Source organism: Leptosomus discolor, chromosome 7, assembly GCF_034619465.1.
Source record: "Leptosomus discolor isolate bLepDis1 chromosome 7, bLepDis1.hap2, whole genome shotgun sequence".
Lineage (NCBI taxonomy): Eukaryota > Metazoa > Chordata > Aves > Leptosomiformes > Leptosomidae > Leptosomus > Leptosomus discolor.
This window is the reverse complement of record NC_141397.1, coordinates 61,530,953-61,602,504: the sequence shown is the minus strand read 5'-3', so window position 1 is coordinate 61,602,504 and position 71,552 is coordinate 61,530,953. Positions and strand designations below refer to the sequence as shown.

Below are 71,552 nucleotides of genomic sequence, written 5' to 3'. Positions count from 1 at the left end.
AGGAAGAGTTACCAGCTCTGTTTCCTTGGTAGGAATCTCTTCACTTTCCCTCATAATTGAAATATTAGGGTTTGTTACTCTGCAGCGATCCATACCAATTTACAGTTATTTTACCTGTGTTGAAAACAACAAAGAGGCAGCGAGGTCGGTGTTTGAATGGGAGCCAACAGCTTGGTGGTGTTTCAGTAGCAGTTCAGAGGCGGAATATCAATAACCTGTAACAAAGGCATCAGGTTGCTGAGGTAGAACCACCAAGTGGCGATGGATTTTGTTTATTACAGATCAAGGGAGTTTCAGCATTTCTTTCTCTTATTGCCTGTCTCCTATGTTTGAGAATGAAATGTCCGTGGCCTCCCTAAATCCCTTCTGTGTCAGCAACCAAAGATGTTTGTCTTCAGTTTGAGTCTTTCAGCTTTGTACGTTGTATTACAGTTGCAGAAAGGTTATGTCCTCCTCAAATAGACTTTAAACCTTTCATTACAAAAATAGAATTTTATGAACTTGTGAAAGGTTTTTAATGCCTGCACGCAGGTTTCATGTGTGCAAAGTATGATAGAATTAAAGTCTTTCAGTTGACTTTAGTGGCTCTTGGACTAGAAGTACTTAGTACTGTGGTGTTTTCTATTCCATAGAGGAAACTTCTTAAATGCTTCTCATGTGTTCAGTAACTGAAACGCAGAGTGGACCATTTCTACATATAGTCTTTAAGATACAACAGTTCTGAAAACAAGCAGGCATAAGGTTTTTTTGTGGTGTGTTTTTTTGTGTGTGTGTGTTTGGTGGTGGTGTTTTGGTTTGGTTTTGTTTTGTTTTTTTTACCCTGCAATATTTACCTCCCATTTAGGCACCAAAATAGAGGTTTGTTATCTCATGTGGTTGGTTCCCCCTGTTTGTTCTCAGCTGAGCCCTATGTGCTGCAGTTTCAGAAATCCAGCCCTGAATTTTGGCTTTATATATAGCAACAAAAAGAGAAGCTAAATTCAAGTAGGCTTTGCCGTTTTGGCTACGTTTCGTAAGATACGAGAAGTATCATATTGCTGACGGCTTCAGTTATTGAAAAATGGTAATCACAACTTTCATAAAGTGAGATAAACCATGTTTGTTAGTGCTTCCTGTGGACATACAGTGACTTGGCCCTGGGATATTAAACGTCTAATTGGGTTGTGTAATTAACTTTTTTCCTCTTACTGAGTGGCTGAACACGTGAAATTTTCTGAGTAGCTCAAAATATTTTTGTAATATTAGTTCAAGCCCAGGGGAAAAAAATTGCAGGGCTTTTAAATAAAAGCAAAGATGCATACTGATCAGAATGTGGTTCCTAATGAGGTTTATGTGCCAGCCATAAAACTCGTAAAACAGCGACTGCTGGTGCGTTTCCATACCTGACACAACAGAGATTTGAACCTCAGTTGCCTGCTTTGCCAAAGAATTCTGGAATCATTGAACGAAAAGAGATTTTGAGCTGGACTTTTCTTGACTTTTCCCTTAACAGTTGTTTCATTTTGCACAGAGCATACATCAGCAGCAGGTTTATGTAGTCTTTTGCTCTTTTTTTTTTCCCCGCCCCCCTCGCACGTCTTCCATGTGGGATCACTACTTATTAGGTAAAGCCCTTTGCAGCACTGTGTTTCAGTATTTCAGAGGTATGTAGTTTTACAGTTCTTAAAATGGGGCCATAGAATGTATATGGGTGGGGATGGATGTATGTATACGTTATCTTTTCCAGAACATGAGGATGGAGAAAATGTATGCTGTATACAAGGAAGTCAAACTCACTCCTCTAGTTCATCTACTTTACCAAGTCACAGTCCAACCGTCTCTTGACTCCTGACGTGCTTGTCTAACCCTCTTAAAGGGAGCTAATGGATGTGCTGAGATCTACAGACCTCCCCTGGCAACCTATTCCAGAGTTTCGCTGTCTTTGCCTGCAAAATGCTATAGTTAAAGTCAAGCCTGACTTTTTGGTACTACAATTTGAGACTCTTCTTGTGCCATCCAGTGTGTGCGCACAGAATAGTATTTTAATTCCCTTTTTTCCTTCTCTCTCTATGATTGATATCAAAGATAGAGACTGAAATAAAACATCCTCAAACTGGCAAAATTTGAGCTTTTTAAAACCACATTACTGTCATACTTGGCCACCTCAACTGGCATAATTTTCAGTCCAATTAAAAAATAAGCACCTGCCTTAAAGAATTCATAGCTGGACTACTGTCACAGTAAAGCTTAGGAGAAAGTTACTTAGACATAGAAAATACTTCTGGTTTTTGAAGGGCAGTGCTTGAGAATATAAGCTTTTATTTCACGGTAAGCAGCTTGACCTCTTTGACAGTTCGTTAGCAGTATTGTAACCCAAATACATGAGACATCCACAGTGTGATCAGGACATTACAGGGAAAAATTTCTGGTGTGCATTCCTGGATAAAGGGATCTCAGCAATTGTTGGAGCGGTGAGTTGCTGATGTCAAATAGCTGAATATGCTTGCAGTTCCCTTCCTGAAACGAGTTGGCAAAAAGACAGTGGTGAGACCTGTGAAAATCTGAACAACCTGAGGACTTTGAGGTAGTTAGTGCTCTAATTTTGTAATGTCATGGTCTGACTCTTTCCACATAAACAGGTTAAACTAGTAGAACGTTTAAAACAAGTACAAGGAAATGTTTGTTTTATAAGGCCATGGTAAAGATTTTTTTTCCTAATGCGGACTCACTGGATGGGAGCATAAGCAGTGTTTGAGGTTAGGGATCAGCTGTGGCCATTCAGGCTTGTAATTACAGCTGTGATAAGTGTGTTTTCAAGCCTTGCTGTACTGAGAGTTTTCTTAATCCATTCTTTTACTAGGCCTTTCATTGCCCCTCCTAGTACATCGTAACAATTCCTGAAACCCCGTGAATCATGGGGAAACAAATGTTAGGCTATTAATTTCTGGCTGTATAGAGGCATAAGTCTTGCCTAGGCAAGTGCGTGGTCGTGTCTGACATCATAATATTGTATTTAGTAGCTGCAGTAAGCATGCAAATATTACAGCTGTATAGGCAGTGAAGACTGGATTGTTTGAAGTCTCGCTTTTTAATTTAGCCTTGGGGAAAAAATGCGTAGTGAACTTTTAGTCCATTATTATTAATAGGTTTGGTTACTGCAGACTTCGGGAGCTAGAAAAGACATGTCCCCTGTTTAAGGGTTGATGTTTGCTGCAATTGGCTTCCCTAGATCTTTACGAAAACAAGCACGAAGCTGATGTCTCAGCTGATTACTGTTTGCTCTTTAAGCCATGCAGAAATCCATGCCATTGAGTCTAAACCAGAATTGGACACTTGATACAGTTGAGCGGCTTTCACCTGTACGCGGTTTACTGCTTAAACCAACAAATCTTTGAGCCTTTATCTTCTGCCTTGGATGACTTTGAACAAAAAAGAAATGAACTTAAGAACTTTCGGTGGATAAAAAGTTTCCCCTTTAAATTCTAGCACCATGCCTGCTGTCTCCAAGAGGTGGGCTAGCCATAATTTTAAACAGTGTCTCATGTATCACAGTGATAAACCTTTATCTGATGATGAGACAGAGGCGGCTGAGGTGTACAATCTAGTTTCCACAAGGTGTACAGTTGATCTCTGTGTGCTTCTTCAAGGATTAACAGATCCTTTGTGCGATTAGAGGTGCCCGTACACACATTGGGGTGTATTTGGATCCAATAGAATAACTGTGCTGTGGTGCATAACTAAAAAAAACGTGCATGCTTTGGGCAACACTTTGCATACAGCTGCACCAACTCCAGGAGGGCTGTATGAGGCAACACTTTGATTGAAGATTAAAATATCTTTTCTGCTGTAGCTGTGTTAATGCAACTGTTTTGGCACAAGCTGGGTCTAAATTCCTTGCTTTGAGGTACAGCTGTCCGCCTTGCCTGTTTAGCAACTTAATTTAGACATAATGATCAGATAACCTGTGGAAAGCTTGAAAACTGGGATCTTATATACAGGCACAACAATTGAGGTTAGCCTATTTAGTTTTCAAAGCCACGCTAATTAAAAAGATTAACCTAATTTTTAATAAGACTATGTGTATTACCCACCGATGTAAAATATTAGACGCGCATGAATCATAGCATATAATACAAAAAATGGGAGTAGTATTATAATCTCTCTAACAAAAAGTAAAATTTATATCAACTTGCCATAGGAAATCCTAGAGTAAACACTTAAGACTTGCTGGCAAACAGGTAGTGTGTTTTTGGGAGGGGGAGACAATGAGGTTTCAACCCTCACTTTTTGTTTTGGGTGTTTGAAATGACTTGATTACTTTCTGTAAGTATTGAGGTTTTCAAATTATAAAAAACCATTGAAACATCTTATTTAAAAAAAAAAAAAAACAAAACCCACCACCACCAAAAAAAACCCCTAACCCATCACCAAAACAAACCCACACCAAAACCCAAACCAACGAACCAACAAAAGCCCAAATACCCTCTGTGTGTTTCCCACAACAAAGTGCCACAAATGTTTTCACGTAGCCACAGGGAGGCTGTACAGATGTGAGCCAGTGAACAACAGAAGTGAACTGTTTCTTCAGTGTTTCATGGTTGCTCTTGTTCATGTGAATTGTTTTAGCACTTAGAATCAGATCTGACATGATACAAACTTCTCTGTGTGGGAGAATAAGCAAGATTAAGACACATTCAGCTCCCTACATGTGGTGCTTAAATGGCTCATCATCGAGAGGATACTTGGAATGGCATCAGTTCTCATAAACACAAACCAATGAGGCTTGAACAGCGATCCGCCGAAGCGCGCTTCAGGGCCAGATTCCCCCTTCCAGGCACAGCTTGAATACCGGCCTCTAAACTGAGCTGTTTTGTCCGTGGTGAGCTGTGCGGGGTGTATTGACAGCTATAGGTCTTCAAGGCCAGGATAAACACAACTATTAGAACAAAATTGTGAGTAGGTTTGGGGGGGGGGATTTTCTGTGTGTTTTTTTTTTTCTCCCAAATAACGGCAGCCTTGTTTTTTGCCTCTAACTGCAGAAGCTCTGTTTCCTTGATTGTTGCATATCTTCTGTTGTGGATACCATACCTGCACAGCAGGGATTATGGTTTTTTTGCGCCTCTGCTTTTCTCTTTCTGTTTCCAACTTTCCCATTTACCCCTTGAAACTGCTGCTGTTCCAAATATTCTCTCTGAACAATTTCAGTAACACATGCAGGGCGTTGAATTTGCTTCTTGTCTTCATACCCTGCCAGCTCGCCCAGTTTGAACAGTATGAGGCTGGTACTGTTTCCTTTCTCCTTTTGTCTTTTTTTTTTTAAGCCGGTAAGTTCATGGATGCTTCTGAAGAAGCAAGAGGGAGGAAGGAAGGACTTGAATGATGATGTGGAGAAAGAAGTGAGGGTTTTAGTGGCGATTCTGGCACTATGCCACCGTAGCTTGTTTTTCCTCCAGTCTAGATAGGATGTGAGTTGATCAGTTGCCTATATTGGTGTCTGTAATCAGGCAGATGCTCTGTTTGCTTTCCCTCCCCTTTTTTTTATTTAAGAGTGGAGCTGCTCTCAAGTGGAAGCAATATAAAATTGGAGTTCTGGAGTTGAAGAAATCATGGAGATAAGAGAAAAATGAAAAAAATTGAAAATATATGAAAACTACTAGCAGAGCGGATAGCAATGATGCTGAAGCCTAAGAGGCAAGAATTGGAATTGGCCTTAGGGCAGGAGGAAGGAGGAGTTTAATTGTCTTTCTGTGTTTCTCACTCCTTTGGGAAGATCAGCAACTGGCATCCTTCATGTCAAAAAAACCCTCTTATATGCTATATTTGGAGTTTTCCAGTGTGTAAAAGACAGAGTGAAAAATCCTGCTACCAGCTGAATTTTGCATCCAAATTATTCTGTGGTTTTTAGGAAAAAAGTCTGTATTTTGTAACAGATGTTATGATGTTATCTTAGAGAAATATTTGAAGTGGTGAAGCTTACATAGTGCTGGATTTTTATCTCGGAGTTAGTGATTTTGACGAAATGTACTTTGTCGTTGACTCAGTTTTGCTCGTTGAGAAATAAACACCCTCAGAGTGACTCTTCTGTCTCGTCCTTTTTGTCTCTGACGTTTTTGTGCAAGACCAGCTTTGCAGGCCGTTTTCATTTTGCTTTTTGTGTCGACTGTGTCTCTGTTGGTCAGGCTCAGCACCCTTGCCAAAACAGCTCTTTCAACTGGTTTTAAAAACAGCCTTTCATGGGTCCTGTCCAGCTTGAGCTGCTGTGCCAGGACAGCTCTATTAACGGGATGGTAATGGCTTGGCCACCTCTGCCAGCGCGGTCCCCTGGCTGGCTCCAGCGCAGCTGCCAGCACGGAGGGTGCCAGGGCTGGCTGGGGGAGCTCTGCTGGCATGCGGCTCTGCTCGAGAGCCAGCGTGGGCCAGCACTTGGTTCCGTTCTGTTGCCGGCTGTCAGGACTGTGGCTGTCACGACAGCCGGTCTGATACGTGCAGTGGCTTCGGAGAGTAGCTGTAGCTGGCTGGGAGCTCACCAGCGGCTGCGGCTGCTGCAGTCTTGCTGCTGCTCCTGTGTACAAGTGGGCTGTGGAGCTGAGAAGTGTTAGAAAACCAGTGCTTGTGCATTATAAACAACAAACCGTGTCATGATGAATTGCCATTTGTAGCTAATCAGGGTATAACATCTACTTTTAACGCTAGGGTTAATTGTTGGGTTTTTTCCTAAAGCAATCTCTCTATCTTATTACTGTGCTGTAAGAAAATAATTCTGATCTAAGTCGTGTTACCATAAGTGAATAATAACTCCCCTGGCAACAGTGCCATTACCTAAATGTAAATGGAGCCCAATTTTGATGGCAAGTTTGAAGCCAACATTGTTTTGAGGGAAAGCAAGCTGGTTTGGATGTCACACTTGCATTCAGTTTATGAAGTCATAGACTTGTTTTCTGAAACCCTGATACATTTTTAATTAACATTCTTCATCTTCTTGCCATAGTTATATCCATAGCCTGATCTTTTTTCTTCTGAAGGAAGCTCAACAAGGTATTGAAGAATTAACTTCTGCTTTGAACATCTGAAACACTCTTTCACAGCTAATATAGACCTTGTCTATTTATTTATTTTGTGATGGTTTAAAACTTCATTGCATTTTGTTAAAAGACATTTAAAAATTTTCTGCAGTTGGTTGGTAGGCTTTTGAAATGCATTCAGCAAGTCTCCTTCAAAGAGAAACAAATTTAAGGTACTTTTGATGCACTATTCCCTATTCCTGTGAATCACTGAATAGTAAAGGACTCCCATTCTATTGGTGTTTATCCCTAATTAGTTGTGTCCTTCAGCCCTCCAAGTTTTAAAAGTTTAAAATTGTCTGAGAGCTTATATAACACCAGGCAAAGTATATAGTCTAACGTAACATATCTCGAGTGACTGTGCACAAATACGGGGTTGCAAGAAAAAGTGTGTGCTGCTTAAAACATTGTATTCCAAACTCACTTTCTGTAAATGCTTTCACAAAATGTATTATTAATAGGGTTTTGGTTCTGCTGAAGCTGTAATATCATAGTGCATTACAGCAATGTCTGTGACATAAGTGACAGCTTTCATCACTTATAAAAGTACGCTCCAATACATGCGGTAACGTCGCCTTTAGACTTAAACTGCAGTGATTGCATCTGGCAGTTGCATATGGTGAAACTTAGCTACTGCCCTTTTAATTAAATTATAGTTGGGAGCTTGCTTCTGGGAGCTTGCTGATCAACTGAATTTCACGGTAAAATAACAGAAATGTGACTTACTGTAAGTAACGGAATTTGCAGTACATGCAAGAGCAGGCAATAAGTTGTTCTTGTATCTAAAATAACTGATTGCAGTGTGCCATCTCTGCTGCTTCTGATAGAAAGCGACTTCTACAGAGTCAGATCACAGCTTTCCTCTCGCTTCCTTTCCCAAACAGCCCTAAGGAGACCTGAGGGAGGAAAAGTAATGCTACTATCTCATTTGGGGTGTCTTCCCTAGGTGGCTGCACTGTGAGTGCAGTACTATGCTGGCCTTTTCGTTCAAAAGAAAAAAAAAAAATTAATTCCCGAGGTAGAACTTGTCAGGATTGGTTCCTGAGAGCTTCTAAGACCCAACTTCACCCCCTGTGCCTAGGCATTGTCCCTCCTTCCTTAGTAAAATCATGTCAACATCTTCACCACGAGACCAACAAGCATGAGAGTGACCCCATTCAGAGTGGTGTCCAGGACTGATAACCCTCACTGAAACATAAATATAATATGTGTAACAAAAAAAAAAATCAATGTATGTCTGATTAAGCTGCTTCTGTGGAACTTGACGGGTAGACCCCCCCTTTTGATATGTTAAAAGCAGATCCTATAGAGCATTTCAGTCTCTAGCCTTGAAGCTCTCCCTGGTCAGGCTTTGTTGACTTTCTCAGAAGGGCCACCTGCACAACCCAGTTCTGAGCCTTTAGAGTCCCCAAATTCCCTAATATTTCAAATTTTCTCCTTCATAGAGCTTGTTTGTTTTGTGTTTTCTTATTTATAGCTTTTACTTTGTGGGGCATGTCGTAGCTGTCACAAATAAAAGCACTTGGCCAGTTTCTAAAAGTGAAGGAACAAATAGATCGTGTATGGGTCCTCACAATTGCAGGCCTTTTAGCAGTGGTTGTTGAAATAAGGCTACCTTTTCTTAATTGTCTAGACATGAATTTAGATGTTTGCTCTAGGCTATTCAAATTTAAGTATTTTGGACATGGCTTCTCAGCGTCTCTTTTTATTTTTTAATTGGAGCTGAGGGATTATGCTTGAGAAAGCTCAATTAAGACAACTTTGGCTTGCATAATTGCCTCAGCAGGTTAGTGACTCGGTGCCAAGCTCCATGAAAGTTTAAAAACATTCGGGATTTAGCGGTGGAAATCGTCAATATGAAAGTTTTCAGTCTACCGTTTTCCTTTCGGATTTTCTTCGAGCTGCAGGTTTTGGGGAGTCATTTAAAAAAAGAGAAATAAAGACTCCTGAGGGGCATGCCTTGCTGTGTGTTGGAGAGCAAGGGTTTAGTATGGTCCCAACACTTCTTACAGAGTGACTCTTTGTCTTTGTCGCTACATAACAGAGGTTTAAATATCACCGTATTTTATACGCTGTTATTCTGCTGCATTCTAATGACATTAACCTCAAGGTGTCCTGTTCCAGAAGACAGTGACTCCACAATTGACAGATGGTGATGAAATCCCATAACTTTGTTACTAATGTTTGTGCAGATTGAAATATGGATGTGGATGCACATCTCTGAAACAGATTCAATCTAGATGTGTCTGTAGAATCTCTGTTTGACAAGGTCATATGCTGACATAAGCTAAGGATAAACATTTTTTTAGGGGTAAAGACTTTTTTTGCAACATAGAAAATGTAAACGCGTACCCTAATACAAAGGAGTTGACTTGTTGGCTAAATGTAACACATGTCATAGCTAGTGGTTATGTGCCTGCCTGGTATCCAGAGGCGTGTATGATTTCACATTATCGTCACCACTTTCAATAACCAAAGTACTTTGTAGATACCTTCATGTACTGCTTGCACTGTCCACGATAGCCGTAACATAAAACGTTTTATGGACGTCAAGTTATTCACCCGTTTCCTTGGGTATATTCTGCTGGCTATAAGCAATAATGTACCTCATGAATTGTGTATCTGTTGCTCTGCGAACTGGTACTTTCCTTTACCTCCTGTCACCTTCAGGCGGGCTGTCCTGTGTCTCAGCTCCACGTGTAAGCATGCCCTGGTGGATTGTGTAAGTAGACCCTTACAGCACCTGGTAGGATGTAGAGTTCCCGTTCAGATGCTGGGTTACAGCGGTTAGCCTTTGCGCTGCTGTCCCCTGTGTGTCTGCCTGTGTCACTTGTTATGTAAAAGAAATTACTTTTCAGGTTAAGTCAGCTCAGGTTATAGCTTTGTTTCACAGTACGTGGTCTGTCATTCCCTGGGCTGAGGGTGGCGGAATGACTGGGAGGAAAAGGACGACGAACAAAGCGAGCAGCTGATGAGAGGAAGTGCCACGTTGCTACTTCTGCCTCTTTCTAGAGGTAAAACCACAACATTCCAGGTGTGAGAATACTTTTGCTCCAGTAATGCTACATTGTGGTTTAACCCCAGCTGACAACTAAGCACGACGCAGGTGCTTGCTCACTTGTTCCCCTGCCCCGTTGGGATGGGGAGGAAAATCTGGGGGGAAAGAAGTAAAACTAATGAGGAGTTTTGAGTTGAGAGAAGAACAGTTTAATAATTGAAATAAAATAAAATATAACAATAATAATAGTAATGAAAAGGAAGATAAGAAAAAGAGAGAAATAAAACCCAAGAAAGACAAGTGCTGCACAATGCAATTGCTCACCACCTGCTGACCAGTGCCAAACCGGTCCCTGAGCAGCAATCTGCCCTCCCTGGCCGGCTCCCCCCCCCGGTTTATGCACTGACCGTGATGCCCTGTGGTATGGAATAGCTTTGGCTGGTCGGGGTCAGCTGTCCTGGCCGTGCTCCCTTCCAGCTTCTTAGGTACCTCCTCGCTGGCACAGCAGGGAAAACTGAAAAATCCTGGGGTTAGGATAAGTACTAGCAACAACTGAAACACCCGTCTGTCGTCAGTGTTATTCTCATACCGAATCCAAAACCCAGCACGGTACCAGCTACTAGGAAGAAAATTGACTCCCGGCTGAAATCAGGACATGCTAGCTGGAGAGGCGGGTTTTGCCCAATCTTTAATAAAAATCTGAAAGGTTGGATTCCGGGACAAGGCGGAGAGGATTGCAAAAACGGTTCTCGCGTTGTTCTGCAGTACAAGCTGATCGAGTGGATTTGTAAGAAGCCACGTCCCCCTGTTTGGGGCAGCGCGCCTGAGGCAAGCCTAAACCAGGCCAGGAGCTGTGCCGTAGGCCGTGTGCCTCCCGTGCGCAGCCTGGGGGTAGCCATGACAACCGCCTGCGCCTGGGGATCTCGCTCGCTGCTCAGGGCAGCTCCTCTGCCCAACTGGTGCTCGCTGGTTTCTTTCTGGAGGCAGAGTCGCGTTGATTTTTCTAAGTTGTTGTTACCAGTTGTGCAGTCCCTCCCTCTTCCCTGTTGTATGTTTGACGTGATTGCCAAAAGGAAACCATCTAGAGTAGAGGTGGCTGCAACAATTGTCGTGTTTACTAACTGGTAGTAGTGGCTGAATTTCACCAAACTGGCATCCTTTCGTAGTTAATCTTTCACAAATACGATACCATTTTGGTTGGGTTTGAGGGGAAGGAGGAAGCACCCAGCTCCTACCTAGATAGATAGCGGTTTGTGGTTTGTTTTCCCTCTGACCAGCAGGGCTTGCTCCCTAAGTAAATGCATCTCTCACTTTATAAAATCATTCTGCCAGACTTCTCTCTGTTCCTGCAGATGCTGCTCTTTACAGGAGAGACTATAACGAGCCCTCTTACCACACTTGCTTTTCTTTTATACGCTGATCAGAAGGAATCAGCAGTTTTTCTCGTTTGTGCTTCCCACACTTTACGGTTAGCTTGCATGGAGCCAAGAGTATTCTTTAAGGCAACTAATCTTAGTTTAGTCTCTGTGTGCTAAGGAACTAAGGCAGTATATCACGGCTTTATTTTGTAGGGTTTTAAAGCCATAAATGAGTTTCTTTATAAAATCCACGGTCTGTAAAGGTGTCAAAGACAAGGAAATTATAAGCCATTTTTTTCCAACCTGTCTGGCATGCACAAGGTACTGGAATTCAACCCTTAACTGAATTTTTGGCACCTTCCTACATTGAGCCCGGTTCTTGCTGTTTCAAAATTCATGGTACTTCATGTCTGTGAACTCGCTTTGAGTTTGTTGATGTGATATCTCTCAAAATATCTTGCCTCACAGAAGATGCTTGCCCCTTACGCGTTTTTCTGAAAGCATATGTAATGAACTGAATAGTTCAGAGCTTGTGGGTGTGAGGGGGCGATGTTGTTCTACTTCCTCTTAGTCATTCCAGCCTTATGCTTGGGGAGAGGCAAGAGCTATAGTTAATCAGTCCTGTATTCTAGCCTATGAATGTCCTTCTTCAAACACTGTTAAAACTGGTGTTCCTTCTGCCTGCATACAGCAGCACATCTGTGCTGGCCACAGGGCAAACAAACAGGAATGCTGCCTTCACACCGAGCTGGCTGTCAGCTGCTGTGGAGATGCGGTAGGCTGAATTTCGGGACTGAAGAAACCTTCACAGAAGGTGTCTGAAGTGTTGAACGAAAAAGTTTCCCAGGAATTGAACTAGCTGTGACCTCAAGGCAACTACTGAGCAATATATATCTGGAGTCTCTTTTATTATTTTAAGTAATATGTAAGGGAATAAGAAAAATTGGAACGAGAGGAATGCCTTCTTTTAAGATGGCTTCAAGAAACTTAAACCATGTACAGAACAGCGTCCAAAAGCAAAAGTCCCCAGACAAAACAGGCATGTCTCTGTACCCAGACCAGAAGATTTGTGTAGGAACGTCAAACTGAGTTGGTGTTCAAGTGAAGAAGTGTGTGTATGTTAGGGAAGCTGATTTACATTGAGCTTGTGGTGAAAGTCATCACATGATACCTGCACAGGTACAACTGTGCAATAACGTCTCGTCTGGAGGTACGGGTGTTTCTCAGGTTTTTTGAAGCGATGCTGCATCGTTTAGTGTGCTGTTGCTGCAGCTTTGTTTTCACAGAGGTCAGTTGCCATCAAGAACAAAGCTAATACTCTGACAAACCTGTGTAGCAAGCGATGATTTGTGATACAGTTGTTCTTCAAGAAGAGGCTATTGCAAGGAGAGTGTTGGGTCTATTTGCAGTGATTCTTTGCCTGTTAGGAGTGAGTGGTGTTCATGCATCAATTAAGATAAAATAAAACTTAGGTTCTGTCCGAGACTGGCCCTCAAACAAGAAATTCCTATCTTTGGTCTTAAGATTGTGTGATTGAGGAATGAAAGTAATTTTAACAGCTTTTTTTGTTCATATGGGTACCCAATAAATGCAAAACACATGCAGTAACATTTGAAACGGATGGCTTTTGATTTTTAAGTGTTGTTCAATTTGGACTTAGACTCTCAGCTGATGCAGTATTATTTAACTAGATTTCATTGATGCAGAACAGCAATGACAGACTGTACTGCTGATGGCTGAAGAAGAGTCTAAAAAGACTGACTGAAAAGTTTGGTGATGCTCATGGGAATTGTTTAACTTCCTGGACACACATTACATCATGTTCAGCTTCGCTTCCTTCGCTTAAAGTATGTTTGTGAATAGCGTACAGTCAATTTAAAAGACGCTCTCTGTACTGCTGTGGAAACAAAGCAGAGTGCCCTCGACTCTTGCTGAAGAGAGATGCTGAGAACAGGCTGCACCACAATAAGCGCTCAGCTGTTCGTTGGCTCAAGACCTGCTGCATGAAGAGGCATGAGGAAGCATAAACCCAAAAGTAATACAGCCTGAAGTAAGGCAGAATCAGAGAAGCAGGAACCGTTATGACTAGAATGATAATTAGGAGCTGGATTCCCAGTTGTCAGTAGAACGGTGGACGCTTGTACCAGAAGTGCAAGGAGAATTGAACTGAAGAATTAACCGCAGACATCTCGGATTAGATGGATAACTTTCACATTGGCTAGCAGGGATTGATCAGGTGCCTGTTCTGTTTTACAGCCATCTCCCCACTGACCATCACCCACAGATCTTCAGTTTGCTTTAAAACATCTTCCCCTTCATTGTCCTCTTACTCATACGTTGTGGGAGTGCCGTAGGTTCACAAAGACCATAGGAGAGCGCTGCCAGCAAAAGGCTTGGCCGCTTTCTCTGCTTATACCCGGGTGCTCATTCCCACTTCCCTGGCTCTCTTCCTTTTCCCTGGCTGTAGGTATGGGGAACTTCACTGTGAACTCTATTAGAAAACCTTGCTAGACTAAAAGTGATGTGAAAGGGGCAGGGGGGAAATCTAAATTATTTAGCTTCATTCCCCCTGGGAACTTGAATTCTGCTTAACCTCTTGCATTGCCATCAATGGGAATTAAGCATGTATTTAAAAACGAAGTTTGAGTTTGGTACTTTGTCTTGTAAGAGCATTTTGGTATAAATTGTGTTTGTCCCTATCCATGTACTTAGTCTATTTTCTGTCTAAATAAATAATTTAAAATATTGTAGCTTGATTATTTCACATGAGGAGCTTTTCTGGAATGGTCAGGAAGAAAGATGGCTCTGATTTGGATATAATTTGGGGGGTTTTAGCGTTGTCTGATGCAAAATATTTTATTAGCATTTAAATAGTCTCATCTACACGTTAAGCACTTAAGATGTATAAATTCGCCCTCTCGTTCCCCTCTGCAATTACTTAAGCCTGTCTGGCAATAGCACGTGTAACCAAGATCAGTGATGGAGCGCTGGATAGCTGCCTTTGCAACTAAAAGGCTGGGGAAACTTCCTTTTTTAAAGCCTAAGGTTATCTTAAGTCTGTTGTAACCTCGTCGGGTCTCGGTGAGCTCCAACAGCTCTTGATGCAGAGGGGGAAAAGCTTAGCTACATGTGTAACTGCATCTGCACCGAGCAACACAACCTGCTTGCTTAGATTAGGATGTGAGATTCCCCAAATTTGAGGCCACTTTAAAAGCCACAATGATGCTTTGGGTTCATCCTCAACAAAACCAAGATGAGCTGCTGCTTTTCTATTTCTTGAGTACTTTTTTTTTGGTTTTGACACCACTATAGACCTCCTGTGTGACATAGGTTTATAAGCTTTGTTTTGCCTTGTACAGCTTTTAGGATGAGAGACTAATACCTGGGCTCAGTCTATCATAGTGATGTGCTGAATGAAGTCTTATATTGTGTAACACTGGGAGAAAGGCATGCTCTTTTTTTAAATAAATCTAGAATCCCCATGATCACAAAGAAAAATCCAGTTATTTTCCAGAACAGAAATCTTAATATCCTTAAGTCAATAATTAATAAATGGCCACATTAAAAAAAAAAAAAACACTATTGTTAAGAAAAGCAGTTACTGGGGAAGTTTGTGGTATGTTGATAATGTTTTTGGGGCAATAAAAAGCCTGTCTTTATCAAGTAAATAGCGACGGTCGTGGCTCAGACTGCAGTGCTTTCCAGTGAAGTGCTGGAGAGTTTTATAAGTGTACTGAAATAGGCAGTCAGCAGGTAATAAGCACCATCTGAAGCTGGTGCTTTAGGCTTATATGACTTATTCTGTGCCATTCTTAAATAGAATAAGAGCCTGTGGTGGAGGTTTTTGATATCTTGCTAAGAATCGGAGAAAGATTGATCAGGTAGTCCAGGGAGATGAAGTGATGGCTGCATAGAGGAGGGCTTATGAGAAATTGAGAAAAGGGGCATTTTTCTTATGTATATGGAAGCAACTGTCAGAAAGGAGACGTGGGGCAGGGGAGAAGCAAGGCTTTAGCTACCGTGTCTCACTAAGACCCTGTCCTTTTCCCCTGAAGCATGTGTGGTTGCTGGACCAGTTCATCTATTTAATTTTCTCAGTGCAAAAAATAAACAAAAGGCTGATCTGTGGCTGGGGGACAGGAAGAATCTTAACTAGTGACTGCATCAGTTGCTGCCAAGGCACGTATGTGTACCCCGTTGCTTTTTGTATTTTCTGAGCTATAAAATGCGAGTAATAATGCTTCAATTGTGTATCGTTCGGCATTGTGTGATTAATTAGATAATGCTAGATAGTCCTTTGAAGATTAAATGTGTAATATAAATGTTGTATAAAGCTTACTAAGGGTCTCTGTGTCAGGTATATAGAAACCCATGGTAAGTGCAGACACAAGAGAGCTGGGAAGCCTAAGGCAGAGGCACTTGGGCTGGCTGCATGCAAGTCGCCTTCAGTCGAGCAACAGAATAGCGCCTTCACACGAATTTGTCCCATGCTGACGAGCCCTGCAGACTGGCACAACAACACGGAAACACGGCTGGACTAAATCTTTTAGTCTGGTGCTGTCTAACCTACTGCTTCGGGAAGCTTTGCGTTGTTGCGTGTTGATGTCACACGTGGCAAAGAGAAGGAATTGAAACGCGAGCTCTGGCTTGGTATTTCTGACCCAAGACATTTGGCAGCAGTGGGCGAGATGCCAAGGTAGCATGAAGTTTAAAGAAAAAAAAAAGGAAGGATGAAGACATATGTGCACTGCTTCTGGAGCTGGAATGTTAATATTGGTAGTTGTGCGATGAGGTAAACTGGGGTAGAGTGAGAAGTGTTGCTTACTGAAGTATTTTAGCAAAGCCTGGAGGATGGATTAGCATGAGTGCTAACCCTTTTTTTTTCCTATTTGGTTTACTTTCTTGTTTCCCCTGTTGGATCTTTCTCACTAATGTGTCCAGTAACTTTGTACTCTAAAGATCTCTGAGCAGGTGCTGTCTCTTAGCCAGCATAACTACCTAACTTTTCACCATTACTGACTATCAAAAGGGATTTCATTTGGTAACTAAGGCATGATTTGTTTTTCTTCCGAAGAATTTTTGGCTGCTTGCCATGTGTTTGGCAACTGAGCAACATCATGGTACGTTTCGTTTGTCACTGGTGTCAGCAAGCTCTCTTACAGTGCTGGGAATAACTGTACCAGTTTGGGGCTTAGAGTGACTTAGATGAATAAGTTGCATCTTACTAGAAGGTCAAGCGAAAGAAATGTGGATTTGTAGGTCTCCTTGGTGAAAAAGTACAGAAACACGTAACAATCCCAGATCAGCGTGGCTTAACGACGACAACAGCAAAATTTAAAAGGAGTAAAGGTCTTGCTATGACTTGGAGGACATGTTTGTCCATCTGTGGCTGAAAGATTTCAAAAACGTATAGCTACATAATGAAGCGGGTTATTTTTTTTTAAATAGATCATTACTTCAGTTTGAACAGTGCATATGTTAGTGTCTCCTCCAAATAACTGAATTGTGCATTGAACTGTGACTAGTTGTGTTTTTCCACGCAGATTTAAGACTAAAAAGTTTACTCTTCTTTTTTCTCTCAAGTTGAATCTTTTATTACTTAAACAAGTTAAACTTATTTTCTCTAAAATTTATCTTGCAGATCCTAAAATCTCAAGACATGTATTTCCTGGGACTCTTGTCTTTGCTTGTTTTGCAAAGCAAAGCCTTCAAGACAAATTTTCCTGATGAAACCATTGCTGAGCTTTCGGTGAATGTTTACAATCAGCTGCGAGCTGCAAGAGAAGATGAGAACATTCTTTTCTCTCCTTTGAGCATCGCAATAGCCATGGGAATGGTAGAGCTTGGAGCCCATGGAACCACTTTGAAAGAAATCCGACATTCCTTGGGTTTTGACAGCTTAAAAAACGGTGAGGCCTTTTGATCATGTTTTACTGTGGGGCTTTTTGTCTTGAAGAAACAGATGGCAATGCCTGAACAACGCTGGAAGTGGCGCGGTCGTCTCCATGGGTTATTAATCAGTAGGCTTGCTGGCATCCTGCGTGATGGCCTGAGCGTGCTGAGACATGCTTCCGTGGGTTGTGCCTGAGCTGAGGGGTGCTAACGTACAACCCTGGCTTGGCCGCCTGCATCTTGAGCACTTGCAGTTAGCTGGTGATCTTGGCTTCAGTCTGCGAAATAAGCTTGCCTTTGCCTTGAGTTGTATGAAGGTTTTTAGGAACATCCTTTTTAGGGATTATAATGAAAGCTGAAAAGGAAAACAGTAGTTTTAGCAATATCACTAGTCAAAAAGTAAGAAAATGTTAGTAATTTAACTGGAAATGTCTCTTGCTTGTTTGGTTCTTGTAGGTAGAACTTGTAGGTTCTTTACCCCAATTCTATGGCGCTAATGTTCTGTCCCCATTGCGTAACGTCACATACAGATATACCAGCTAATTTAGGGACCGTAAGCATCTTGGCACGATCACCCACGGGTTCCCATCAGCCTTTCGGAGGAACAGGATTCATTTCTTTTGCAGAGAACGATGCTGCGGCGCTGTCCCGTCTGTAGTGCGGGCTGAGCGAAGTCCTGCCTCTGGGTGGAGCGCCGTGCTGTGGAGCGCCAGCACACTCTGTTAGTGCGAGCGCTGTGACATGGCTGCAAAGGGAGGGGATGAGGGAACAGCAAAAACATGGCTTTGAAGAGGCAATTTCTGTGAATTTTGATATCAAAGAAATTGGTTTGTGGCCGGAATGAAATTTCTTATTCATACAACGTACTGGACTTTTAAGTCTGTGGTGAAAGGATCTTGGGGAGGAGTTTCTGAATACAGTGTTTGAGATGTACCACTGCATAGGTGGTGCCTCTCTGTGGAGACTACAGCACATATGTAGTTCTACTGTTTGTCTCCAAAACACTGATAAATTATCCCTTAGCTGTAACTGAAGAAGCTACGCAGTTGGTTTGAGCTGGGCCGTTCACTGTTCGTGCATATGAGTGGTATTCGGTGAAGTACTCCAATGATTTCTGCTTGGAATAAAATATCATTCAGTTTTTAAGGTGAAAGGTTTTTCTTTTGGTTTAGTTTTTTTAATTAGAAATTTCCATTTCAGGTAGACAATGCAACAGTACAAGCTTCCTATCTTAAAGCAGACTGCTTTAATCCTACTCAGGATTCCTCATTACCCAAGCAAATGATTCTGTACTACCCCATGCAGGATCTTGCAAAATTCTAGACCTGTTTTTTGCAGAGAGAAGTCTGTGGGGAAGTCCTTAGCTTCAAAACTTGAAGTACATTTTTCCTTAAACAACTGGCTTTTAGGATGTAATGAACATTCTGTTAAGGACTTGTGGTGGCAAGACACAGGAGTGTGACTTGTAGGAATACTTTTCTTAATTACTCTTTTTGGTGTTGAAAGGATTACCATTGATAGCTTTGTCTGTGATGGATCCAAATGTCGTGTTAATTATGCTAATTATAGGTGGTAGAAGTAATAAGCTCTAAATAATATGTTCTGTCTTGTAGCTTGTTCTTTCAGATCTGAAGGCGTGTGTAGGTTTAGAAACAAGTTTATGAAAAAAAGACACTTTTTTTTTTTGTTATTATTCATAAAATGTCATTGTGAATTTCCAGCAGAAAAAAACATTTAGTAACTTTCTTTTCTGGAGCACTGAAGCTGTTTTTCTTTCCTCAGGTGAAGAGTTTACCTTCTTGAAAGACCTTTCTGATATGGCAACTACTGAAGAAAGTCATTATGTTCTGAATATTGCTAACTCGCTCTATGTGCAGAATGGATTTCATATCAGTGACAAATTTCTGCAGTTGGTGAAAAAATACTTTAAAGCTGAAGTAGAGAATATAGATTTCAGCCAAAGTGCAGCTGTAGCTACCCACATCAATAAGTGGGTGGAAAATCATACAAATAGTAAGTCCACGTGATTCTTTATATGCTTCCTGCAGTAAGTGTTTGTGTTTCCAGAGTTATACAGTGTTGTTGAATTGTTGCCTTGGCTTTTATCTATTCCGTTTGAGACTGAAGTACCTCCTCCCATGAAAAGAATTCCAGAATGAGCTCTTGGTGAAATTACATTGTTTCCAGTGCAGGAATGATCAGTCTTATCTGTCTGAATGTTTTTTTCCCCTGTCCTACTATCTTAAAGTTCTTGTAGCGTTTATTGAAGCAGAATGTTTTAATGGTAGGCATTTTAATAGAATTTTAATACTGATTTTGGTATTAAATTACAAAAAAAAAATAAGTACTGTTGCTAACTGCAGAAGAGTTGTCTACAAAGGGGTTATTGGCCTGTGCTTTGGATGTGTGGAGTATTGCTAGTTCTCCGAGGAGCTCATAGTTATGAGATACTGACAAATGGGCTACTGAGGAATACAAAAGATAACTTTTGAACCACAAAAGCAGACCCTGTAATGTCTTTTCCACTGTGAGGAAGCTAGATAGCATGTTGAGAGAGCAGTTGATTTTAGGAAGACTGTCAACAGAGTTTCACAACAAAAATTTGTAGCAGGGGAATGAGCACAGAATTATCGTTGTAAATATGCATATTCAGATCTGCATGATGGAGAGCTTGCTTTGCTTGTGGAATCCCGAAGACGTGACGTTTTCTGAATACATGAGAGGGTCTCAAGGTGTGGGGGTGAAGTTAGTCCCCTGCTGTAGGGATCAAAGCATGACCTCATTCCGGTTCATCTGGCACACTCTGGAGATGGATATTTTAAGAGGAATTCAACAAGGGTCTGGCTCTAACCCCAGTTGTACCATTGTAAAATTGAGGGTATCGGAATCCCCTGTAAGGAATTAACACATCACCATGTAGTCTGAGCATTTAAGAATCCATAATGCTTTATGGAAATGTATGCCATCAAAGTGGAAAAACATCTCATAGAATGCATTTATTTCATTTTGGAAATGATCTGTTTTTTCCAAGGGAAAATGGCAGCTATTATATTCGTAATACATTCTGCCCTTTATCTCCAGCTACAGAAATAGAGAGAATGCAAGTGATGCAGCAGATTGCAGAGTGTTTTCAGAGAAGCATGGTGGCTGGCTGAAGGAAAAGTAAAACTCTTTCTTTTAGAAAGAACAGCAAGTTCTCCTGCTTAACACCTGCTACATGTGCTGACCGAGCCCATCACCATTGCCCTGGCAGGAGCTGTGCCGAGCTAACAAAGGCCGCTGTGGGTCTCTTAGCATTAGGTTGCGATAGTAACAGTCCCTCAGCCTGGTCTCTGACCACTGGGTCTCATTCAGCCCTGCCTGCCAGCTCTGACGGAGGAGGCTCATTTTCTCATTAGGAAAGGGGCACAAGACAGGCAGGTTTCCAATTCCAGCATGTTAAGCGTGATGGGAGGCTCGGAGCAGAAAACATGACTGTCAAAGGTTTCTCTGGCCAGAAAAATTTTTAATAGTGTGTTAGCAAGATGTGGCAGAAAAATATAAGGTGATGTGATGTACCAAATAGAAAAACTGGATTTTTTTTCCTTTTTTTTCCAACCACAGAATGTGGGTATGGCAGTATGGGTCACATCTCATTTCTAAGAAGGTTCTAGATAAAATGAAGTACAAACAGCAGCCCAGAAGGAATACTGCCCTGTGATACACAAATCTCACACCAGTTAGTCAGCGTCATGTGCTCCAGAAAGCAGGATTAATTTGTGGTTTAAACCATGGAATGAGAAATAATAATCAGACTGAGGAATGTGTTTATTTTAACACCTTGCATTGCAATGTCAGTTAAAAATAGAAGTGAGCAAGACAGCTATCTGAAGTAGGCTGTGATTCCTCAAGAATAGTGACAAATCTGGTCAGTGCACCAAATTTAACAGTCACATTATTTTGCTGAAAAGCAAGCCATTTAAGATGAGCTAAAGCAGGTAACAGACTGTATTCTGATGTCAATGACTTATTTAGGAGTAGGAGCAAAGCAGCTGCCATGCTCAGCTGACATACCTCCCATGAACAGAGCAGATGCTAGATGTTTTTCCTCTTTTGCTTTTCAAGAGCTAATGTCAGTGGAACAAATGCTGTGAATTTATGGGGGGTTTTTGTGATTAGTCCTCACTTTCAAGTCAGTAGGACATTACTGAAAAGGAATGCTTCCTTCCAAATTGGCCCAGGTGAGGCTCCAGTGGGAATACTTACACACTTAAATTAAGCACCCATCGAAGTGCTTCTCTGGGTTGGAGCCAAAGCTTGTAGAAGTTCTGACCTTAAGGTGGTAGTGCTGAACTGTATTATAGCACCAGTGTAAACATCCCTTACGTGACCGCTGTTCCACTTGGTTTCATTGTGGGTTATTTTAAGTAGTGATCAAGAAACAGTTGACTAACAGGGACTTGATGGAAGGGTTTATGCATCTACACTGTGATTTAGGTTTACAAAACACTGGCAGTTTAATCTGAGATTTAATGAAACAGCTGAATTGGAAATTACATGTAGCACAGCTTTTTATTTTCTTGCATTTTTTAAGCTGTCTTAAGTTTTGATTTAATGCTCAATTTGACATGCAGACTGACAGGAGTCTTCTTCCTAGATATGATCAAAGATTTTGTGTCTTCAAGAGATTTTGGTGCTCTGACTCATTTGGCTCTCATCAACGCAATCTACTTTAAAGGCAATTGGAAATCACAGTTCAGACCTGAAAATACAAGAACTTTTTCTTTCACTAAAGATGATGAAAGTGAGGTGCAGATTCCAATGATGTACCAGCAGGGAGAGTTTTATTATGGTAAGTTGGACCTTTAATAATTTAAAGCTGATAAGTCTTCCCTTAATAGGTTTGTTGCCGCAATACTCATTTGTATTGTCTGTTCTTTCACCTAGAATTTTAAATGTGGTTTTTGTCCAGTGAGAGGACTCTGATTTTGATGTCTCTTTGCAGTGTGTGTGCTTGTGTGTGATAACTAGATAGCAACATTTGTAATAACCTTTCTTGATTATTTTTTAGGTATGTGTTTGGTGCCAGATGGTGTGTTTCAGAATGTTTATCCATTATATCTAACCTCTTTACAATTATTGAGCTGCTACTTCTCACTGAAATATTTTTCTTGTGCTGTGCTAAATATTAAAATTCAGAGTGTTTGCTCATTATGGTTGTAATATCCTTAGAAAGGTAGAATGGGGGTGGTTTGAACAGCAGAACTAACGATTGTTTTTATCTTGAGCTTGAACTCCAGTGTCTAGCATTGCTCCTACAATGTCTAGCATGGGCAATATTTCACTTGGTCTCATCACTGAAAAATTCTTTCTCCTGCATAAAAAAACCTCTGCCCATTTCTATGAAAACCTTGGCAGCCTTGACTTTTGGACTTCTCTCTATCTAACCAGTGGAAGTTAGGCAATAAGTTCGGAAGTGTGATTATTTACAAACTGTGTGATTGCATAAGCTTGTTTTCTTTAAGAAAGCAGATGTGAGTCTCAAATCCTGTGATGAAGAAACCAATATAAATCTTAGACAGAACAGAATAAAGAGGGTCATTTTCGGTTTTGGTATCTGGTAAATACTGCCTAGTATTAGCCTTCTGTTTCTCCCAGTGAAGACAAAAGAAAATACTTCTAACAGCTTCTTTTTTTTTGTGGCTGTTTTTCTCTTGTAGGAGAGTTCAGTGATGGCTCCAATGAAGCAGGCGGTATCTATCAAGTTCTGGAAATACCATATGAGGGAGATGAGATTAGTATGATGATCGTTCTTTCCAGACAGGAAGTTCCCCTGGTCACATTGGAACCACTGGTCAAAGCCTCCTTGATTAACGAATGGGCTAATTCTGTAAAGAAGCAAAAAGTGGAGGTGTATTTACCAAGGTGAGAAAATGCTCCCGTGTCAATAGAGGGGGAGAAACTACGTTCAAATTGATTGGAGTAACAGAGTAGGTAAAACTTGAACATCTTGACCAAGCCTGTAGCACCCATGTGAAGGTTCCTTTAACAGGAAAGCCCAGGGGGCAGGCTGGTGGTTGGGTGAGCAGCGGAGGAGCACTGCATTTGCATCCCTTTCAATATGTGAGCTCCAGAAAGGAGAATTTCATCATCAGGAATATATCCAGTCTGAATGATGTTCAGAGTATTGCAGAACTCATTATGGATAAGTTCCATTTAGACAGGAGCCATAGAAATATTGCCAGTCTGAATTAACAACAGCTAAAATGTTTCATTTGGGTCCTAATTAGATTTCTGTGTGCTGCTAATTTAACAAGATCTAATGGTGTGTGTCTGTGTAGATACAAATGGTTCAGTGTTGCGAGGTAATTCCTGTCAATTTGTGTCTTTTGTCTTTTTTTCTTAGTGGTAATAAGTGTGGGTTTCTTTCTCTGTAGAGGAGCAATGAAATAACAAGATGTTACCACCAGAAGGGATGAAACTTCTGTCAGTTCATTTGTAAACATAAGTTGTCTGTACTCAGTGGCATATTTGTTCACATACACCACGTAGGATTCTGTTTCATCTACGTTCACATATTCTTCATGCTTGCCCTACACTTGACTTAGTAACAGAGTTGTTTACTACTAAATGTCACCAATAATGTATAGTTGGATGATGATGTCCTTCAAGTGATTCATAATTATTTCATTGAAGTGTTTATATAACAATATGGCACACATTTGATGCGGATCACTTCTGCTGTTACTGTTGTGGCACTCTGCAGCAGGTACATGGCAGCAGGAAAAAAAAACTATAGTGAATCCTTTTAATCATTAAAATAGTTCTTTGTTTTCAACTGACTTGGAGATTTAAGTTTGTGTTTCACATGTAAAGAGAAGAGCAAGAATCCCTGCACTTCATAAGCTTCCTTTCCACAGCAAAGACCACTTTCAAGAAGCTAACTGCAGCTGAGCACGATGAAACAAGGCCAGCCAGGATAAATTAAGTTTGAGATGGACTGGTGCTGTCAGCATGCCCTGATTCTAACTCGAGATGGAATTCCACTTCTCCTTGAAGCAGTTACGCTTGGAGTCAGAGCAGCAAGGGAACAGCGGCGTTTTGGGGCTCTTTGTCTCTGCCCCACAGTAAAGGTTCCCTTCTTTAAGTAGCGTTTCCTTTGAAGAAGCAGGGAGAGCAGCCAAGAGCTGCATTGCAGGTTTTAGACAAACTGAACCTAATGTACACTATTCCTGTGATTTTGTTTGTTTGTTTGTTTTTTCTCTTGGAGCTTCAGGTCCCAGGAGCTTTAGTATTAACAGTCCAGTAAGATGCAGGGAGGGGATGTTTCTCCTAGACTATTTCTCCTGCAGGCTTGGGCAAACCTTACCTAGATGTTCATGAGAAGTAAACTATGAAGATTTTTCCATCCTTTGAGCTTTCCATTTATAACTGGAGCATCTCCCAGCCTGTGCATCAGGTGCTGAAGTTGGGCATCTCTCTCCATTGATTATACAGGGAACCTGTGAAAACTAGCTTCCAAATTTAAGAAGCTTAGGTATCCGAAATTAAATACGTGACTGTCATTGAAAACGTATTAATTATGTTTATGACTCAAATTAAGTTTATAGAGGTAGTTTTGGGGTTTGTTTGCTTTTAAACAAAATCAGAGGCTCCAGGATTCTCTGTAGCCAGTTTCTCAGACTTGAGTTTGAGGCCTAAGGTTTCATGTTGTCAAAAATGTGCTTATTTATTCCATCCTCAGGCTAATTAAGCCTGTCTTATGTCATGCTGTTATCGAAGAACCTCAAAGAACTTGGTGAACACTTGTGAATTAAGGCTATACAAAGGCAAAACAGGAACCACCAGGTGCTGATTACCTCCAGTATTTTCAGATTATAAAAGATAACTATCATGAGCTTGAAGTTCCATATAGTAATATTGCAATTTCCTTACAAAAATTAATTGCATGCTTCTAAGGTGTTGGATTTCCATTAGGGATTCAGAGGTGATCTACAGGATTTTATCAATGCTCTAAATAAACACTTCATAAATATTTTATGCTCTGACTCAGAAAGGCATGTTATGAAATGTGGCCTGCAGGCTCTGTCCTCTGAGAAATTGAAAGCAGCAGTGGAATAAAATTAAATTTTTATATCCTGAAAGATGCTATCCAATTATAAAGTGAACATTTTTTAAAACTTATACATTTGTAATAGGACCTGAATGACTAGCCAAAGCAGAGTTAACCACAATTTTCCAATTTCTGTCTGCATTATCTCTGTGCAAATGAAATTCTGTATTATTCCTCTTAACAGCAAAGGAGAGGTTTGTACAGAATTGTTAAATTATGCTTTCTCATTTTCATTTTCGAATCATTGTTTCCAGCTTAACCCAGACTAAAGTGATCAACATTTTAATCCACTTTTTGCATAGGAGTGAAACAGTCCATGAATCTAATTTACAACGCTGTCTCTCTAACATAAATTATTTGAAGAGCATAGGAGGAACAGCTCTACAGCCTGCAGATCTCTTAAGGATTGTTCCCGTATGCCCAGCTCTCTCTGACCTTCTTCCTTTTTTGTACGTTTAAATATCTTTAAAATGCCTTAGGTGGTGTTAAAATGGTGGGGTTTTTAGCTGAAGGTTGTTTTCTGTCAAAAAACACCCACAAACAGCCACCAACCCCAAAACAAAAAACCCCAGACACACTCTTTTTTTTAACATGTTCTCTTGAGTCCCCTTTTCATGAGGAATAGGCCAGTGCTGATTGTTCTTGAGATAGTCATGGAAAAGAATAAAACTGTCCCACTGAAATACATACTTACCCAACTTCTATCCAGAGCTAAATATGGGCTGCAGAAGGACCTTGCCAGAGAAGGAACCATAAACCTGCCTTGCTTCACCTAGTCAGAGCAGCTGTGTGGGGATTTTGTTTGGTTTTCCTCTTAGTGGTTTCTTGTTTGGTTGGGTTTTTTTTGTTTTCAGGCTATTAAATCACCCAGGCTAGTCCTAGCACCTCAGGACAACCTAGCTGAAATTCCAGCTGAAATGTTGGAATAGATATCAGCTGGTAGCTTTGTCTTGTAGGCTGCTTGCTCAGTTAAAAAGAGTGATTCAGATCCTAAGGGCCTGTCCTCCAAGCAAGAATATTGTTGATTTCAAGCAAGGAAACCATTCCTTTTTTGCTTTTTGTTCTCCAGGACTTGTTGTATTAGAACCAATTTGAAAACCTGGAATTTCTTGGTTTTGCTCATTCCGAACTCACACTAGACTCTGAATCACACTAGACTCTAGTTCCCTTCTGTTGTATAACTAGAAAGGGTACCCTAATGCTGCTTGAGTCTGTGGATCCTGAGCATCTAAGGACTTCCTGAAAAATTCAGCATTTCAGAAGGGTTGCGTAGCATCATAAGAAGTTTTTTTTTTCAGTCTGTAAAATAGAAGAAGAAAAAAAGGGAGAAATACTGATACAGCATGTTAAAGTTAATCCTCTATACAAAACCTAGAGGTTCAGGTATGTAACTAAGGAGACCGTCGATGACATAAGTGCATCATTTTAATCTAATGCTTGTGGAAGCTTTAAATTTCGTGAAAAGATCATCTGTCTCTGCTAAACTTCTCAGAGAACTGTTTGTTAGTTTCTCAATCTAATTCTACTTCCTGAGCATCTTACTCTGTTTTTCATTTCATGTGGGAGAGTTCCAAAGACGGTGGAAATCGAGGGAAGTATTTTTGTTCAGCTGTTGGCATTGCATTTTATATGTAGGAAGTAGAGAGACTTTACAAATTAACATTGTAAAAATAAAGGTAGAGCTAACTCACATTGTCACTTCTCCTTGACTTTTGCTGACAGCTGGCAGGCAGTCACTATCCCTTGTTAATGTCTTTCTGCTCAGTGCTCTCTGGGGGGGTCTGTAGAAGCATATATCCACGAACATGTGCATGTGTGAACCTTCTAGCTCTTCTCTTGACCCCACAGACCAGTCTTTCTGTTCTGATCCTATGGTGAAAACACCTCATGTTTTCTTCAGTGTCTGTTTCTCAGACTTCCTTTTGTGGTGTTTAATGCTCCCGTTGCAACTAGTCCATGACTTCTGATACTGAAATATTGAAATTGATTTTTCATAGTATTTGTAGCATCAGAAGCACCTGAAAGATCGTGGAAAAAAATATGGCCATCTGGTTCGTAATGGGTGACAAACACTGCAGATAACCACGTGTCAGGGCTAGTATCGTGTAGCTTGGTATTTCCAAAGTCTGGAGGTAGAGCAAATGTCTGGCTTGGGAAATGAGATTGAATGTCTCTTCTGTGTTCTAGGTTGTCAGCTTTGATTTTGAATACCTCTATCACTGTCTATACAGAATGCAAAGAAATCCCAGTATGACTGGCAGATAACTCATACAAGTGTTTACATTGGATTGCATAGCCTGAAATTAAATTTCAATGTGTAAAGCAGCCCAGTTATTTTTCAAAAGAGGCTAGTTCTGATGTCAGCTAAAATATTTGAAATATCATTAATAGCTTATCTGTAACTCTCACTGCTCTCCAGACAACACATGCTCTAAAGAGCTCACTGCTCTTCACAGCGTGCGAGAACAGGGAGTTAGTATTTTGAATTGTGGTTTAGAGTGGGGCTTTACCACGTGACATAACTAAAGGGGAGAAGGGAAGTAATTTTATCTTCATAAAGGGGTAGTTTGGTATTTATACAGCTGATGAGGTACTTCGGGTCTACTGTATTTGTCACAGAAAGCAGGAATTCACTTCTGTGGATACTGTAGAGACCTTCACTCAGCCACCTGTTCAGTATTTGCTTTTCCAGACACTTCAGTCAGGGGTGTAGCCTCTATCCAGTGGTTAGGTGACTGCTGCTGTCCTTTGTGTAGGTATTCTGTAGCAATATAACCAATCAACTTTTTACATTTTCTTCTTTCAGATGCATATTCAGCTGAGGCTTTACGGGTTTATTTTTTTTTTTGTCAAAAACATCTCCCAAACCTCTTCCTTGATTAGGATGCAAAAACATCTTTTGTCGTGCTTTCTTTCTGGGTCACAATTCATCGCTTAGCAGATAAGTGTGTTTTCTGTCTAGTGGTCCGAAGACTTAAACCCACCTGACTTCCATTTATATGTTATAGTGATTCTCTGCAGTGGGGAAGAAAATGCTTCTTTGGAGTTATTTTTCTAGTGAACCTCAAGTTTTGCTTTTCATGCGGACTTTTCTTGCTACTGTCCTATCTTGATACTCCTTACCAGTTTGACACTGCTAGTTAATAGCAAATGGTCTTGAAACATTGATGCATTTAATAGTAACTGTGGTGAAATAAAAACTGAAAAGGGGAAAAATATAGCACTCTGAAGTTTTTATAAATGCACGTTAACATTCATTTGCCTTCTCTGCATGTTTGTAAGGTAGCTGCAGTTGGATGTGTTTTTCAAAATATTATGATAGAGTTTTAATATAGAAGGAAGTATCTCTGGATTTATTCATTCTAGACTTATTCAATGTGCACAGACAGGACCTCTCCTCTGTACTGTTTAGCTGTAGTTAACTGTAGCATTAGGAATCATGTCTCAATTCGTCTTTCTTAGGGTTTTTACTGAAGTCTCTAACATAGATTTGGGCATACTTTACAATGACTGGTGAGAGTAAAACTGGTCTGTAGAGCCTAGAAGCCAGAGAAATTTGAATGTATGAACAACTTACAGATTTGTCTCTTGGCTTCAGGCTAAAATTGTGTGTAAGGTCTTGTGAGCTCCCTGGCTCTGTATTTTTTGACCGATGTGAGCATCCACAGCTTTCTAAGAGGAGAAGAAAGCTAACAGGACACTTCTATTTCCTAAACTACTATTGGCTGTTTTCAGGTCATCTCATACCTGTACCTACATCTCATTCATTAAGATAATGCCGTCTTTTTTTTTTTTTTTTTAAACAAATGCTGCCAAACTGGCTGATGCAGAATATGCCAGAACACCCGGAGAAGCTTCCTCCAGTACATAAATCTTTGCTGCTCTCTTCTAATTCTTTTGAGATCTGCCAAACCAATAAAATCACAAGAATCAGTTCTTGTGTTTTTATTCCAGGCATATCCTGGAATTCCTCTGGGCAGGGCACATGAACACTTGCGATGCCACCAGTGATTTATCAATCCTGAACTATCTCCAGATCTTATTTTAACTTGCATAAAATTCCTCTCTGGGTAATGACCAATATATATTCCATCATAGATTTTTCGCTTCTAATGGCGTTTCTAAGTTCATTATAAATGTAGATTGTGTATTGGGGTTTTCTCCTTCTGTGTAAATGTTGTGAGGAAGATCCACTTGACTCTTATCCAGTTGTCTTTTGATGTCCAGATTATTCTTTTTCAAGCTGCCAAGGCTTCCACATGCCAAAGTATCATACATCTCAGCTCTTCATCAGCTGTTCTCTGATCAGAGTTCTGGCCTGTCCTTTCTCCTGAAAAGAACATGTTCTTCCATGTAGTTGAGGAAGTTTAATCCTGAAAAAGGAAATTGCACAGAAGCACACATTTTGTTTGGTTCTAGCACCGATAAGACCCATCACGAAGGGCTGCAGTGTAATTGCAGAGTTATTTCTGACTGAATTACTTGCTGGAGAAACTGTGACAACACCTTGTGGACTATGTATTTTGTGTTGTATAGTTTATACCCAGTCACTGTCAGGGTTGTGTAAATCACTCATAATTTGTTCTGTCATTCTACAGAGAACCCATAGCAAACATTTCTAATTAGTGTCTTATGTTTGTCTGTAGACTTCTGGTATTTTCTGGTTGGGGCTGCCGTCCTTACTATTATTCTGATATATTTCTTCGTTTCTCCAGCTGTCCACTCTGTTTCTGGCCATACATAAAGGACTAGAATCCTTTTTGTCTTACTGACACCAGGCATGACTTTCATAGTGTCTGAAAAGCACTCTTTGTGAATGGAACAAGCTTTTGCCTAAAATCTTGCCCTTGGGATGAATCTCAATTTGTCCTTCCAGCATATAACACAGCCTAGAACATGGCTTTACAAGCTAGACCTGAAATTCTGCCAGCTTATACTCACGTGCATTTGCACTGACAACTATTTGTTTTCCGTGTACTTTACTCACAATCAAAACCTAATTAAAATTTTGCCACCAGAGTAATTAGAAGGTGAGTCAGAAATGCTTTATATTCATAACTGCTAGTCTTTGCTTATTCTGACTAAATAAAAATGGAGTATCTCCCTTGCTTTCCTACTCTTCCTTTGCCAACAGCTATGAAGTTTGTGCTGTCCTTTGCCTTATTTGATATTCTATTCTAGTATGTGTACAATTAAATTCAGTTTTTATAGTGAGCCTTTTGTATAAAAAGTAAGCATTTACATTAGCTAATGCATAATTTTGCACTGAGGTTTTATGGTCAAGGACTGTAGATACCATTAGCATAGTTTTGATTGCTTCTGTGTTAGAAAAAAAAAGAATCCAGCTGCGTGTAAACTAGTTGGTGTAAGTGTTTTTGTGGGAGGTGTCACTATACTACACTACTAATGCCGAATCTCCTGCTTTACGTTGTTTACCTCAGTGTTTCAATTGTCATTACCCAGAAATTTTAACCTTCTGATAACAATAAGTACTGCTTACATCTGAGGTCTTTGTAATTTTCTATTGTATTCTCCAGGTTCACGGTAGAACACGAAATTGATCTGAAAGATGTCTGGAGAGGTCTTGGAATTACAGAGCTGTTCAGCAGTAGTGCTGACCTCACTGCGATGTCTGGTAAGAGGTTCTTGTGTTGTTTCCCGAGGTTTATGTACAAGATCTGAAGTCACCTAATGATAACCAGCAAGCTCTTCAAAATGGTTTTATGGGAAAAAAAAAAAAAGCCCCAAACACCTGCTAGTGATTTTTTGGATCCTTCGTGATTGTTGCACAATGTCAGTGTGTGCTCGCTGTAGGAGCAGTTGGGGCAGGGGAGAGATCCATCAGGGAGTGTGTGTGGGATGGGGGATTTTTGACCTGGGAAAGTTCACTCAGAGTATTTACAGAAAGTGTAATACTATGCACGAGGCAGAGATATGGCTTCAGTGCCTTCATGGCAAATGGGGTTTGCACAACAAGGGGCTTGTCATCTCTTCTCTCCCGAGGCTATTTGTTCACAGCATTGAGAGCATTAAGCTGGTGTGCAATTAGTCATCTCCCCAGATACCTGCTGTATAGAAGCGGCACAGGAAAGAAAGACTTCTGAGATGAAAGCCATTTAGTCACATATGCTGCTTGCCTATTTCAGTATGTTGCCAGCGCTTTATTTTCAGAAGTTGAAATATCCAATACATCTAGAAATTCAGGTGGAAATGAGCTATTTATGCTTTTAATACCTCCTAACCAGTACTGAAGTGGCACCAAAGGGGGTTGAGTCATCTTTGCTCGAGTTGTTTCATTTTTGCATAACAGAGGTAGCCACGCAAACCGTGTACTGAGCGTGGTCTGTCCAGACCTGAATTTTGGCAAACCTGGTTGTTCTCTATCTGGGAGCTTGTGCCAGTGTGAGGTTGTGGTCATTGTTCTTGTAATTTATGCTTTTATACTGCTCCCTGGGTGTTGGGTTTTTTGCTCTATGGGTTGCTGCCTAATCAGCCACATAGATCTTTAGCTGATGGGAAATACCTGTTCTTAATTGTCTGTATCTGGAAGCAATCACATCTGTGTGGCTTGTTCAAAACAGCAGTAATGAAGGCAAACCTTCCTCTAAAATTTACAGCAGAAATTCTATTTTTCATATCCTTTTCACTTTTGCTAAGTTTGAAATATTGTTTGTAGTATCATGTAGCTTATTCCACTGTTTTGCTGCTTTTGCTTTTCCAGTGAAATTGTGGGAAAAGCTAGTGTTAGCTAATGTGAAAAGAATTTGAATAAATGAAAAATCCTTCTTTAAAGAAAAAATAAAAAAATAAAACCCAAAATATTTTCGATTTCTCTGCCACCCCAAAGAAAAGTAAGCTTCCCAATAAATTCTGGTCTATATATAGAAAAGTATCTACTGGAGGAAAAGTACTAAGGAATGGGGAAAACACCCAGGGGAGATTGAACCACAAAGGCAGTGCTTGGCTCTTATTTAGTTTCATGGAAAAGTCCCCTATATGTCGGGGACTAATGAAACATGGCCAGCAGGTTGAGGGAGGGGATTCTCCCCCTGTACTCTGCTCTGGTGAGACCCCACCTGCAGGGCTGCATCCAGCTCTGCGGCCCCCAGCATAGGAAGGACATGGACCTGTTGGAGCAGGTCCGGAGGAGGCCACGAAAATGATAGAGGGGGCTGGAGCAGCTCCCCTGTGAGGACAGGCTGAGAGTTGGGGGTGTTCAGCCTGGAGAGGAGAAGGCTCCGGGAAGACCTTAGAGGGCCTTCCAGTGCTGAAAGGGGCTGCAGGGAAGGTGGGGAGGGACTCCTGGTCAGGGAGGGTGGTGATGGAATGAGGGGTAACGGCTTCACACTGACAGAGGGGGGATTGAGATTAGATGTAAGGAAGAAATTCTTCCCTGTGAGGGTGGTGAGGCCCTGGCACAGGCTGCCCAGAGCAGCTGTGGCTGCCCCCTCCCTGGCAGGGCTCAAAGCCGGGCTGGTTGGGGCTGGGAGCAGCCTGGTCTGGTGGGAGGTGTCCCTGCCCATGGCAGTGGGGTGGAACTAGGTGGTCTTTAAGGTCCCTTCCAACCCAAACCATTCTATGCTTCTGTAGTCAAGAAGTTAGCAGAAAGATTGGAACATGCTTGTGTTTTAATCCATGTGACTAATGATTTGTTTAAAGTTTTATATTTTTGATAATTGCACTGTACAAAATCAAAATACCATCTCTTGCGTGACTGAATTAACTCCTTTGCCATTTAAAGATTATTAAGTAACGTAGAGCTCTGTATAGAGAGGATTTGTGAGTTTTAATGTAACATTCTTGCTTTTCACTCAAAAGGACATGTGCCATTAGGTAACAAAAAGGTCATTCATAAATTAGGAAGAAGAAAATGGTTTTCAAGTAGTGTCTTTAATGAAAACCCTGCTGTTGATGCTATGGAGATGAAGTTTTAAGTAATTGAAATACAGAATCTGTTTCCTATTTCTAATTTCCACAATGTAAAATAGAGGGGGCGGAGGAAGGGGGAAAAAAATTGTGAAGAAAAATGTTGATAGCTTAAAAATACCTGAATAGTATGTCAGATAACAGGGAAGTTTAAGCCAGAAGTTTACATGCATCTTAGCATCAGTGCTCTGGAAAATTTGGCACTTCATGAAACCTTAAATGTAGATAGTTGAACAAAATGTTTGTCTGGACACTTTTAATTTAGGAAGATAAAAATCATAAAAGAAATCTGAGGAGATTTTTGAGAAATTCTGGTGCATTTAAAAATACTCTCCTCTCCCTCTCCTGTTGCTCTTGGATTATTGTCAAGGGAAGCCTTCTGCAATTTCAACAACAGCTCTAATCCTATAATCAGATCCAGGCACAGATTGTGGAGTTCAGTGGAATCATCTATGTGGGTTTAGCGGTTATAAATCAAATTGCAGGATTACAGATTTATTTTTCAATATTTAGAATTTTTTGCTTTTTGCACTCAATCTGAAAAATGGAAATAGAAAAGTTAGCTTTACCACCCAGAATGTCTGGATTGTGAGCAACCAAAGAAAATATATTAATCCAGATGCACATTTTAAATATTACTGTCTTGCAGAAATTAAGTTCGTTGGCAATTAACACAGGTGAGTAGGAGGACATTCCTATTTGTCTGTCTGGTTGTGCGTATTCTGACTCTCACTTTCAGCAAGACTGTGACAGGTTTTACTTGCATCTCTGATCCATCAGGTGTTCAAAAAAAGCCTTGAAACAACTTCTGGTATTTGGGATTTTATAAATTACACTGCGTGTAAACTTGCTACTTGAGTATTTTGACACCGCTCAGGACTTACCCTTGAACTAATTTCAATACTAAAATTCCCCTTTCTCTTTCAAATGACTATAGTATTTCTTACTGTTGTGTAATACCTTAAATGGCAGCTGCTTTTGATCACAAGGTGACCTGCATTTGAGTGAGCAGTGAGGTGATCTTAGTGACTTACTTTCACAACAGAAGGTAGTTAGAAGAGCATCAATCCAGTAAATAGCTCTTTGAAGTCTTAACTGAGGTAGGTATCGTTTTTCTGGGACAACTTAAGCTAGAAAAGCCAGTAAACCTGCACGCTTTTTTAAAATGAGACTGGCAGAGCAACCAGTTGGCAGCTATGAGTAGGAGTTTGCAAGCATATGGAGTGTAATGACAAATGAAGCGTGATGCTAACGGAGTCATGTACATTAGAAGTAAGCTTCAGATTGCTCCCACACGTTAATGGGTATCTAGGCCAGGGTCCTGCAGAAAGCTTAAACTTTGATACCAAATCTCCATGGGACTTTCCTGAGATGTTGGTTCCTACAAAAATCCAGATTCAGAGAAGCTGCTAGAGACAAATGAGGTGATAGTAGATACTCAGGTAAGCCCCACCTTATCCACAGTGAAAGCCATAAAGGAAAGATGTATAGTAACGACAAGATGTGTATGATACTGAAGTATGGCAGTCAGTGATTTGACAATCGCAGAACAGAACAAAGAGAAGACTGCGTGAAGGCTCAGTGACAACATTATGCTTCTGTGTGAAAATAGATTCTTTCATTTCAGGGAGAGACGAATGAGAGGGATGTGATAGTGGCAATGTGGAGAGAAAAGGCTAGAGAAAGTAAATTGGGATGTGGAATTGCTCTTTTCACCATCCAAGGACAAAGATAATGAGGTGAAAGGCAACAAATTGAAACCAAATAGAAAGTACTTCTCTTATGGAAAATGTAACCACAGAGATCTTTGCTGGGTATTCCTTGAGGTCATGAAATTGTTAGGGCTAAAAAAAAATTGCTTCAGAGCAATCAAAACTGAATAAAGGTGTTATATATTCTGTGGATTAAAAACTTGGTTTAGGGTGTAAGGCACATGCTGGGTGAGAAGATATTTTTGTCTTGGAAGTTGTGCAGTAGTTTTCATCTGTAAGGCTGCTTCTATCTTGTCTGAAGCAACTATAATACTGCGGTTGGAGCAGTGAGCTAGACTAATTGGACCTACTGGTCTCATCTGCAGTGGCACTTCTTGTGTTCCTGTCAGCTTAACAAAATGTTGTTGGTTTTCTTTAATACTCAGATCCTGAATACATTTACAACTAGGCCTACTCTTATACCTGATGGTAAATGTTAGCAATGTTTATGCTGTCTGAATTCGAGTCTATAAGCTCATCAGATGGAGACCAATCTTCTGAGGTGCTAAGTGTTCTGATCAGAAATATGCCTTGGAGCACTGTAAGCACCACCACGCTATGAAAGATAAAGCACCCAGGATGAAAATACAGAGTATTGCTGTGAATATTACGGGTCACAGGAGCAGGCTTCAAGGCTGTAGTTAAAAAAAAAAAAAAAAAAAAAACCCACAAAAACCACAAAAAACCCACAAACAAACAAAACCAAAAAAACACCACAAAACCAAACAAAAACAAAACCAAAAAAACCCACAAACAAAAAACCAAAACCAAGCACCCCGACCAACCACAACCCACAAACCACCACCCTGTGATCAAAGTACATGGTTAGCCTCAGTGGGCACTTCTTTGTCTGTTATTAAACATAAAAATGTGTTGGGGTTTAAGGTAAGGAACTCTAAACCAGCATTTTTCTATAAGTTTGGTTTTCTTTTGGTACATGCCATATAGCTCACGTGCTCAGCAGAGCTTTGAAATAGACTCAAGCAAGCAGAGCAGACTACAGCCGCCTGGAAGGTAGAATTTGCAGAACTGACCAATAAACTTACCAAGGATCCTGTTAACTGACGTGTTTACAAAGGCAGGGCACGCATAAAGTGAGACTTGCCCAACAGGGGTTACTGATGTGCCTGGATCTGTCACCCTCTTAGCCTTGGGTGTCTGTCCATTACCACCTCTGTAAATGTTCTTGACATCCAACGTTTGTTCAAAAACATTTTTTGAGAATTTGAGTCTTAATGGGTCCATAACGGAATGGAAGCTTTAGGGGATAACTGTTTAATACTTGATTGTAGTATTTAGTTAGCTTGTGATTTATTTTTTAGAGGTAATGCTTGAGGCTTAAAGGGGGTGTTGGTGTTGGAATGCGACCACATTGCGTTTTCAGGTGGCCTTTCTATTAAAAGTTAAGGAGACAAAAGCTGTGAGAATTGTTCTTAGTGCTCAAGATAAGTAGATGCTGCATGTCCTGGGTTTTAAAGTAACACGGTGGAAACTTTGTCCTAGCTTTGAAGATAGCGTTACTGAAGGCTTGGAACTGAAGCCTAGAACTAGTACCATGTGTAGCAATCTAGTATAGGTTTTACTACACACAGTCCCAAAGGGAATGATTTGGGGCTTTTGTTGGTGAGATTTAAGTTAAGCAGCTGAACTAGGAGGTTTACTTCAGTTCTGAGTTATGTAGCAGTAATGGGACCTGCTGAGGACAGACTTTTAAACTGCTGTCTCTTGTGGTTTTGGCTTGCATTAGTATTGGAACTAGTGGCTATCTCTGTGAGAGCCAAAATAAATGGGTAACAATTAGATGAGCAGCCCCAAGCTTTCCCTCCTTGGTCAGACTTCAGCTAGAGTTTTGGTGTGGAACATTTCGTGAAGGATCAGAAATGCAAAATGGTATAGCTGTCTCACTGGGGTGGTTAGATTAGATTTTCATGGTTGGGTATCTCCCTGTTGAGAAAGCTTTTATTCCTTTCTTAGCTGCCAGTTGTGCTCTGTCATTACTGTGGGTTTTATGCAGGTACAACAAATGTATATCTAATCCTTGTTAGGTCTTGCTGATGAAATTTAGTCAGATTAAATGGTGCTACGTGTCTTGCTTCCTGCAAGGTGCTGATCTAATAGGTCTGAGCACTTAGCCACTGAAGAAAAGTAATGAAACATCCACTGACTTAAGCAGGAGTAGGCTCGAACTGAAATTAAGATACTGACAAAGAAGAGTGGAAAACAAACAAGACTGGAGAAACCTAGTTCCATGGTGGTTTTTGCAGTAAATATTTATCTTCAGCTTCTTTTAAATACAACGACAAGAAGAAAGAAAATACCTGATTTTCCTGGAGGAAACAGACATTCTTTATGGAAAAGTATTTGCCGTATAATGCCATGACCCTTTTTCCCAATAGTTGCATTTAAAATCTTGTGTTCAAACTGTCTTTTGCTCTGGGTGGTATGCTGGTCCTCTAGGCAGTGCCAAGGTATTTTAATATCCATAGTGTAGGAGAGCATCACAAATTTAAGCGAGGTAAATGGTGCTATTACAGGTATTGGCAGATGGTATTTTAATGCAACTGCTTTACACAAAGCTCTTATCCTTCCCTGCTTGGTATAGAAGGTGGATAATAGTGTTAGGGGTTTTGGCAGTGTTTGCTTTTGGCGGTTTTTTAATACTTCAGTCTTACTGTTGAGCCACTTCAAATATGTTTCCTTTTCCTCTCCAGATAACAAGGAACTTTACCTTACAAAGGCATTTCACAAGGCATTTCTAGAAGTTAACGAGGAAGGATCAGAAGCTGCTGCTGCCTCAGGTACATGACTGAAAAGCAGAACTAAATCAAATGTCTGTTTATTCCATGTTAATTAATTTTTTAAAACTACTTGCTGTACAGCCAGGAAGGCTAAATAGCGTGTAGCATGAAGACACAGCATAGCAAGTACACTCCTTTTCAGAAGAGAATTTTGGAAATGAGAAGTGTTACCATTTTTTTAGCATGGTGTGTTTCACAAAGAATTTTGAGCATCCTGTGGGAAACTTTTTCTTTATTTTACTTCTGATTGTCAGGAGGATACAGACTGCAACTTATATTTTCTTTATGGAACTTAAGCATTGGTAAATTTTATCAGCTAATTGACATGGTCAGAGGCATTTGAACCAGAATAGTTAGTTGAGAGTTGTTGCAATGGCATTTTAATAAGCTCATATAGAGAGATGCAAGATGGGAAGCGCTAAATGCGAAAACATAGCTGGCCCCTATTAATGCTAGAAGGCCAGGTGGTTGGTTTACTTGGTTGTCACGTGCTTTTCCTGAAAATGAGCTACATTAGTTGCCGATATGTATCGTTAGGTGATTTCTGATTGCCTCTATTTGTACCAGTCTTTGAGGAGAGGAGGAATTAATTCCCTGGTCATGAATATTGGTAACTGTGTTGAATTGTAACATTAATATGGACAGAGGTTACTGGCATGCATGAGTCTTTATTAACAGTGCAGGGAAAATGTGAAAGTAGATGAAACGCTGGGAAATAATAATAATATCCTGGAGAAATCTGTGCATCTCCCCCAGAAAATTACAAAGAGCCAAATTCTGCCTGATTCCCAGTTAATTTTAATTTCAACCTCTGCATTATTGAAAGACTCAAGCTAAAAGCTGCAAGATCAGCCCATGAGTTGTTGCATATTCCATAGTTAGTAAGGGTTCCCTTTTACTATCAACTGCAGGCTTGGAGCTGTGTGAAACAGGTCAGCAGTGCTGTCTAACGTAATGCATTTTCTATCTACAAGGGAGCATAACTCCTCTTCAGGTTCTGGGTCTTAAAATTTGTAAGCTGCTCTCTCAGCCCAGGAAATTGTGCCCCTCTCCATTGTTGATCAGTCTTAAAGCGTAGATAGGTGTGCAATTACTCTGAGGGTCGCTTTCATTTTTAGTTAGATTTTTCATGCTATTTCTTGGTCATGCTTAGGGCTGAGAGTGTGGGACTTGAGTGTCTGCTCACGAGCTTCACACGTGTCTTCATGGTGAGCAGGAGAATGTGCAGTGATATTTAACTGAAAGTTGCCTATCTTCTTTTTCCTTTAGGAATGATTGCCATTAGCAGAATGGCAGTGCTGTATCCCCAAGTTATAGTTGACCATCCCTTTTTCTTTTTGGTCAGAAACAGAAGAACAGGTGAGAATATTGCAGACTCTTCCACAGTTTTCACCGTGCATCATCAAGTATACAAAAGAAAATTGCATATTTTAATCAATGAACTGGCCTTGTATTATGAATTTTCCTAATTTGTCTTAAAATACCTAATATTGAAAGACTTACCTTTTCTATGGCCTCTTAATGTTTTTCCAAGTAAGACACCGAAATATGACTTAATCTTGAAAAATATTGACAATTATGTGATTAAAAACCCCAGGGAAGAAAAATTCACCATTTTTCTTCAGGGAACACAGTGTTATTACCTTGAATATCCATAATCACTGCATTCCATAAGAGCTTGGCTGCAGTAAGATCAGTGAGATGTTCCTGGTACCAAAAGATTTGCATAATGGACAGTTATTACAGCTATGAATAATTTCTGTTGCGCTCTTGAAGCGTTCGGTGGCAGGCAAGGAGTGAGAACAGCACTCAGTAGCAAAATGGGCAATGATTAAATAATTCCTTAGTATCACATTTGTAATTTGTCTTAATGCCGTGGATGTGACTGGGTGGCAAAACACTACAGTGCACCCACAGGCTGTCATACGGGTCTGTGTGTTGTATCTTATGTATTCTACAAGCAAACTCTGGTAGGTACAGTTGACAGGTTTTTTTCTGTATTTGAGAACCCCACCGTAGGTATCAATGTTTATTAAACCATACAGGTTGCAGTAACGCTTACAGTGTAACTAGGTAGGACCACTCGTGTGCAAGGAAGGCATGATGCTAACTCTTAGGGTTGTTTGGGTTTTTTTTAAACCAAAACTAAGTTGAGTATCCTTTCTGTTGTAGACATAATTAGGCAAAAATGCGTCTGGAGGAGGGTATCTGCCCTTTTCCCTACTCAAGATACAAAAATCTCCTCAAAAAGAAAAGGTTAAATCATAACAGAGTACAGCTTGGTAGCTTTGGGGCAGTTCTTAGTGTTGCACGGGCCTTGTTGTTGGATGCAGAAAGAGGAATTGCCAACAACTATAGTTAAAGCCTGAAAGCTTGTACCAATCTAGAAATCTAAGGTTAGAAACCTTTTGAAAACGATCTGTGATGGTTACCTTTCTCAAGAATACCCTAAGTGCTCATGATCGATTACTCTGTTTAAACAGGTTAGACAGAAATGTATAAAATGGGAAAGTTGTAAATGGTGATTAAACTGCATAGGGGAGCAGTATTCGTATAGAAGATCCCTTTTGCGGGCTGCATGCTCTAACGTGGAATAAATCTGGGAACTCAAGTTATCTCTCTGTTAATAATCATGAACTGAGTGGTGTGGAGCTTCTGGGACTCACTTTTAATTCTATGGGGAACATTGTCCAGCAGCTCAGGCACGTGGAGGTCAGAAGTGATCATGAAGCTGTTCACGCTTCAGTTCAGGTTAGCTGCTGCCTTTGGAGCCCCCAGCCTAGAAACCAGTGCTGTGTCATAACCAGTTGACATCCGTGGCAGTACTTCATGGGCCTTCATCAGAACCATTGACATGAGTGAGCCTTTATGTTGATTTCTGGTGGGTTTTCAGTCAAGCCTTTAGAATAAGCAGAGGGACACTGAAAGATTTCACTGTTCTTGTCTGTACTGTGTCTGTACTGAATACAAAGAGGTCCTCTTATCTCAGGCTATTGATCCATCACCTTTCATGACTACCAAGTTCTCAGGGACATACATTCCTATAAAAATTGTGCACGACGTGCTCTAGAACTTAACGGTATTTGCTGTCTCCTAACCTCGGCTTTTCCTTTTGGTGCTGACATCTTTCCTTCCCTTTCTCCCTTCCACAGGTACTGTGTTATTCATGGGAAGGGTAATGCACCCTGAAGCAATGAATACGAGTGGCCATGACTTCGAAGAGCTTTAACTGCCACCAGCTACCAAAAGAAGAGATAAGCACATAGAGTTCAAAGTTAATATATTTAAGGTTTGCTGCGTTTTCCCCCCAAGATATTGTTTAAAAATGCTTTCAGATCTGACTGTGTGCAAGTCAGTTTCCAGAGGAAAGCTTACAGTATTAAAGTAATGGTTCTGTTTTTGTCATGGTGATTGCTGTGTCCTTAAAATAAAATTGTGTATATGTCAACAACTGTTTCTTGTTCTAATGAGTTGTAAAGCAAAAAACTGCGAATCCATTATGCGTAATTTTTCTTTTTACAGTCCAAAGACTGAGGTGATCAATGAGACAGGAGCAGAATGTGTGCAGCTCTGAGTAATGCAAATGGCAAACCTTGATGATAATTTGTAGAGTTGAACTACATCTGGAAAATGTGATCTCTTCTGTTCCTGTAAAAGTAGTAAACAGACTGCAATACGCTCTCATCAAAGTTAATGGAACAAATTAAGCCTAGAGGATTTTATTCTGTAAGATAACTGTGGTAGACTTTGTGTGAACTCTCCCAAGTGTGATTCTAAAATGTTGCTTTTATGAATGCTCCTGCATGTGACTCTGCAATCGACCTTCCGTAACTGTTGATGCCAATAAAATTTGATCGCATGAACATTTGAGACTAGTCAGTGTAGAATAGCTGTGTGTGTGACTGAGGTAAAATAGTGGAATAGTAATGTCATTCATGTGGACATATTTTTCTCCCTCAAAGTTGTTGTTCTACTTTGACCTATGCTTTGTAGCATCTCACTTAAGGGATCTAGAATGATCTTTCTCAAAGTAAAAAACAAAACAAAACAACCCCCTTAATTTTAAGTGTCTAAAAATGTTCTATTCATAAATAAATGTCTAAACAAACAACATAATCCTTTTTATTCCCTAACTTTTTTATTGAGAATAAACTGACAGAGGGGAGAATGACACATACCACAAGTAAATATTAGCAGGGGAATTAGTTGCTGTTTCCATTTGCAAGAGAAGTATCAGTTGTCACCAGAGAGGCATAGAATTAATTCCCCCTTTATTGTGGAAAATATAAAAAGTTATTAAAAAGGTAAGAGAGAATAGGAGAAAAGAAGGGAAGAGCTCCTTTGAAACAGATCATAAATACAAACTTTTGGATAATAAGTGGGTTTCTTCTCAGTCAACAGGAGTTTTGTCTCTTGAATTCTATGGGGACAACTGTGTGTTGGGTGAACTTTAGTTACAGGCTTCTCTGGCATACGTTCGCTTAAAAACAGCATAGACATTGCTTCACGGAGTTATTTGTGCAAGGAGAACTTCCAGGATTTGACACATTGTTCACTTTTTCTTATACTGCTGGTGCAAATCATGCAGGTCAAAGTGATGGATGTTCTCTGTGGAGGCTGGTTATGCTCCCTCGGAGAAAGGGCATTTGAACACGTTTCTAGCCTTGCCTCCTTGAATTGTTTAGTTCTGTGGCACAGAAGAAAAATGGAGCTCCCTAGTGTGTGGCTGTTGCTTATTACCCTTAGTGTATTATAGTCTGGACTTGGTGAGACAGTTTTTTGTAGTCAAATGTAGATGAAAATTGTAATTTTACTTCTGTGTAGCTAAAAATGTTATGCTTGGGAGGGGGGAAAAAGGGGGAGTGCTTCTAAGCAGGAGCAGGGGCTAATTTAACCAAGATACAGAACTAGTCTCACTGCAGGTAAAACCAGCTCCTTTGACATGGGGTTATACAAGGGCTGGTGCTTCACGTTTAAATGATTCTGTGAACATCACCTAATGTCTGTAAAAGAAAGAATCTCCTGTGGTTTTAACCTTACGGGAGTCTGGTTTTTAAGCCATTACATTTTTTCAGGCTGATTTTTTGAGGTATTCACTCTGATTTCGGAATACATGAGAAAGCAGATGACAACCCTCAATCATGTTTATTTTCAGCCCATCAAAAGTTCTTCCTGACCAATTTTGTGTTTTCTTTGCGTTGGTTCCTTGCAGCATAGATGCGTCTTACCAAGGGAAGGACTGAAAATGAGATAGATTTGAATGAAAGCTATGGAATTATGGAAGGACAGCTGCCAGTCAGAAGTATTTATAGAGGACATCAGGCAAGTGCACAGACTTCCCTAGCAGTGAGACTGAGCATAGGTGCAAGTGGAATGATTCAGAATCTCATATTCCGAATCTGATTCTGGAAGTTGCCTTGAGTGGGCATATAGGAAAACTAGCAGAAACAGAAACACATTTTAAACACCAGTTAATTCACTTGATACTCTCCTAGTCCTTACAGTTGCAAAACAGCCATTTCGTGTTTCCTGAAAAATGAGAATTTCCTGGTTTTCAACAGCATGAATTGATTTATTACCAAATTATGCAAAGGTATTAGTTGTAGACCACAATGAGAACAGCTCTCAAACGATGTTGTTTTTCAGTCGTGATATATCTTAAGTATTGTTAATAATTTATTGAGGTATAAGAATACTAGTCCATTGTGGTTTTTAATCTAGACTTTGTATGATGTTCCCTTTGAAGATGCTATTGCTTTTTTGAGACAAATCTAGCAAGATAATTTTGATTTCTTGATCGGATTTTTTTTGGTAAGGGAAATTTGTCAGTAGTGGCTCATATGTGAGTTTAGGTGTGTAGTCTTAAAAAAAAAAATGTATTTTGTGTTGGGGGCTATATCAGAAAATAAATTACTGAAACTTCTATAATTGTGCTGTGTAAGTGACCCATGATGTGACACTGTCTGCTGAGAGCCTTCTGTGATGCAGATGGAGTTTAAGCATGAGGTGCAGTTGCCTGATGCTGTCATCTTCCCTCTTGTGTACATGTGGTGGAAATGCTTTTCAGGGCTGCAGCTGGAAAGAGTACTTTCCCTACCAATCCTTGTAGTAGTGGTGCTGCCGCTGGAGACTGACTTCTGTAACTAACAAGATCCCACTTGTACGTGACCTTGAGCACCAAACAGTTATTTCTAGATCAGGGCTACATTCAAACAAAGATTTGTCATGTGGTATGAATTACAATGGTTTTGTTGCTATTCCATGCACTAATTTTCACTATCCTTCCACAAGCCTCGATGGTGGCCAAGTAAACTGTTGTATCAGTTTCTGTAACAGAGTACGTGATATTCCTCAAACGAGTAAGATCTCAGTGTTATACTAGAAACAACAAAAAAAAATCAGTCAGTGCTTCTGTGGCTAACTTTTGTTTTTCGATGATGGACAAAAGAAGAAACCACAAGATGTCACTCTATCCTAAGAAGCTGAGAAGTACTTTCCCATTGACAGTAATCCTGGGGGAGTGTGGGAAAGCTGAATATCCTGAATAGGACTCAAGTATCTGTAAAATCAATGAGAGTTTCTTTAAAGCATAAATAGACCCGGGTGCTTGAGACTAATAACTGGGAGCAGGGGGAACAAACCCCCAAAAATATCTGCTTTGTGTTGCAAACTTTTCTCTGATTCTTGGTAATAGATTGCTGGATTAAGTTCATTGCTCACAGGGGCATTCTTGCCCAGCTCATAGCCTGCATGACTGCATTGTGTGCTTGGTGTGGGGTGACATGAAAACGTTTGTTCTTTCAACCCATCTCCCTGAACAGCGGTAGAGCTGTGCTGCGGTTACTGCAGTGTCAGGGCTGCAATAGGAGACGTTTTCTTGACTACAAGAGAGAAGTAACTAGGGTTGAGGTCGTTGATACACTGGCCCTATTATTCTGTTGTTATCTTTTGCTTATCTCTTATTTCCCCTCCCTTGCTGCCTTACATACGGTCACTGGAAGTTCTGCGTGAGCAGATTCCCAGCGTGTCCTCCCCTTGTACAGTGAGGTTACACCACTGTCAGGTGTTCTGCTCTCTTCCCAGGGAGGAGGCAATATTGTTCCTACAAGGATTTGCTAAAAAAGACAACAAGGCATACTCCAAAAGTGGCATTTACAAGCTAATTTGAGTTGTTTCTGTCCCTTTTAGTGGGCAATTTTGCTTTTGTCCCTACACTGGAAAATGGAAATACATGGATTAAAAAGGGATGATTTACCCCCAAACCCCAGTGCCAGGGAGGAGGAAAACAGCGCTTAATAACTCAGATAATACCAGCAAGTAGTGAGTTGACATCCCTTGTGAGCTACTCTGCGTATACTGACACAGTTGATGAGAAATTGTAGATTAATTTAGCATGTAAAACTGTCCCCCAGGATTTTGGATCAAGCTGCAGTAGTTACAGGGGTCCAGACAGAATGAAGGCTGCCTGCCTACTGGGGACCTTTGTTAATTGGTTCAGTAGCTTGTCTTTGGCTTCCAGCTGGCGTTGGTTAAGGGCTATAAAACAAAGTTACACATGAGAAACCGTTTGCAATCCACACAGTCGGTACTGTATAACTCATGAACAACACTGCCTATCTGTTACCCCTGTCTGCCAGGGCTTCTCAAGTGACATTCTCTTTATATGGAACTGCCTTACAGCAGCAGCCACATGAATGTTTTTCATTTCACAGCGCTAATTAGAAGCCTGAGTCATGGACCAATTGCTCTCGGCATTAGGCAAACTGAATAAAAGGATAGATAAAAGTCATGTAATGAAATGCAGTTTAAATTGCAGTTTATAGACAATAGCACAGCAAGATAGTCAAGGCTGATGAAGGATAGCAGACGTTCACAGTCACTCTGGCAGTCAGGTAAATGGAGAAAGGTAGTGAAGATAAATGTATTATCCAAACAATAGGTGAGTCTCTGCTTCGCTTGCTGTTTTAGAAATGGTTCAGGCTTTTTCAAAACACCTTACAAATGCAGCCTCCAAACTTTGTTAATGGCTGTGCCTGGAAGTCAGGCAGCTAATCGTTCTCGGGTAGGTACAACTCCAAACAAGCAGGGCGTAGCTCAAACCGTTGGCAGCTGTTTCTAAAAAGCATGGTATGCAGAACTCTTCACAGGGCTCTCGGCTTTCAGCTCTGATCAAATAGTCTGAAAGTTGTTTTTTTTTTTTCTTAACGATGTGTTTGTGACACTCTGTTCAGGGAAGCTAATCTGGCAGATAGTGGTAGTAAAATGCTATGTCTACAAGGACGTGGCTGAGGAAAAATGCTGAGATTGTTCCTGCAGCTAGGGAATTTAGCCCGTTGCCTGAGTTTTTATCTCTTCAGCCACACCGAATCACAGCATGAATGATGTTTCAGATACGACCCATGCTTTACTGATAAAAGTTGTTATAAACACGTGCCTTCTCTTCCCTATGGAAGAGTCATCTTTTGGACAAACTGAGGAAAGAGTTCCTACAGAAAAATGATTCTGTATTTGTGTAGAAGTACTTTTGAGTAAGGAAAAAAAAACATACAGAGTATTCTAATGCTACCAAAAGAGTTTAGACCCAACCGTAGTTTAACATTTTTACTTTGTTTTACATGTATTTGTTAAGAACCATGTTTTAAAACAAAGTAGCTGGCAGTGCTGGAATGCCTACAAGCCGTAACTGTATGGTAGCATTGCCTGAACAGAATGAAAGAAATGTGTCAAAACACGGTCAGAACTCAAGGACATCAGGCAGTCCATCTTGCCCGGAGACCTGTAAGGATCATGGTCTGGAGATTGCCAAATCTCACCGGTCACCAACAGTCTGATAGAAATAGCCTATTTACATGAGGATTTTTGTCATCATCAATATACTTTGTAAATGGCGTATTTCTAAAGGTAACAGCCAGCATAGTTTGACACAGGAATTATGAAAATTTCTCAAGTTTATTACAGGAGAAATACTGCGTCTTAAAATTCATTGCCTCTCCTGGGAAACATTCTCTGTGGGTCAGGCTGCAGCTTGGAATTACCAGCGTGTAGTCACAGTCATTTTCCAGGAGCAGGACCATATAAAACTCTCCTGCTAACTCAGAACCAAGGATGTGTCTTCATCAGCTGAGCTGCTATTAAAGCCCTCAGTGAAACCCAGAGAGGTAAGAGGCCAATTCTGATGTTGCTGCTGCCTGTTTCACGTATGCGTTTCCATTGATTTTTCCTCTACAGAATTTTCTCCTTGGTCTAAACAAAAAGAGGATCAGTGTGCTACAGTTTATAAGTTCGCTTCAGATTTTTTAAGGAGAAATTATTTGCAAATTGTCACAATATTTCAGAGCTAGCCTTACTGCTACGCTTTCATCGGGTGCAAGTTGAACAGGCTAACCTTGAATACTTTTAATTCATTTGTTTTCCAGCGTCATTCCGAGTTTCATGTGTATACATCTATGGAACAAAATGTTCTGAGGTGGTGATGTCTTGATTGCTGACCTTTTCAATCATAATATGTGTGGGACAGAGCTTCAAACCATGAGTATAATAGCTTGCCTTGTATTGAGCACTTACAAAAGCCGAGGACGTTACCAGTTCTTCCTCTTCACTATGATGATTAAAACAAGGTGGGTGTAAGCCATCCTAAGGGAGAAAGTGCAGATACCTCTGAGCAGAAGTTGGGCAATGTTTAGTTCCATAACCTTAAATGTTGAAATCAAGCGAACAATCAGGTAGTGTCTGAAACACTCATCAGGAAAAGCTAAATTTAATCGGAGTCATCTGGAGCATGTTCCAAATCCCTTTGTAGTCCATCAAAACAAAAAGATTGCTGTTAGTTTCAGTCAGTTGTTGACCACGTGTGGATTTCTCTCAGGCTATGGCCTGAAGCATGAGTACAAAGAGCCAGGTGGGAACTGACGTACCTGTGATTTCGTGTGATTAGCAAGAACTCAATTTTTGCCCGATTTGCAAATATTACTTCAGGCTGCTTACCTGGAAGTGGGAAATAGACTCCTAATCATGATGCTTCTACAAAAAAAGTGCAAGATGTAGAGTTTGATTTGTGTTTTCTGTGTGTACACACGTGCATGCACTCCATTAAATGTGAACATGCTATAAGAATCACAAATACCGGTTTACTATTATATCATAAAAAGTAAGCAAAACCTGACCTAAGTATCTTTTCATGAAACCATAAATAATGCAGTACAAAATAATGAAGGCGCTCTGTTCCTCTTGGTGTAGAGGCTGGAGGACTTTTCCTTGGTGCAGGGTGCCTAGAATGCAATAAAAAATTTGTTTGCCCCTCTGCCTTTCTCAGTAGCTGTTTAGGGAGCCTAGCCTGGCTAGGTTCCTGTCTTTAGGTCCCTGAGGTTAAACTAGATGAATTCAGGCCTCTCGAAACTGTTGGCAGCATATTCCTCTGCCTGCAACCATCGCACAGAGAATTCACGAAGGAAACGTAATGACAGATGAAGGCAGAGAATGCTGGGGAAATAAAGGGATATCAGTGTTTTAACACGAGGGGCAGCAGCAAAGCTCACCAGCCACCCAGCCGCTGTCAACACAGAGGGCCCTGAAGAGGAGCCACAACCAGCACTTGAGGGGCTGGCAGAACTCCTTCTCTTTCTTACATGCTGCCTCCGTATTACTTTGCGTGTATTTTCTAGATAGAGCAACTCATTAGTAGATTTACTGGCAGCGCGCTAAGAGGTATCTGTAAGACAAGTTAATTCAGGCTGTCTTAGCCTGGATAACACCTGCTCAAAATATGCTTCCTTCTATGAACAACAAGAGATTATATTATGATAGTTCCCTGACAAGAGGCTTCCAAAAAGCAACATAGAAGGCTATTTTTCAGAAGGGCCATTAACCATCTGGCAGCCCATTTTCCACCCTTCATTGTAAGCATGATAATCTGAACAGCATTCAAGAAAAAGGCAGATCGAAGTCTTCACTGTTTCCTCAGGAAATGCATCCTGATGACTCCATAGACAAAGGTTTTCCAGTGGAAAACGTTTTAAATCTGGATCTCCTTCAGTGCTGTAGAGACCCGCTCATTTTTTTAGAGTTTCTGTACAAAGCCTTTTTTCAAAAAAAGAGCTTGGAAATTGTTTTGCAGGCGTGTTCACATTCAGCACAGACATACGGAAGACACAATCCCCTAATAAATTAAGGGGTATCTATGACAGTATTGTGCTGTTGCGTGTCATGCCATTGTATGTGTGGCAATAATACTGCTGGTGACTTAAGCTGCTGTAACGCTACCTAAACCTGCACAGGCACAGCAGTTAGGACTCGGTTTTCCCCAAAGCGGTTGAGTTGGAATAGTATAAAATCTATTGTCTTTACTCCTGCCCTCAATCTCTGAACTGAACTAGAAGCTTGCAGGTTAAAGTTTTGCTTTGCCCGGGGCAAGGCTGTTGTGCAGGAAAAGGCTGTTTGAATGGCTGGTCAGCTGAGGTCTGAAGAGAGGTGATGGCTCTGCCTCTGCAGAGGTTGGTGTACAAACAGAGGAGGTTGGTGCTCCTTTTGCCTTCCCCCCAGCTCCTGTGCTGTAGTCGCTGTGATGTGGTCTAGTGGTCTGCATGCCTGCATTTCCTTCCCGTGGAGGGGAAGGCGCAGAGGTGGGGGTGGTTTGAATCACGGTTGTGCTCCAGTGCGCAGCGGGAGCACTGCCAGGGCACACAGTGGACTCGGAACTGGTCTCTGGTCCACCCATTTGACTGTAGCCCAAGTGACTCATTCCACAGAAAACAGCATTGCTGGAACAGAGGAAGTAACCCTCGTGGTGAGTGACCAACAAGTACAGTTGATCTAATGCCCTCGTGGCAAGGAAGGAAGAATCCTGCCAGTTCGGCCCTGGGTTAAGGTCCCTGCCCTTTTAAACTCTCATGGTGTCTTTCTAAGGCTGAAAATTGGAACAACATGGTGCTGTAAATTGCTGATCATAAAACAAGATGGAGATTGATGTGCAGCTACCCGCTGTGTCCCAAGCTACTGTCCAAATCACTGACTTATTGGGTTGAAGTGTCAATGGATTTACATGGTAGGAAAACCCAGTGAACAAAGCATTTAAAAACAAGCCAACAACTATGAAGCATTTGGGAGCAGCAGCTGATGTTCCCTCAGAGATGTAACACATGATTCCTATAATCATAAAAATATGTTTAATTTTGTTTATTTACGCCAGCCTGTGAGCATTAATCATGTGGTGTCACACAATAGCACACTAAATGTCACACGTTGAATCACATCTCCTGTGACGCTGTTACGAATATTCTGGATGCACTCCACAGCTGTAGGAAGAAGTACTTCATGCCTTGCTAGCTGTCGAGCAAACACGCTCTTGCAGCTTCATTTTGTATTCAGTAGCTCTACAAAACAGGGAAGGCAGTGTGCAAAATGAGGAGGAACGCTACTGAAGCTCAGCTGCTGATCTTTCACAATTCAGCTGCAAAAACTATGAGGTCTGAAAGAAGACGTTCAAGTACAAGTATCAGCAGAAAATTAAACTCTTAATCAAGAGAATTACACCTGGTCACTTAGTTTTTTAATAAGTTTTGTTTGCCTGAAGAAGCGACAACAGCACATAATGTTTCCTGCTGAATATGGGGCCTACTTTTTTCCCCCGAGTCAAGGAGAAAAGAAAATTTGTATTTCCCAACTGCTGGAACACAGCATGGAGCTGGCAGAGCCAAGGCAAAGTGGAGCAGTGGAAAGATGGGTTGAAAGGTGTTTGGGACTAGTTCAGCGGCCTGGCAGGTCTGTTACTGGAGATTATAGTGGCATAAAGTATCAGCGCCTTCATAACCCCCCTTCAGGCCAGCAGTGGACTTAGCCTCTTTGAAGTCCAAAGATCAGGATGGATCTGAATAGTATGGGGTTTAATTTTTTTATTTTTTTTTCCCTTAAAGAAAAGCTGCTTCTATTACCTCATCTCTGTTAAAGCGAAAATGTAAGCAGGGGGTGGGGGAACAAACCTATGAAAAAATACAGATTTGTCTTCTGAGAGGATTTTGGATGAAAACAGCTAAAGCAAAGAGGCACTGGATGAAGTCATTCCGTTTCAAGCCAGTGGATTGCCTTTACTGGACCCTGATTGAAACTAATCAGTTGGCAGGAAAGACTAATGCGTATTGATGGCGCGCTCCCCTCGTGAGTGATTACAAACACATGCTCTGGGAAGTCCTCCAGCGGATTTGGTGTCCCGCAATACCAGAACTTGGGTGGAAGGACAGTGTTGTGTAGAATAAGGGGAAAGTACATCATCCAGCTGGAGATACTTTCAGGTCTTCTTGTCTTTTGGATATATATGAGTCAAGAATCCCTTTACTGAAGTCAGTAGACCTGATTTGAAAATAGATAGTTATATCTGTGCCTTGTTATTGTCATTCACAAAATGCTTGTTACTCAGAAATCCCCGTTTGGTGAGGCTAGCACTCACACCTGCTTAGCAGCAGGTACAAACACTTAGCTGAGAGCCAAAGGAGTGAAAAATCAGTCCCAAGAATGCTTAAATACCCCCAGTACTGCTGGAAGGAGAAGGTCATGTAGCCCTCAGGACGCATATACTGGGATACAGCAAATGCAGTCTCTGACTTTGACCAGAAACACGTTTTCATTACATTTAATTTCTTTTGGCAGGACATGCCAGTTTTGAACTTTAAATGCAGGAATTGTGGACGGCTACAATGCGTCTGTCTCCTTCCTATAAAAGAAGCACTCGAGAGAAACGAGGCTGTTTCTCCTTTCTTGTAGCACAAGGCTGCCATTTTTTCAAACTGAAAGCAAGTGGGAGCAAATTATTTGGGTTTCCTGACAAAAGCTGTATGAACACAGCACCTTTAATACAAATAGATGGTTCACCTCATAATGCTTCTCTCTCCTTTTCCCCGTGGTCATAGGAGGCCCTGCTTTCTGTTCTCAGCTAGAGAACATCTTTATTGTCCTCGCAGACAGTGAATAACAGGACGTTCATTTGAACCACTTCTTTTTTTGGCGGTAAGACTCAGGGAAAGAACAGGGGTAAAAAAAATCAGAGATGTCCGGAACAAGTTCTGCCTGTAAACATGTGTTCGTAGTTCTCAGTTCGTTCTTTGGTTGCAATGGGGGCTGGTGTCTTTGAATTTTAAACAACTGAATTATGTTTATCATTCAACTGTATTGCTTCTGCGTGCTCTCCTGTTCTTTCACTCCTTTCTTAGAGCATGTAGAGCTGAGTAGTTTTTACCATCTTGGCCCAGCAGTGGACTAACAGCAACCAGAAACGTAGGCCAGTAAAACTTATTGTATCATTGAAGCGAAAGTAAGAATGGATAGAACTTTGAAAGAGATTATGCCATGTTTTAAAGCACATTTGTACTGAAATTCAATGGTCTTCCATTGCATTTTCATCCGTATAATTATACTTAGACTCTGTTCCCCTGCCTGTCTTTGCACATTGGGTACCTGTGTGTGTGCACGTGTGCGTAAGCATGCACACAGCATACACACACATACATATGTGCACGTACAGATATACATATCTGTAAATATGCATGTAAAATGGCTGTGCTGTGCAGGTGGAGCTTGGTATATTGTGTGTGCGTGCACACAACTGAACGTGTTTCCGTACGGGAAGGAAGCAGATGTACATGTGAGGCAGGAAAGTCCTGGGGAGAAAGGGAGGGAAAGTGTGAAGTATTTCAGAGGAAAGGAAAGGCTGCCCAGTATAAAAACTTGGAGAACTGCTGGTATTGGTAATGGCAGACTGAATGATTCAAATGTATTACGAGTAGTTTTCCCGTTCCGTACTTAAAGAAATTATGTCTATTTGTCTTGAATATTTAACATATGACAACTTTGTAAAGCCAGTTTAATAAAGGAGTGCTCTAGTGACTCCTAAGTATTCCCATATTTGCAAGGTCTGAGTTTCAGGAAGGCAAGGTTTTGATGGATGAAGTGAAACAATTTTTTCAATATAATTCAGGTAATCACTTTTCCACAAAAAAAAAAAAAAAAAAAAAAGGAAACATAACTCTTCAGCAGTTGGCAGCAGTTACATAAATAAATGCAATAATTTATGAAAATATGGTAGCATCTGCAATGATGAAAGTTAGGAGAATAACCAGAGATACTGTTTCAAATGGCACAGTGTAAAAGGAAGCTTACAAGACTGCAGCAGGAAATTGTTTATCAAAATGAATTTAGAATGATTTTCCTATGATTAAAATTACCTGATGAAACTTAGATTCAATAAATTAGGAAGTACTTAATGAATGTTGCATTCCATCGGGAATTATTAACAATTAACATACGAAAAGATGAAACATGAGGTTCATAATAAAGATGTGGATGGAGGTAAAAGAGACTGCCCTCCTATCAGGGTTTTCATCTCTGGGTGGCTTCATCAAACGTCTGACCTTGTTTGTTTTGGATAAGACCTTTCAAATTTTGACAATTAGACAGAAATGGCATTTGGACAAGTGAAGACTGACGGAAAACTCATTAAAATGGATGGTGGTTTGCCTATCAATTTCAATGGGCTCTAAACCGTGACCTCTGTAAAACAATGTTCGGTTCAATCTCTTGTGAAAAATCTGGCAGGTACCTAGGAGACACCTGGCAGGTACCCTCTGGGTTTTTTCCGCATGCACATGCAAGTCCGATTCTGCTCCAGCTGAATTCAGCAGTGTTACTCTTAAGGGCTAAAAGGTTAAGCATAAGCTTATGTGCATCTCCGGATTAGAGATGCCATAATTTCGTTCAATATAAAAATCCGTGCTTTAAGGTGAAAGCAGAAATAAATCTCATCTCAGTGAGACATATAATGGGAGAAAGCATTATTGCGCATCAATCAACAGGAGTGCTGTGTGCCACTGAATTCACTTGGGATGCAATTTTGTTTTCTCTTTCACACAGATAAGTTGCAAGAGAAGGCAAGCTATGGTGGTTATTATTTTCAAAAGAAACTTTTGAGAAAAAACCTCAAAACAATACTTAGATGTGATCTTTCTTTAGTCTCAGAAAAAAGTCTACTTCATCCAGAAATTGTTGACCTACATTTAATAAAATGTAATTTCTAATAAGAAAAGTCAGAATTCGTACTGAAATAAGGCTCTCCTAAACCGAATAAAAATGCCATTTTTCATTCTCTAAACGTATCTTTTTATGGCTCGATCCAAAGACCATAAAATCGATGGAGAGACTCAGTCTTCAGGGCCAGATATGGTCGTTATGACTTGCAAGCCCACTGTTCTTCCTGAAGAGAAAACCAAGCTTTGGTACTTGTTGCTTGGTTACAGCCCCCGCAACCCTCTTGGAATTCAGGGGGTTTTAACACATATATAGTTTTCACTTCAATTATTTATGCAGTTAGTTGTTGATTTCTTTTTGTCCAGTAACCCTGATGAAATGTTTTAGTAACTCTGCTCTTCTTCTAGCCAAGGCTTTGTTCTGCTGTACTTGGCTTTTCCCTGTGAATGCTCCCAAAGTCCTGCCAGTGGGAGTCAAACAGTTTACTGGAATCCTGAATGGGCAGGACAAAAAGACAGTTGTTGCCTAGGTAACGCAGCAAAATAACCGGTTAGTTTATGCAAGTGTGCCTGCTTATCTGCTGAAGCACAGATGAGCTTGTGTGTTAAATGTTGTGTTCCTTTTCTGGTGCTTCCTATGAGTATCCATCCAGGTTACACTAATGAGATATTCAAAGAAATTCTCTCTCTGATTCATCCAACACGAACGCTGTGGATTCCTGGATACAGTTGAATCAGGTAAGTTCAATGTAGAAATTAACTTTCTGCTGTCACTATAATGTTGTTAAGCTTCAGATCTGATTTTACTGCTGGTGGCATCAGCCTAATGGTTCGATATCACCAATAAGTATCAGGCTAACACTAAGTAAAGTAAGAATTTTACATAAAGAACATGAAATTACATCAACAAGCTGATTTTTACAGGCTGCTGTATCCCTGAATCAGAAAAACGTTATAATAGAGAAGAGTCATTTAAGTATTCTTTAACGATGGTTAGCATAATGTCAGATCAGAAGAACTCAGCCAATTAAATGCATAGACTTTAAAGCCAGATTGTTCATCTGGTCTGATCTTAACGAAGTCAGCCTCCGTGAATCCTGTATGAATGCCGACCCTATTCACATTAATAGAATTTTTCCTGTTGACTACAGCAGTGCCAGGATTTCATGGTCTGAGCATTTCAGTTATTTCTGTATAAAAGGGGGGAGGGATAATATGATTTCCTTTCTCCTCCTCTTTGTCTGCCTGCTCTGTCGAATGAGACTACAAGCTCTCTGGAGCAAACTCTAAAATAGTGCCCAGAGCAACAGGACCTCTTATGGCCTTACAGCAGTCATCATAACTGGAATTGTTTCCGTCGTTAATCAGATCTCGGGATGAGACATATTCTGCCTGGATCGTACATAGTTCAGGTACCTGTAGGACACGCAGGGAAGCATCCAATCAGTCAAATGCAGATGGGAGACACACATGGTTGAGACCGATGCCCGCCCTGTATTTGCCCTGCTCAGCCGTTTTAAAGACAAAATTACTGGTCAAAATTGGGTAAAGTGGGAAAAACCGTGTCTTTCTTGCAGGGGTGGGACCTGCTGCTGAATTTCTTGGCAGAAGCACATTTTTATGGTCGGGTTGTAAAGATCTGAAAAATAGTGTTTATCATGGAAAGGCCAACACTATCTTAAATATGTCATTTCGCTGAAACAGCACATAGATAATTTTCCCTATGCTTTATGAGGAATGTATTCACCATAGAAGGTCTGAAACTGTGATGTGGACCAATACTTTTGGAAAAATGGTAAGTAGAAAGGCCCCAAATTACTGTCTTGTTTAATTTAGAAATAGAATTTATTCTTTTTTTTCTTAGCAGTTAGAGAAAAGGTACACTCAGGTGACCTGATGGAACTCTTAATACCCTGTCCTCTGCCCACCCTGTAACAAACTCAGTTTGTACCACCTGAAGTTTTAGTGAAACCTGTGTGGAATGACTGCTTTGTTAAATTTCAGGTAACGATCTGATGATTTAACATTTGGATCCACAAAATACCTCTGCATAGAAGCTGTGATTTTCTGATAACTATTATGCTCCTGTACTTTGCTGGCACAGTAAAGTTTGCCACCAGAATTTCTGTGAGAATGTTTTGGAGACTTCAGTCAGACTGTTGGGGAAAGCACATGCATTTCTATACAGTAAGATTTTGTAATGACCAGCTTTTGTAATGACCAAGAAGAAAAGAGAAATCTGAAGGAAAGGGAGGATAGGGAATAATTTTTCTGTGAAGAAATGGAAAGGTAGTCTGAACCATAGAGGTTTGTGACTATACAGTATTTCCAGTTGAATATCCCTAGGCAGAGGGGTTTGCTGTGTACTTTTTTCGACATTGATCTTCATCTATTTATCCCCTCTTCTTTCAGTATGGAGCCTAGGAGTTCAAGTGAAGAAGGAGCTATGCCTGTGATGCGGGAGGTGCAGATCAATAGGGCATGATTGACTGTTCTATTATAACCCTACACAGCACAGCACCGAAACTTGGTTCCCCTAACTACTGTTGAGTATAAAAGCCATCTGTAAACTTCAGTAGGGACTGGCCAATGCCCATAACAATATCGGGCTGCTGCAAGTCCATCAGTGGCTCACTGCCAGCATCCACGCTTTGTCTGAGGGAACCAAATGAACATTATATCAAACACATTTTGAAGCAAATAGCTTCACTAGACTTATTCTCAGAACCTACAGCTTTAATGTTTTAAGAAAAATATAATATAAATATAGACACAAAACTGACCTGTCAGTTCTGACCAAGAGAAGAGTCTTTTTTTTTCCTTCTCAGATGCAAACTCGAAGAAGGAATCTGGGAGATTGCTTATAAAATGGCTGAGCACCTTCAAATGAGGCAAGGACATTCAACAGAGTGAAGAGACACTCCTGAAGAACTTTCATGAATGTTACATAAAATATGAAACTCTTTAAGCACCTATTTTCTTTTCATCCAAAGTTCTTGGATAAATTAATAAAGCATTTAACAGCCATTAATGAAGCAGAGGATCTTTTAAGCAAAGCAAACACAAACGTCAAGCGGGCGGAACTGTGGAAGCAATTCAGAAAAGTGAAGTCGCTGGCGTGAGCCCACCAGAGATTCATCTGGATGATCATGTGTCTTGCTACAGGTATCACCAACCTCTCTTTAGGCACCTTCTGGAAAGACGGTTCGTTGATACCGGCTAGATCAGCACAGGAATTTGTTTGATGTGCTTAAGAGATTGGTAACAATAGCTCCTAAGATGACTGTGTTGCGAGGTGACAGCGTTTCCTTGGAGACAGGGAATCCATACAGCCCCAGCCAGGATCCTTGCAGGTTACCTCTCTTCAGAGGGTGTAGAACTACCTGTCTACGCAGGGGCAAAGATGGGAAGATAAGCTTTGACTGTAGACACGTAGCCTTATGCGAGATGTGAGGATTTGATGCAGGAGCAAGACATGTCTGAAAGGTAGGAGGGTGAAAGAAGAGCAGTAACTGTAGTCATTGCACAGCTGGCTTGACATGCTTTGACAACAAAGATAGTGTTACAGGATTGAGTGTCTTTTTAAAACGTACCGACCTGTATTGCTGATGGAGATGGTTGTGCAGTGGAGACAGGAAGAAAAAATGACTTTTTTTTCTTGGTGTCATTGGCTGATTACTGAAATACAGAAGTCGTCTCAACAAAAATGTATAATTTGTTGTAAAAGGCACATAGATTGAGATGTGGAGCTTGTATCCTTGCAAGTCAGATCCATGAAGAGCTGCATGGAATGTTAGCTAATATGCTAGGAATGTATAATTGTCGATAAGACCTAATTATGTCTTTGGAGGGGGGCAGTTTTATGATGCATAAAGCAAGATAATTGACGATACAGCTAGCAGCAAGGAGGCATTGTAACCATAACTTACAGGTGTGTTTGTCACTAAATTATGTTCTAAAGAACTGCTTCAAAATGTTCCATAATGTCTCATAAAAGTCCTATAAAAAAAAAGTAATTGAAAGGTAATAGAGCATGGAAACAGTATGTCCAAGTCCTCTACTATTCTAAGTTCAGAGAGTTCTCATAATGAATGTTTGCAAACAAGCAACAGCTGCCACGTAGCAGTAAATGGTGTGCATTTTTAACAAAGCACAGCCTGAGTTCTGAGTTTGCTGTCTTTTAAATACCTATACAAATGGCATTTGTAAGTTAACCCAGCAGGTCTTTCATGTTGATCAGCTTTGGCACGTGCAGTTGACTGAAACAAATAACTGGGTGTTTGTATCATGCAAGCAGTTTGTGCAAGTGGTTTGGACGGATCCATAACGGGCTCTCTTTGAGCCTATGCAAAATCAGCAGCTGTGACCCAGAGCTCTGACTCTTTGCTTTGGGAGGATTTATCGCCCTTTTCGTAGTTTATTTGGGTTTGGATTTTTTTCTGTTTCTTGAAGATGAGGATACATCTTAAAATACATTAAATTATAAATACATAAAGTAATACTTAAAATACATTAGATTTGGTTCCTTTACAATGGTCCTTGTTTCTCACTTTCATGGTAGCAGGGCTGAAAGAGCTTGGAGTACTTTGCTGTTAAATAGCAATCATCTGACCAACCACACGGGAGCACGGGCCTTTCCAACATCTATGTTCTGTGATTTGGTGGGATGTAAAGCTATAGCAAGCACCGCAGGAATTCTGACTCTGAATATGTGAAGAGGTAGTATAAATAGCCCTGCTGCTTGTTCCCAAATCTTTTATCAAGGGCATTTCAGATCTACAGGGAAAGCAGCCGTGGTTCAGTGAACGCTAAGCCTGCTCGAGGCTGCTGATTCATGAAAAGTAGCTGGGGATGAGACTACTGGAAGCTAGAGCAGACCCCCAAGCTGCTCAAAACCCTGGGATAAAAGCCTTTCAAATCCCAGTTGAGAGTTTGCTTTTAACCTTCTTTATCTTTACTCCTCTTCCCCTGAGCTTTCCATTTGCCATTTTCTGTGAGGCAAAGCTAAACCTGTGCTGTAGAGTCTAAGATGTTTGTTTATCAGGGCTGAGGGTTATATCAGGAGAAAGGAGACTTTTGACTGACCATCTTTTCTTAATGGCCAAATATCTAAAGTAATGCACAGGAGGAATGTTTTTAGCTCAGCATATCTTTAACAGGTATAGTTCCAGAAGTAGCTCAGCTATAGCTCTTCAAAGAATTTATTTAATGAACTTTTAATATATCCAGTAGCAACTTCTCTTCGCGAAGAGCTGTCCAGTGCCTCGTTGTCCTCTCCTGCTGAGACATGAATATGCACTCCAAGTCCCTGGAAAAGTGGGCTAAAACATTTTAGCTGAACCGTTTCGCATTATATCTGTTCTGCTCTTTTGGCAGAAACTCACTCACAAAATCCTGTACCAGTGATAGAAAATAAAACATAAAGTTCCAGACTCAATATGTGATAGATAAGACTTCTCCAATCAGGTGGGTAGTGAGATTTCTATTGGGAAGAGTGACAGAAGGAAGCATTTTTCAACTCAAAACTGCCCAAGTTTAATAAGCACCAGCTGGAGACTTTTCTGAAGAAGCAAGTGCAACACTGCTTTTCTCTCCCTTGCTTTGTTTTCCGAACTATTTTGCTGCAAAATTGATGCAAGAGAAATGGCAATGAATGAGGCAGGATGCAATTCCAAGCAATTACAGATCACGCAATACATGAAAGTAACAAAATTTTCTGCCCTGATTGTGAGGCCCTTCGGCTGGATATGAATCTCCAATGACACCTCTGGGAGCAGCACACTAGATTATGTCAAGCATTAGGGGGAAAAAAAATTAGATTCATGATGTCTGTCCAGGTTGAGTCATTTCCTCTCACTTTGCCTGCAGTGAGGAATTGGTGGTTATCATAAATCATAGACCTAAACTCCTATGAGAGAGGAATTAATTTCACTAATGGAAACCCTCTGTGGCAATAGCATTCCTCCTTTCTCTCTCTTCCAGGGGTAGGGGAGTATCTGGGATGTCTTTTAAGCAGAGTTACTTGACTGAATTTTAAGAATCCCATAAAAAAAGGATTGGAAATGAAGCTTAAAATGATAAAAAGGGGGAAAAACCTTGTGTGCGACACAAGTTAGCCTCAATGCCTATTAGTTTCAGGTGGCGTGAACCACAGTCCACCCTGTCTACATGAGGAGCCCCCAGGCTTTCCTGAGAGAAGATAGAACTTCAGGGCATCTGAAGTTTAATGAGGAGGATCCCACTTCAAGTGCCTAAAGGGTGCTTTGAAATAGCTGGACTTCTGATCGCTTTAAAAGAACTCAGGGAAATTATTCTGTTCCATTCTGTTCATTCAAATGTAGAAAATCGCCATTTCATCTAAATAATTCAACAAACAAACAGATTGCACAAAGCAATTCTTTGCTTGCACCTTGAAATCTAGAGTGCTGCATATGAGCAGCACAGGGGTAGCATGGACTGGGGGGATAAGCAAAAGTATTCGTGAGTAACCCAATGTGCTTTATGTATTTTCCTCAGTGGAAGCCCCAGTGGGGAATTGAGTGGCTGAAACACTTCATAAACTGGAAGGAACGAGTACCGAAGAGCTACTGAATTTGTCAAAACATTTTCCATATCTTGGAAAATCGTGCACTCTATAGAGTTTGCTGATAAAAGCCGCACTTCATCAAGACATCACTGTCAGACGTGCGCCTGTGAAACAAGTCTGCTTCTCCTCCCACTGACATCTTGGCAGAATTTTCATAGGCAACAAAATGCTCTCAACTTCCGAACTGCAGTCCGAGTGCATTTGAGTCCAGCGGGCTTTAAGGGCAGAATATTCAGAAGTGCTGAGCTTGCTCAGCTTCCCTTAAAGTCACCTATGGTTTATTAAGGCTGGTTAAAAGGAAAAGCCGTAAGGCATGAAGGGAGGAGTGGTTCTGTATGTCCGTACTGTTGTAGGCAGTCTGTGAGCACTTTCAGGCAATAGCCAGGAAAGATGCAGCACTGGGTTTTGCTGGCGTTTAAACAAGGCAAAACAACTTTACCAAGGTCAACAGCGTATGTCTCTTCAGGATTATTTGCCAATACTCTGTAACTGTAGTTTTAACTGATGTTCTATTTAGCTTGTCTGTTACACTCAGTATGAAACTTTCATTACCATCCTCGCTAGACAATTTTAAAGCTGCGTTTTTATTCTCCGTTTCTGCTCCTGACTGTAATTGTTTTAATGGTGCTTACTGACAGCTGATACTTTCTGGCAAGCTCTCACCGAGCTTGTACGGTGAAAGTCAAATTATAGTGCTGCATGCAGACACTTACTAAATTAAAATTATTTTTTTTAAGTGTTCCATAGTAAATTTCTAAATTGCAGCTGCCAGTCTGCAAATCATTCAATCTCTCTGAAACACAATTGGAGAAATTGTATCGTTTGAGGTATATAAAATGGACTTTTGTCTATGTTTAGCTCCTATCTGGGGCTAAACTATAGCTGTTGCTCTGTCACCCGATGACCTGTCCCCAGCCAAGAAGGGGAATCGGGAAAAGGAGAGAAGACCCATGGGTTGAAGTGAAAACAGATTTAACAAAACAGCCCTACTACAAACCAGACAAAGTTATACTCAGCCCCGTGAATATACAGCGGCCACAATGAGGAGGAGAACAGTCCTCAGGAGCAGGGAGAAGCCAGAGCAGAAGCAGCTGAATGAGGAGCAGGAAAAGCCTCCCCTGCCCTCAGCAAACCGCCCCCTTTGTGATGAGCAGATGTTTCTGGTGCGGGATACACCCGTGAGCCAGCTCGGGTCAGCTGCCCCGGCGTTTGGCCCTCCCAGCCGAAGAACCTGGCCGAGGGCCTGCATGCCAGGGCTGACCCAGAATTCTATCTCAGCAAAACCAGGACAACTTTTGGGTGTTCTTAGGCAATGAACTAGTGAAGCACACAAGCACGCGATTTCAAGACTCTATTGAACAAAGTTCAACTCTTCTCTGGAGCCTTGATATTCTGCTAAAATGTAGTCGTTTTAATTGAGGTGTCTTTTCATACAACCCGGATCCATAAAAGCAGAGCTATACGGGGTAGAAGGGGACGTATCATGCCATTGAACAAGTTCAGTTCTTCATTTTCTCCGAGAATGAGTTTTTCTGACAAACTGCCAGTAAGTTCCTCTTTCTAATGTTTGGGCATGTCTGTGATAGCCTCGTACGTGGAAGTAAATGGAACTTGGGTGAGAGATCCCATTAAGGGACTAGAGGGGGTTACCTATGGTTTGCTCTCAGGATCATGTGGCTATTGTCCGGTGGTAAACCCTCCCCCTTGCTACTCGGTATTTTCTGTTGTTCTAAAATAGTTTGCATTTCTCTGAACAGATTTGATTACTAGTTTAACATCTCTTCTCTAGTTCCTCAGGTCTGACTACAACCGATCAAAAGTTCTGTAAATCCTATTCATCCTGCTGCTCCCTCCTAAGCAATACACGCACGATTCCACCGGTTTTATCGCAAAACAGAGGAATCATCAGGCAGAACTGTGATTCTGGGCTCCCTTCCCCAGTAAGTGTTTGGGTTACCAGTCTGGTTACGAGTTTACAGAAGAGAAATGCTGACAAAGAGTAACTAAGGCAGAAATCTCTTCCTCTACTTTGAAGCTGATCATGTTTTGCCACCTTTTGTCTTCCAAAGCTAGGTCAGATTATAGATAAAATTGTGTGATATATGGTGTCATCAGTGGCAAGGGATTTGACTCAGCCCTTGAGCACTATGCACAGAACTGGATGCAATGGGCAAGTACATAAATCCTGAAGAGGCTGCGTGCATTTGCTGTAAAATGCCCTAACCAGGAGTGCTATGAAAGGTAACAATACAGATATTCTGCGAGAAGACCTCTCTCCAGTATTTGAACCAATTCGTAGAATCAAACCAGAATGGGCTGTGGTAAACTACACCAAAACTGTGAATTCCCACAGCATTTACCAGCTTCTGGATGTGTCTCTAACTGGATGGGATGAGTCAGAGGTGTGTGTTCCATGTCTCCTCACCCCCCCCCCCTCAACTCCACCAACATGGTTTCCACTGAAAGATGCTGGAAGCTCCAGCAAGTGCCAAGCTGCGTTGCACTGAGCGGTTCCCCCGCTGTAGGCAGTCGCGGTGCTGTCTCCGTTGGGCACGCCACAGCTCACACCCACTCCACGCACCACAGGCGGAGTTCGAGACTTCGTTCCTTGCTCCCTCCTGGGAGACTGATGCCCTGGAAATTATAGAATGTATTTTAGTGGAAAAGCAAAATGGGCAGAAACCTCATGTTCTCAAGTGCAGTGGCAGGTTTTCTGTATTTCAATTTAGTGCCTTGGTTGCATTCAGGATGTATTGTATGTAAGTTTGTCCAGAAATGTGTTTACAGGCATATGTGTACACAAATGCATGCCATTGTATCCTCACTTCCATACGTCATTTTGCTATTTGCCAGATGGTGTCAAGACAGAAGACATTGTAAACATGTATGAATATTATTTCTGCTGTAATAAGGCCAGAAATATGAGAAAATTACAATGCTAGAAGCTGAAAAACATTAACTGATTCTTTTATATCTTTATTTTGCTTTCTTAAAGCTTCCTTCTGATTCCTTTAAGTATCTCAGCTGGTGTGACATAGAAGAACATGATGTTCGAGGAAGTCAGCTTCGTTGTCCCCGAGTAAGAGAAGGTAAAGATCAAAAAGACTTATTCACATTTAAGCCTTAACTCTGTTTACTCAAACGAGATGTCCTTAAACGTGATGAGTTTAAACGATGGAGTTTGACGTTGTTTTGAAAAGGGGCGGGATTTCATCCCATATCATACATGGCGGCTTTTGTTAAACGCTAGGAAAAATACGCTTCGTAATTTTGAAAATAGGGAATAAAAACCAGAACTGTGATTTGAAAATTTTTCGTATTGATGTGGTGTCACTTGCTTCTATCAAAAGTTCATTAACATTTAAATACTGCTCAGAATGCAATAGCCGTATGCCAGACAAGAAACCAAGAGTGAAATCCAGTCCTGCAAACAGTGGCACGTTTATTTTATTTTAAGACTGAATTGGCCCAATTACAATCCATAGACACACTGAAGAACAGAGGATGAAGGGTGGATTTTAAAATCCAGTGTTTGCATGTTTGGCACTAAACGGTGGGAAAGTTCCACACTGTCCTTGCTTTAGTTAAGGATTTGAAGATGTCCATAGCTCTAAGCGTTTCAGTAGACCTTACGACTTCAAGTCTTCAGTGTGTGTCATTCTTAATACAAATGAGGTGTTGAGTGTGGCTATTGATCCCAGTTGCAGTTGGTGTCAGTGGACTGGAAGTTACGAACATATCCCTGTCTCAGGACAATTAAAGGATAAGTACGTAACCATTACATCAGCTCATAGCATGTGAAAGAATATGTAGAAACAGTATGTTAGAACTCAGATGCTTATGCTCAACCATTTAGAAAAAGCTTTTATTCTGAGCTGTAGAAGAAATGTCACTTACTAACCATGTACCAAATCATCACGACCTTAGATTGCTTGCTGAATTATAGGCCCAGAAATGGTAGAAAAATCTTCACATTAATTTACTTCTTAGAAGCCTGGAAACCTGCACACCTATAATATTATATATATTTCTACATTTCAGATATCTTCCCAGTCCTATGTATAATCTTTCAGCAATAACTAAGTGCCGGTTCCGTATCACATCCACTTTTTTTCTGAGCAGGGCCTTCAAAAGAAGAGCTGTTTTTCAGAGGAGAAGAACATACTTTGAAAAAAAGAAAACAAGTAACTGACACAGAGAAGTGGCAAAAGAAACTGCAAGAGAACTGGGAAAACTGTGCGGTAAAACTTTCTCATTGACTCTTTGTACTGTAATAGTAAATAAGCCAAATAATAATGTACCAGCTGCTCCTGGCAGTTGGCAGCATTAAAGCTTAGGTTGGCACCATGACATTGTAAACCAGAAGGTTTTTACGAGCTGGAAGAAACACTGGAATACATTGTAATTTGGGTTCTGACCCTGTGCAGAGAGTCAACTCCTGTGTTGTGACAGGGCTTCATTTGGGCAGATAAGAACTAGTGACATTCCTTGCCCGTCTAGTGCCTGATGGTAAACGAACGGTTAGAGAATGGAATAGTTTAATTTCAGCTCTTTCACTCTCTCCTTATACCAGCCTGAGCAGTTCTTTTGGCTAGAGGTGCTACATTACTGCTGGTTCTGATCAGCAGTAAGTTACGACCTCCCTAGGATCAGGCAGTAACTTAATCTAACTGAGACCCAGCGGTGTGGATCGTGCCTCTCCCTGTGCGTGAGCACTGGGGAATGTTGATATCTGGCTACCACTGCGCTTTTTTTCCAGATGAATTTAGAGGCTGAAACAATAAGCCACGATCACTTAGTCCTGCTTCTTCCACCCAGAGCACACACGCAGGCATGCCCACTCGAAGAGGAAGGAGGGGCTGGGCAGTAAGAGTCACATGCGTAAGAGATGGTTTCTTTCTTCTTTATTCACGAGGAATTAACGCAGTGCATCGCTGTGATTCGAAGGTGAATCTGGCAGTTGGCACCACAAATTGGGATAAGAGCAGGATGATAAAACAGATTCACCTGTTAACTAATTCTGACATTGGAAAGATTCAATGATACAGTTATTAGAAAGCAAGAAAAAAAGATGTGATTTCACTTATTTTTCCTTTCCCAGGAGCTGAACCTTTCATTCCAAGACCTGGGTGATCTCTACCAGGTGGAGAACTTCAAAAGGATTCTCCAAAGATTAATTCGTGTGGAAAAACTTTGGTTGGTGGACAATTCTTTGACAGACCTAAGTGCCATAAGGTTGCCAAGGTAGACAAAATGTCCTGTTTCTGTTTTTATGCAATATTATAGAAATCCAAACTAGTGTTTACTTAAGTAATAGCTGGAGCAGACTCTTGAGAACTGCAAAATACGGTATTTTGGGGGGTGTTAAGTTGGGAATCCATCGGTATATTGCTATTATGAGTTCATGCTGTTCCCAAGTTGAAAATACTCAGTAAGGAGGTCAGGTGATGTATCCTTTGTTCCTGGTGGATAACTCATGAGTCTCATCAAGTTCAGCGATATTTTTGCTAAAAGAGAAAGTTGTTGAAAACTGAAGCAATCTGTATGAAGAGATGGTGGAACACAACCCAGGCACAGAGGCCAAGTGTGACCGTGACAACTCTATTTTTACAATCCATCTATGGCTACTATGTTGTCGTATGCCTAGGTATACGGAAGGTTGCAATATTGAGAACAGAAATAGTGATGTATTCTTTGTACAATATAGAGAAAGCTGAGAGTATAAAGCACAGGGATCTGATCTTGCAGTCCATGGGCAGGCAAAAATAGCGCGAACGTAAAACTGGTGTGAAAGCGGGTCTCGAGGAATCAAGTTTTTGTATCTCTCATTCGAAGCCCTAAGTTGCCATGACTTTGATTACATGAAGGGCCATTCCCTGTGTTGGCTTACAGGTATATCCTGTTATGGATGTAATCAATGATGTCATATGCTTTGTACTTTACAGATGCAGAGAACTAAATGTCAGTAAAAACCACTTTACATCCTTCAAACAGCTGCCAAAGATACCTCAGATTCAGCACTTATCACTCGCTGAAAATAACATTATGACACTAAGTGGAATATCAGACTTCAGACATACCCCACTTGAATCCCTTATACTCAAGAGGAATCCCTGTGAATTTCAAGAAAGATACAGACAACTGTAAGTCTTACCATCTCGTGGTAAGTTGATCAACAATGAAAGTTGATCAACACAAAGAAATGTTTGTGAGAGAGTTCAAAAGGAATAGGATCTCATCTGCAACAAGCTCTCCTGAGCAATGTTTTTAGCTTCCCATAGTTACAGCTATCATAAATGCTCCAGGAACTGGAGCTGGTGAACCAGTATCTTGTAATAGCCACAAAATATTCAGAAACTGCCTAGGAGGCTTTCTGATCACATGACTGGCAGTTCTTGAACTGAACTAAGTCCATGGATCAAGTTTAGAGACAGTGAGTAGGGCAGATAAATTAGATTCCCTTTTATTAATAGAAACTACCTATTACTCAAACTCTCTTCAGTCTCATTGCATCCCTCGTGTATTCTGAAAGGAGTCTGAATTGCATTACATGTCAGAGATGGAATCAGAAGGATATGTTGAACGATGGGAGCTAAAGCAAGAGAAAACTAAGTTACCTTTGTTTGATTTTTCTGGATTCTCTCCTCTCTCTGTGGCAGCACAGTGGAAGTTGCTCTGGCTCGAACACCCCGCTCAGTGTCTGTCGCAGGCAGCGCAGTGTAGTCTAGACTTAACAGAGCTGCCTCGGACCCTGGAAATGAAAATTCAGATCCAAGATAAAGTAGAGAATTCAGGGGAAGAGAATTGATTTTAAGTCTCATTCATGTTTTGCGCTCACACCCCTATTCCCTTCTTCCCCAGTTGCTTTGACTCCAAAACCCTGTTGCCAGGAAAAAAAAATTGCACACGGGTCAGCAAGGGGATTGAAGCGTGTTCCTTCTGAACTCCAGAAATCTGCGTGGTTGCTTGTTTTTCCCCACTACAAACACAGAGTCACGTCAGCCATCTGCAGAAAGCATTGTTGATATTTTTGAGATAAACCTTACAGCACGTGTCTAAGAAGTCATCTCGTCCTGGGAGGGTCAGAAAAAAGGAGAAGTTTAAAAGAAAGTGTGGAATGAAAACCTTTCTGAGCTTCCAGTGTGGTTTTTCCTTCAGGCTAGCAGGCATCCCTTTGACAGTGTGATGGTGATGCTTGTGCCTTCTAAAGGTAGATAGGCAGATGTCAACGTGAAAGTTAAAAAGTAAATTTAAAATGATGGATTTCACGTTGTATTTGCATATCAAAAGGTCCAGGAGAGCACAAGCTGAAAAGCACTTTTTAACAATTACTAGTTATGTTTCTGCTCCCAGTCCTACCAGCTCTTAAGGCAATTAAGTTTTGGTATGACTCTGGTATTGCTTTCACTGCCAGCGTTGGAAGATAGAATGAATAATTTTCAGGCATAGGTAAAGCCCTGAGTTACATGCTGAGAGTGAGTCCACCCTCGCAGGAGCAAATACCGTAGCATGTGGGTTAATGCCCTGTGCAATGCTTATGGAGGGGCTACGACTCCCGCAAACTTCTCTGAAGAAGAAAACAGCAGTCTCCACCTCCGAGGGTAGAGATGCTGATGTGCTGTTCAAAAGGGACGCTGCACTGGGAGGTAGAGCTGTTCATTTTGGTTTGGCATCATACCCGCAAAACAGGGACTTTTTTTCTTTGGGAGAAACAGAAGTGCAAAGGGGTTTGCAGAGAGCCAGGTTGCTTTGTCACAGAAGGATAAAAGTTGAGTTGCTCTTCCTGCAATCTGGATCTTTGCTTTTCAGCAGTCTAGGAAATTCAGTCTGGGCTAACACCGTGTCCTCTCTTGGTCATTAGACCAGTGGTTTGGTTCTACTCTATTAAAACTGCAGCTACTTGCAGTGCTTTACTGAGTCTAAGGATATAAAACGTGTGCACAGAGTGAAGCCTGAAAAAATTTAATTAGCTCTTTATCAGATAAATTCTGCAGGAAATGATAAATCAAGATTTCCAACAATAGAAATCTAATTGGGATATGTTTGAATCTACTGTTTGGTTTTTTTATCAGTGTCTATTTTGTTCTCAACATTTCCCGAGATTATTTATCTCAATTTCTATTTTTCTTTTGTCTCTCTTCAAGCGTATTCTCCAGTTTGCCAAATCTGAAAATGCTGGATGGTATCCCAAAACTGCCAGAGGACTGTTCACCCCCAGATATCAGGGTTTTTTTCAAAATGTGTACTATACTGTAGCACTGTATTTTTGTAGGATCACAACTGGGCTAGAATCACCTCGCTTAAAAAACACGACAAATCTTGTGTATGGATGCTACTGTTCTTTTCTGATCAAAGAGATATTGAAGCAGAAATATAATTTTTCTTTGAATGCGTTGGTGATACCACAGACTTCAAGTGAGTATGGATAAATGATAGGTAAATAAGACATAATGTGTATACCGAGTGTCATGAGTTTGTTGTATTAAAAGTATTGGGTGACTTCCTTGTCTAGGAACTCTCTGTAGACAGCAGCTCACAATTATTGACTCCCACTGCATTTACCTAAAACATGTCCAAGATCAGATCACATGTTCACTATGGGAAATGGTACAGGGATTAACATCCAAGCTGCGAAGGAAAGGAAGAAAAACCCTGAATTAACGAACAGGCTATGCAATTCCCTGCTTTTTGTCCCACCAATGTCCTAGTGTTCTTTGATGCACTTTGTAGATGGGAATGACAGAGCTACCCCAATCATTTTGACTCTTTAAAATTTAAAAAAAAATAGTTTAAAAAGTCCTTGCTTGGGAATTTGGTATGGCTAAGAGCACTGGGGAGGTAAATCATGAAAGAGGAAAGAAGTGTTTTGACTGAAGTTGTTTGGGAATATCATGTTGCTTAATAGAGGTTCCTCAAACCAAAGCCACGAAAAGGGAAAAGAGCTGTGGAAGCTGAAAAGGTATTTGTAAGGGCTCCCCAGGATATCTGAATGCAATTGTCTTTGAGAAGGATCTGTCCTTGTCTTTGATTCATTTGCTGTTCGATTTCAGCTTTTTTTTTCCAGGCAGCTCATGCTGGCACACAAATAGCTGTGCCACTAATGGTTCAGGAAAAGAATGACAGAGTCCTGGAAAATGAAGACAATTAACAGAATTGCCCAATTCCAGAGACAGTCAATAAATTCTCTGCTGTGTATTGGCTGCAGGCTTGGTTTGGTTCAGTTACAGAGGGAGGAGTAATGCCTGCTCAGCCCTGTAGAGCTCTGCAGTGAAATGACTTATCAGCAGAAAGGTCGCAGCAGCTCTGTATAATGTCTGTATTGGAGCTGGGCAAGAGAAATGATCAGCTGGGAAAGTTGCCAGGCTCTCCCTGAAGACTGTCCTTACCTCTCCCACAGCCTAGCAGTCAAAACAGTTGATCACAAGATTGGGAATGTGTAACAGTTTCTAGCTCAAAGTATTTTCTACAGCTGTGGAAGGAAAAAGACAGTGGACCACTGCAAAGAGGTGTCAGGCTGAGGGCTGACATTGAGGGAACATTATTCTTGCAATTCATCGAAGCAGGCCAGTTCCTTCCCAGTACTTACAGGCTCACAGGGTTTGATAACTAGATCCAGTCGGTGTGGTCCACCCCAACAACGTGAACAGACCACGCTACGACAAACCCCTCCATAACATATTACAGAATCGAGAGGGTACAGTTCAACAATACACGGCAACAAGCTTTTACAGGTTCAGAGGAGCGATGATGTGGTTTGCACAGAAACCACCAGGCAACCAGAGCTTTGAAGCAGGAAAAGCAGAACACTGTGTGCTGGACAGCACGGCAAACCGGTCCAGAAGAATGGGGATCTTTCACATGGGGAGGATAAGAACAGAAAACCTGAAAGCTTTCTGAGGAGTGAGGCTAGTAGTCTACCTCAGATCTAGATACGAATCCAGGTATAGTATAATACAGTAACGAACGTAGAAAAACCCACTGTTGTGTCTGCAAATGGAAAGGGTGAAAACAAAGGGTGAAACATATTCTTTCAACTGATGATGTCTGTGAGAAAGCACCATCTCCTCAGAAGCAAGGCAGGGAGCTAAAGCAGAGAGGAGACAGAGCCTGAAGGACCACCCTTCGTGACCCAGCCAGAGACAGACCGCAGTGAGCAGCTGCACACTGAGTGCTGTGAGGCTGCGTGGCTGGAGAGCGGAAAGGGGAACCGTCTTTTCCCAAGGTAACAGACACTTAGGGAGCATTCAAATCAGCGGTGTTCAAATCGCAGCCAAAAGCACTTGAGGACTAGGCTCTCCTCCCAGAATTCGGCACTAGAAAGTGAGACTGAGCTGGGAAATTGCCCCTGTCCCTGGGCAGACGTTCCAGTCAGAAGATCCTAGTGAAGGTACCACCCGCTTGTTGCACGTGTAGTTAGGAGCTAGTTGATTCTCTCCTGGGAAGGCACTCAGAGGCTTTGCTCTTCGGACCCGAGTGCTGGGTCAGTCACAAGAAGGAGGCACAGACAGTGATGTATTCCTTCCAGACAGGAAGCTGGTTCTACGCTCGTAATTTTTCCTTTCATTATGTTAACGCTCTGGCTTTGGAATCCCAGAGAAAAAACGAGGTAATATCTGGGGAGCCTTGCTGATTTTATTTAAAGTGCATCCAGGAGCAAGAATGTACTGGTGACGTGTGAGTCACTTTGCTGCAACGAGATTTAAATGAGATGTTCACTGTTAGCAATGTCACGTGGGAAACTGGGGGAAAAAAAAAAAAAAGAGCAATGAGGCTCCAGCTGGTTGACTGGACAACGGCCGTGAGACTGAGGGAACACACTGGATGTATTTCAGCATTAACCGTCAACTAGAAACCTCAGCAGCAGGAACCTTTTGAAACTGGCCTCAAGTTAATGCCAAACCAGGGATAAATTAATATACATTTTGGGTTCTAAATTAGATTATTACTATCTAACTTTCTTTTCCTGCCAAATCTAAACTGAGCTTCCCTCAAGTAAAAATGGGCCCGCGGCAAATTACTGTTGTTTTACTCCCTTGCTTTTCCACAGTTATGTTATGGAGTGGGCTAATCTAAACCTCATCTATGACTTGAAGAAAGTCTGGAA

General features: G+C 41.0%; 2 protein-coding genes across 2 annotated transcripts; both read left to right on the top strand.

Moving 5' to 3' along the window:
* The first annotated feature begins 17,055 nt into the window (after positions 1–17,055).
* Positions 17,056–41,174, top strand: SERPINI1 (serpin family I member 1). The gene is made up of 8 exons (XM_009949461.2): positions 17,056–17,305; positions 19,071–19,301; positions 21,925–22,119; positions 22,988–23,192; positions 30,918–31,015; positions 37,769–37,855; positions 39,125–39,214; positions 41,008–41,174. Exons 1-8 carry the CDS (start codon positions 17,056–17,058, stop codon positions 41,082–41,084), a joined length of 1,233 nt encoding a protein of 410 aa, XP_009947763.1. The 3' UTR covers positions 41,085–41,174.
* Positions 41,175–57,322: 16,148 nt separating this feature from the next.
* LOC104345124 (uncharacterized) lies at positions 57,323–68,704 on the top strand. Its single transcript, XM_086468484.1, has 7 exons — positions 57,323–57,348; positions 62,238–62,388; positions 63,444–63,537; positions 64,571–64,689; positions 65,550–65,692; positions 66,394–66,591; positions 68,593–68,704. Exons 1-7 carry the CDS (start codon positions 57,323–57,325, stop codon positions 68,702–68,704), a joined length of 843 nt encoding a protein of 280 aa, XP_086324610.1.
* Positions 68,705–71,552: the final 2,848 nt, after the last annotated feature.

Bases quoted from the DNA above. Each gene is read 5' to 3' on its own strand.
- SERPINI1 (XM_009949461.2), top strand. From the start codon at position 17,056: ATGTATTTCCTGGGACTCTTGTCTTTGCTTGTTTTGCAAAGCAAAGCC. The intron at 19,302-21,924 runs GTAAGTCCACGT...TCTTCTTCCTAG, and splicing joins GGTGGAAAATCATACAAATA to ATATGATCAAAGATTTTGTG. The intron at 23,193-30,917 runs GTGAGAAAATGC...TGTATTCTCCAG, and splicing joins GTGGAGGTGTATTTACCAAG to GTTCACGGTAGAACACGAAA.
- LOC104345124 (XM_086468484.1), top strand. From the start codon at position 57,323: ATGCAGGAGCAAGACATGTCTGAAAG. The intron at 64,690-65,549 runs GTAAAACTTTCT...TTCCTTTCCCAG, and splicing joins AGAACTGGGAAAACTGTGCG to GAGCTGAACCTTTCATTCCA. The intron at 65,693-66,393 runs GTAGACAAAATG...TGTACTTTACAG, and splicing joins AGTGCCATAAGGTTGCCAAG to ATGCAGAGAACTAAATGTCA.